This window comes from Rhineura floridana, chromosome 15 (genome assembly GCF_030035675.1).
Source record: "Rhineura floridana isolate rRhiFlo1 chromosome 15, rRhiFlo1.hap2, whole genome shotgun sequence".
Lineage (NCBI taxonomy): Eukaryota > Metazoa > Chordata > Lepidosauria > Squamata > Rhineuridae > Rhineura > Rhineura floridana.
Window position 1 is genome coordinate 23,656,891 of NC_084494.1, and position 60,948 is coordinate 23,717,838.

Genomic DNA, 60,948 nt, shown 5'->3' on the forward strand with positions numbered 1-60,948 from the left:
GGGCCTTCTCAGTGGTGGCCCCCCAATTATGTAATGCCTTCCCCAGAAAGGTTTGCCTGGCGGCTTCTTTATTGTGTATTTATTATTTCAACAATTTGTATACCACAACAGCTTCTAAGCAGTGAACAAATAACTCAATACAATTTTCTTCATCAATTACAAAAAAAAAATCAGAATTCAGTGAAATTGCCTGCTGCAATTTTTAAAAAGCCTTCAATAATTGTGAGAAGTTCAACTTGACTTCAGCTGGGAGTCCCATAAAATTGGGCCCACAATACTGAACACGCAGCTCCTCGTGAATACAAGCCATGCATTCAAGCCATGGGAGGACCACTAACAGTGATTCCCCCAAAGACCTCAGTGATCAGAGAGGGATATAATGAATCAGGGGGTCTTTGGACCCAAGTTGTTAAGGACCTTGTAAATTAATATACCCAGAAGCGTATCAGCAGCAAATGCAGGCTTTTGAGCATCGGAGTTATACGCTGCCACTCGTCTGTCCCCATCAGCGGTCTAGGAGCAGTGTTTTAGAATGGCTGGAGCTTCTGGACCAGCCCCATAGAGAGCACATTATAATGATCTTGAGGTTACCAATCCATGAATCACCATGGCCAGACCATCCCTGGCCAAGAACATGTAGTTTGGGTACCAGCCATAGGTGGTAAAAGGCACTCCTAGCCCCTGAAACTGCCTGAGCCTCCAGCAACGAAGATGGATCCAGCAGCACCCCCAAACTCTGATTGTGTTCTTCCAGAGAGAGCGCAAACCCATCCAGAACAGGACGGTCTTTTTGTCACCAGGTAAAGACCCTTTTCTTTCCCCAGGCATTTACGCTGCGAAGTTGTGGATCCATTCAATGTTGTATGTGCCGCATGCTTCTATTACGATTACTTGCCGTCTGTTACTTTGTGCTGCTTTCCTCCCTGCAGCTGTTGACATTTTCATGCGGGGATTTCCTTCTTGTTTTTCATTCTGTGATCGTGTTTAATGTTTTGTAAGCTGCCCTGAGAACCCCGCCCTTGGATGGCATACGAACACCGTTCCTAAATTACAATAAATAAAGAAGTGTTCATCTAGTTGGCCGCTGTGGGAAACAGGATGTTGGCCTCGATCCAGCATCCTGTTGCATCTGACCCAGCAAGGTGGTTCTTATGTTCTCATGTCACATGTGATTTGACCTCGACAGACACACCCATGACTTACAGAACCAGAAAGCCACCAGTGACCAAAACCCCACTCCTGTTTACTGAGAGCGCCCTGCAAAATAAAAGGGGGAAGAAAAGAAAATCTTGGTAATCTCTATGAACTGCAGAGGGCAAAGGGTGGTATTCAATGCTAGTCCTACGATTCCCAGGATCCTTAGCAAATTATAGTTTCCAGGGCTCTCTAGGGCAAGGGTGGGGAACCTCAGACCTGAGGGCTGAATATGGTCCTCCAGCCTCTCTACCTGGCCCTCGGGATTCTCCCCAAGCCCCACCCCCTCTCATGAGGACACACCCCTGACTACCTTGCTCTGTGCCCTCTTCAAGTGCTTTTTTCTGCCTGGCTTGTGTTGCTGAGGTATGATATCTCTTGTTCTAGACAAAGCACAGGCGAATGCGTGCATAAGAACCTCTGACTTGTGTGGCTGAAATGCAGCCTGTTGAACAAACTAGGTAAGAGTCACATCAGTTGTTCCGTCTACTTTTGCTTCTGGTTCTGCCCACCACTGGAATGCAGCCTCCAGAAAGTTGCCAGGAGGGAAAATGGCCCCTGGGCTGAAAAAAGATTCCTCACCACTGTTCTGGGGAAAACCATGGGCATTAATGTGCTTTAAGTGCTTGGTGCAGATGTGACCTCAGCAGTGTAGCCAAAACAGTGCTAGATGGATCAATTACCAGACTCGATACAAGGCAGGTTCTTATGTTCCAGTATTGGCACAGTTTAGATTTGTATGTCACCCTCTCAGAGGTACAGATAGGCCCAGGCCACGTCCAGCTTTTGAGGCCTCTAGCCATAATAAAAAATCTAAAAAGAATGACACACAGGAACAAAACAAGGCATTAAAACCAGAGGGAGACATAATTTGAATTTTTTTTTTTATGCAACAAATGTTTTTCCAGCCTTTTTGTGAGCATATTCACTAATTATTAAGGTAGGAAAATGGGTGGTAGTCAATGCTAGTCAGAGTAGATCCACTGAAATGAATAAAGATGGCTAACTTGTGCCCATTCAGTTCAAGGGGTCTACTCCTGAGTAAGCCAAATGCAACGCAAAGATTCTATAATGTAGTGCAATCAACTAGTCATTTAGCCACACACGCTTTGGGTAGAAGAGCCGTAGCTCAATGGTAGAGCATCTAAGGCAGAAAGTCCCAGGTTCAATTCCTGGCATCTCCAGGTGGGGCTGGGAATGCCCCCTACCTGAAATCCTGGAGAGCCGCTGCCAGTCAGTGTAGATATTACTGAGAGAGATGGACCAGTGGGTCTGACTCGGTATAAGGGACTAGCTTCCTATGATTCATCGAATGACCTCTGCATTGGGGTAGACTCCTAGTACAGTCATCCGACACTCCCAAGCAGTGGTGAGAAAAAGGTTACAAGACAAGTGCTGCTCCCGTAGACATCTTCCTTTCCTGAAAATTCTCTAGAACTGGGTTGTCTGCCAAGGTTGGGTCCTCCCAATGCATCCTGTGCTGCTGGTCGTGCAAGCTGGCAATATACTGCAAAGGCAGGAAGACACCCACCCACTGTGGTGTAGTGGTTAGAGTGTTGAATTAGGTTCTGAAAGACAAGGGTTCAAATCCCCACTCAGCCATGAAGCTCACAGGATGACCTTGGGCCAGTCACCATCTCTCACCTACCTCACAGGGCTGGTGTGGGAATAAAATGGAGAGGGGGAGAGCCACATACACCATCTTGAGGTCCCTGGAGGAGGAAAGGTGGGATAGAAATGTTGTCACCTGCAAAGAACGGCAAAGCTGGGCATTTGTTGGGTCCCAAGACTGGTGAAGGGCTCACTGCCCCAATGACATCATGTCACCATCCTTACTTTTCAGGGGCACCCATGGTCACAGGCATCATTGTCAATTTGTGTACCTTATCCTTTCCAGGAAGGGTTTACTCCCGATTTGAGGGTGGGGGGCTGTTGCACCAGTGGACCCCAACAGGCTTACCTGCCAGTGGATGAGAGCAGCCAATAGTGGCACTCTGATCAATGCCAGGCAGCTGGGAACCAGCATTCTATTTTCCCACAATGCTCCTGAAAATGTGTTGTTCTGGAACAGCCTTCCCCAATCAGCTGCCCTCCCGATGCTGTTGAACCTCACCTCTCATCAGCCCCAGCCAGCATGGCGAATGGTTGGGGATGATGGGAGTCGCAATCCAAAATGTTGAGAGGCACCAGGCTTTTTGCAGGTGGGAGGAAGACTGCTCTGGAGCACTGTTAGCAATTAAAGGGGTGGCTTCTAGACTCAGCTACCTAGTGCTGATCAGAGCCTATGGGAAAAAAATACTGGTGGGTCAAGGGTATAGTAGAATTGGAAGGGGCCTACAAGGCCATTTAGTCCAACCCCCTGCTGAATGCAGGAATCCAAGTTAAAGCATAGCAGGAACTAAACTTAAAGCATAACGAGCAGATGTCAGCATTGTGGCCTGAGGGTGCTGTGTGCTGCTGCCAGGCATGCTTCCAGCTTAAGAGGTGTCACCAGAGAGTGCCTTACCGGATGACCTTCAAATTCCTCAAGCACCAGGGATGTAGTCATCCAGGGTCCTGGGAGGTCTTAGACCCCTTACATTTTTGGGAGCCAGGTCCCAACAGGGTCCTTATATCTCCAGCATCCTACAAGCCAATCAGCATGAAAGGGTGTCCCCTGAGAAGAGTCCCAATGCGTGTCAGTTGCAAGCAAGCTGTTACTAGCTGCTACTTCAAAAAACCAAGACAAGTGAGAATTCACACTCTCAGAGGTTTTAGAAGTAGAAATGGTGAATCCTCATGATAGCATCCCATCTACATCATCAAACAGTTTAGTAGCAGCAGGAGATAAACGTATAGATGCTGAATGCAGTAATTCAAGCAATATCTCTGACAGTGAGAAAGTCAGATGGTGATAATGATAGAGAAGCAGAAAGCCTGGCCAGATTATTCTATAATCTTAGAAGGGGGTGTGGCTGTGACGATCATGAAGGGACCTTGTAGTTCGGAATTTGCTGCTATATTACTGCTCGAGCCCACAGTGGGGGAAAGTGGTGAGGTACAAAGCTGCAAAGGGCTTTATACAACAGCCCTCAGGCAATTCCTTATTTGCTACCAATGTTGACCCTGTTGATCCTGCACTTTTGCTTTCGGAGAGCTGGTGTGCTAGTCAACAGAGAGGACATGGCTCAAGGATATGAAGTTCTGAAAAGACAATATTTGCTTATCAAAGAAGAGTTGTATGCAGGAGCACCAGCACCTGTTCCTGCAGAGTATAGGGAGGAACCCCAAGCATTACCCATGCAGGTGGTTCGAGGAGTTGTGGGACCAACGCCTGATATGAAGGACGTGGCAATGTGGATTCCCAAGAATATGGCTGCCACAGCATCACTCCAACTGCCACATTCATGCTCAGTTATTTGATTAATTATTAAATTAATTATTTCTCCCTCCAATTTGTAGACCTTCCTTCATCACATCAACAGGGCAGTTTTCAACAGTACACAGAACACGATAATACAGAGGTCCGACAACAAATGGAGGGCATCCCACTGGCTACCTCTGCAATAATACCTGCAATTTAACAGCGATTGAAAACAACCATTAATGAATAAAACCAAGCAATAGAGAAACACCATGGCTAAGTTCTACCTCCACTGTCCGAGACAGTATGGCTATGAATAATAGTTGCTGCTCCTTAATCTCAGGAATCATCATGCAAAATACGATTACAATCTCTTAAGTGGTGTCCAAATGAATAGCAAACAAACAACTTTCTAAAATATATAGTAGATATAGTTAGCATGCAATTTATTTTTAAAATTATGTAGTGATATCAAAGCCCATTATTAAGCTGTTAATTATAAAATAATGCAAGATGGATATATATTAATTCCCCCACCATTAGTCTTCTCCCAACAGTCAACAAGAAAGACTCAGCTCTAATACCAATTTGGGGGTTTTACTGTCTCACTCATTTTTAATGGCTGCGCTAAGCACCAAATATTTATTTATTCTCTAAAAGTAATTGTCTTTGCATTTCCCCAGTTTTTTGCAATGATCAGACTTTGCTGATGTTCTTAGATTAGAGAGCTCGTTGGCTGATGTATATATTTTTTACCTTCACACTCAAGAATGAAAAAAAGTTTCAGCCACTTTGTTTTAGGCTCAAAGGTTAAATCACACCCACTTATTCTCTTAATATATCTCCCAACCTGTTCCAGTACATTTAAATCTTTGGGCATGACCCCCACAATGTGCATAAAATCTGCTGGTTGTAATTGCAACATATGCAATTATCCTTGTTACAGATTTCATTTAATTTTCAAGGTGTCCAATACCATGATGTTTATAGGGCTTACGGGTGGCAATGGCGTGTAACATGCCAGGACATAAGAGGATTGCCGATCATGGGCTCAACAATCTGCCTACAATTGCCCTGAGTTGACATATTAAGAAACAAGTGGTTTCCACTAGAGTCACCTTCCAGCAGATTGACATTTCCCTGACATTCACGAAGAGCATGGGTGTGTGTTTCCTTCTGCTTCATTAGTGATGTCAGTGTAGGCGACCAACAGAGTTTCATTTCCCATTCATTAGCTTTGTTTTGCAAACTGGTATATAATTTCTAATGTCAGGATGAGCAGTCATGCCTGCTCTTGTTCTCCTTCCATGGAAGGTTGCAGCCGCTCAAGGAGACATTGCAGCAGGAGGCTCCCTGCCAACATTCGGCTGGTGGGATTGGGGGAGTGGGTTGCCCATCATTAGCAAAAGGTGAACAGCAGGCTCCTGTTTGTGATGCAATTCAGCTGTCAAAGATAAGTGATGCCTCCTGCCCTCCAGGAAAAGGGAAGCAGAGGTGCAATGCAATCTAGCTAAACACGTTTGTGCACACACAACATTTGGCAATAGCCCACGTACGAAAATCTACGCAACTTCTTTGAGGGTATGGCTATGCTGTACCTCCACTGTCGGAGGCAGTATGCCTTGAATGCCAGTTGCTGGGAATCACAGGCGGGGAGAGCGCTGTAGCGTTCAGGTCCTGTTGCAAGCTTCCCATGGGTATATGGCCGGCCACTGTGAGATCAGGATGTCGGACTAGATGGGCCACTGGCCTGATCCAGCAGAGCTCTTCTTATGAAGAGGAGTTGAGCCAAACAAGGCTGGCCCTAGATGTTTTGCTGTCTGAGGCAAAGCACCTCCTCCATTTCCACGTGCAGACGTTGCCTGGACTGGCAGTTAGAGACGGGGAGAGATTTGAGTCACTTTGTATTTAAAGGGGAACCTACCTCGTTTGCACTTTCCAGAACAATACAGAAATCAGAAGGCCAGCCATCCTTTGAAATGCACACTTCTCCAAATTTTCAACACAATTCTCCAGCTAAATAATGTGCACCAAAATGCATCTAACTGGGGTAAAGTGTGCGTATTAGTGAAAACTGCAGACAAAAAATGCATTATATTAGGGGAAACTGCTTTGCAAAAATGTGTATATTAGGCAAAATTGCTTACAAAAATGTGTGTGTAAGGACAAGTTCATATTAAAATGCTGATGAGTTTTCATGAGGACTTTAAAAAAAATGTAAACCAATGTGGAGACCTGGACTTAAGACTGAAGAAATGAGAAACTGAGGGGAGCTGAAACTGACAGATTCGCCCATCCTTACTGGCAGTTGAGCCTTCCTTACAGAATGGTAGATCAGATGGGCTTTGGCCTAATCGAGCAGTGCTCAGATGTTCTTATGGCAGATGTTATGGACTTGACTTAGGAAATGTAGGTGTTGGATTATTTGGCAGACAGGTTAAAGGAGGGATGGGGAACCTGTGGCCCTGCAGATGTTGTTGACTAAACTCCCGTCAGTCCTCGTGGTTGGCCATGCTGACCGAGGCTGATGGGAGCTGGAGTCCAACAACATCTGCAGGACCACAGGTTCCCTGTCTCTGCTATCAGCACACTTTAATGATGCCTTACCTTTTAAGAGATCCTGTGTATATTCTTGCTTTGTACATTTAAACTGTTGGATACCAGGCGTTCTTGCTAAAAAAGTAGATCAGGTATGGGGAACCTTTGGCCCTCCAGATGTTACTGAACTACAGTGCCCATCATCCCTGGCTATTGACCATGCTTGCTGGAGCTGATGGGAGTTCAGCAACATCTGGGAGGCCAAAGGTTCCCCACACCTGAAGTAGACCACGCAAGGCTGAAGTCTCACACACAGAGACCCCAGTTTAGACTTTGCCATCTTTTTAAGTGACTCTACTCATTAAAAGGGGACAGCAGAAAAAGAAAGGTGTACCCCACAACTTGGAAGGCCCCCGGATGGACACAACACACACACTCCATCAGAAAGTCCTCCTAGAAAGCTGCTCAACAAGAACGGATTTGTGGCCATTCCAAAACTCTCTCCTTGGCCCAGATTACAGCAGCAGCAGAGCTGGTTTAAATCTGGGCCATTGAAGAAGAGGGAGGGGGATCAGGCCCTTCATCCTCTGAGGTCTAATCTCCAAGAGTGCTGATTCCTGCTTGAAGCATTTCTCATTAGCTGCTCATTCAGTGAGCCGAACAACTCTTGCCAGCTCAGCAGAACTCATGGCACATTTTTGGCTCTGCAGCACAAAGGCGGCCAGCTTTATTGTATTATCATGCAAACTGTCCTCAGTTGTTTCCCTTCAGTTTCATAGGAACTGGGGGGGGGCTTCGTTTTACTGCAGGCCAATAAAATTGGGGATGGTGGAATGGTTGCAACCCAAAAGGAAGGGCCTAAATCCTGCATGTTTTCTGCAGACAGAATATATGGGACCAGTGAAAGAACCAATGCAAATGATATTATTTGATGTTAAGTGGACCTGCAACAAAATGTTGCAGCAAGGAGCGCTTCTGTTCTGGTTTCCAATGCTCCGGTCCATTCTGTTCCCTCTCCCTGGTTTTTCATCTCCCCACAACAGTCAGCAAGCATTCCATGCCCACTTAGCATGCCCAAACCTATGCTTAATGCCAGGGGCAGGGTTAGGGGGAGCTCTGGATCTTTTGTGTTGGGATTCAGCTCTCGTGTTGCTGGCCCATTATCCTGCCCCCACCTGCCTGCATGCTTTCTTACTTACAATCAGTCAAGGGGGTGGCCCTGGCTGTCAGCTTCCTGCTCCTTAGTCTCAGTGTTGCCCTTGTAGAACTCAGCAGGGAGAAGGAAGATGGGGACAAAATTAGGATTGGTTGGCTCTGTCTGTCATTGGCTCTGGCTCTGCCTACCATTGGGCTCCCTGCCTTCTGCCCAACCAATCTTACTGGTCACCAGCTGCCACTGCTTGGCCTTCCTCCTCCTGAGTCACTGCTACATACCAGGATGTAGATAGGGAAGGGGGAGATGGCAGGGTGTGTGGTGTAAATGTGCCAGTGGAGCCAATCCGGCAGTACTGCCAGTGCATTTGCACAGTGCCTACCTTGCCACTGCCTTACCCGCTCCTTCCCTCTGTCCCAGTACACAGCAGTGACTCAGCTGGAGGGAGGTCAGGGGAGCAGCCCAGCCCCACGAACCTGTCCACTATTGGGCATGGGGAGGTCCTCACAGGTAGCTGCCTTGCACTAAACTAGACCATTGATCCATCTAGCTCAGTGACAACTAGGGATGAAAGGTCCTGGCCATTTCAGTTCTCTCAGTTTCACTTTTTTCCCCAATTCTAAATTCAGTTCTCCACATTCCTGCAACAATTCGTGGATTTTTTTTCAAATCCTCATGAATATTCTTCAGCATTTTATAGCAAATTTCTCCTAATAAACAGATGTTTGTATGTAGTTTGGACTAATCTACACATTTATGTAAGCAATTTCTCAAAATATTTTGTGTTTTTGTATGTTATTTTCACCATAGTATTCATCTCTATGCACAATTTTCCCTAATAAATGCATTTTTGTAAGCATTGGTGCGTTGGAGAACTGCATCACAAATTTCAAATGTGCGAATTTTGAAGGATTTGGTGTTTTAGTTCTCATATTGTTTCAGAAAGTGTGAATTTGATAGATGAAGCTTTAAATGTAAAATGAATTGAATTTCTCCCCCTACAATATTTCCATAAATACCCAGCAATTCAATCAACCACAATTCAGAGACAGAAAACATAATTTAGATATATACGCACACAATAAATTCATGCAGCACAATAAATCACCATTACCATTAATTATGAATGTTAAAAATTACTTATGAACATTAAACTTGCTAACTTACCTCTATATAATTTTATTAAATACACAGTGAATCTTTAATACTACATTAATTTATTAAATCATGTCTTCAGCTGCAGTTTCAGGCTAAATGTAAAACATTTAAAACGTTAAAACATTAATAGACAAATGTTCTGTTACGGGTCTCCAACCCAAAACTATTTATAATTATTGCCTCCTTTGATATGCAGTTAACTTAGCCAAATCATTTTTTACCAATGTTTTCTAATATCTGCTATTAGATTTCCAAACTCTTGCAAATGCAATGCCATTTGTATTTTCATAGAATCCTGAAATAGTAGAATTGGAAGTGACCTATAAGGCCATCTAGTCCAATCCTCTGCTCAGCACAGGAATCCAAATTAAAGCATAATGAAGTTTTTAAAAAGAAGTGCACACACTTGGACTGTGTTTCCTGTACAGACGCTCACACAGCACGTGAATGGAAGGGAGGCACTTAAGGAACTGGAAAGTGGGCCAAAGAAACAAATTGAAGGTTGTCTGAAAACACCAGAAGTAAATCACACTGTGTTCAATGGGACTTACTCCCTCATAGCAAAATTCCTCTGTTTGTGGTGTTCAGGCTGATAGTGCAGTTGCCGTATCTAGCCAAAATGGTGCCACACATGAAAGGGAGGCTTTGGGGGGATCCCCAAGGCATACAGGAGGACAAAAAAATAGGCAAGGGGACCCTAAGGAGGTTTTTAAAAAAGAGGACTAGCCATGTTCAGTGGCCACAAAATATTGAAGGACTGGTGGGAAGGGGATGGAGAACAACAGAATAGTGAGAGGGGGAACGAATGCAATGAAGTGACTGGAATACTGAACAGCAGCATTCAGCAGTGCAACATCGGGCTTATCCACACGGGAGCATTACTTTGTACTAAAGATGCTGTTTTTACCTCTGTTTTCTAGTTGCACCATCCACAGTAAGAGCTCAATGCCAGCTGCAAACAGTGTTTTCTATTCACACTGAGGGGAAGAGTTTCCTAATGACCACACCTTCTAATTTTAATATTTCCACTCTCTCTGGTTGCTTGGCAACTGATCATGCTGCAGTGGGTTCCTTAAAAAAAATGGAAGTGTGAATATCTGTTTTCCCTGGTAGGATACAGCTGAAATACAAATCTTTTTTTCAGCTGTATTATGCTTTTGCACACAAGTTGGGGGGGGAAAGAAAATAAAGGCATTGTCTGCAGCAACATAAGAAAGGCCAGCAGAATGGAGGAGAGCAGCCGGAAATAAAATGACCAAAGGAGGAGATACTGGGCGTGGAGAGGGGACCAACTGACACACCCACCCAAAAGCATCGGAGCAAAGCAGAGTGAAGACTTTTTTTCTTCCCTTTTCATAATATCAAATTTGCACTTTCTGAACCAATATGAGAACCAGACCACTGCTATCCTTCAAAATTCACACTTATCTAAATTTTGCAATCCAGTTCTCTGACCAAACAATGTTTACAAAAATGCATATATTAGGGGGAAGTGTGCATAAAAATGAATATATTAGTGAAAATAACAGACAAAAATGCATTATTTTAGGAGAAACTGTTTGCAAAAATGTGTACATTAGTCAAAACTGCATCCAAAAATGTGTTTATTAGGAGAAAATTGCTAAAATGCTGAAGAGTTTTCATGAGTTTTTTTAAAAAAATTGCAAATTGCTGCAGAAATGTGGCACACAGAATTTAAACTGGAAAAAATAGATAACGAGAGAACCCAGATCCTTCCATCCTTAGTACCTGGTCAACTGACAGGAACAACAATCCGGGTAATGTAATAGGATTATATAATGCTTTTTTTCATCAGCGTACACCAGGCCACACTCCAAAAGAAGGACAATATCAGGTATTAGAATACCATTACCTGTTAGAATGCCTTTCATATCCACCCAAGCCCTGTGTCAGAGTAAAAGAACGGAGTGTCCTGGAGCAGGTCAAAGCCAATGAGAGAAGCAACCAGGTACATTTGTGGGTTTGGCATCACTTTCATGTTCATTGGACCTTTGCCTACCCTTTTTTATTTTCAACAGAACACTAGCTAAACTGTCATTGTGATCACGAAGACAGCTTTGGAAACAGGAAAGAACAAACATTCAGTCTGGGGGCACAAAAACTCCCTGAACTCCACCATCTATTTAGAATATATTCTGCTGCATTAGCATTAACACAGGCCTGATGAGCAAGTTGGTACTGTGCACTATTATTTGTTACGAGATGTGACAGGATGTCAGCTCCCACCCCTCTTCAGAATATTGTGGGTATTCAGCAAATTCAGAGATTTGCTGATGTCTGGAAAAAACTATCAAGAAGAGACTTATAAGCAGTCAATCATAACATGAACCAGTCCAATATAATGTTTAGAGCAGGGGTGGTGAACCTGTGGAAGATTCTCCAGACCTGTGTTAAAGCTACACAAAAAACCTGCTTAATCCTGGGAAGCGTAGTTCGCTAAGGGTGCTAGGAATTATAGCACAGTGACTACAGCTCCCTGGATTCTTTGAGGGAAGCCATGTGCTTTAAATGTGCTGTAAATGTATGATGTGTACTTGGGCCAGATGATATATCTCCAGGTAGGGCTGGTAAAGCCTGCTGTCTAAATCCTGGATAGCTACAACTGCCAGTCAGTGAAGACAGCACTAAGCTAGATGTGCCAATGGTCTCAGTAGAAGACCTCAGTAGAAGACGGTTTCCTAAGGCATAGGTGTGGACACATCCTTTTAAAAAGGGCAGTGGAAGCAGCAGCTCACACTGCACCCCTCAAGCGTTTGCAAGTGCTTCCAGAAAGGGGCTTAATAATGCAAACAGATAATTCTGTATCACAAACAGGTCTTTGGAAGAGTTCATTTTTTAAAAAGTGATCAGATTTTCCACAGAAAGGGTAAATCTGGAGGGGTTCAATGGAGGGGGGGACACAGGCTGGCATTTTGATGCTAACAACATTGTGTGGACACTGCGCAATGCTTGCATGCATACAGAGCACTAACTCCATAATAACCACCACCCTTCTGGAAGCATCCTGTGTGTGCATGATCCATAACCTGCAGGGTGCAAATCACATACCTATCCATGTATGCACATAGGCATTGCTCACAAAGAGGTCAGAAGCGGAGCCACTGAGTTTAATCCTGAACCCCCACTCCCCACCTCCATATGTTCATTGTATACACCATGTTGTCCAAAGAAAGCTGTTAAAAAAATTTCCAGGGTAAGATGCAAAATAAGAGCAGGAAGGAGGGATAATGCCAGCTTTAAATTAAAAGGGCAAAATCAAAGTGCACGTTCTTAACAGAAGCTGACAGCAGAATCACCCCCTTCTTCCCTAGCCACTTGGGAAGCTGCAATTGCACCCAAGGCCCCCTGGGATTCACAGAGTTCTGCCAACCTGCTGCTCAGGGCTTTGCTCTGTTTATGATTCCGTAACACAAAAGGGACATCAGTGTTAAGCACTGCCCTGCAGCAAATCCCAACCTGTACGGAATGAAAGGGAGAGCACAAAAGAACAATTATTTCTTGAGCTGCAGCTCTTGATAGAATAGTCATGGCAGGTTCTCACTATCTGCAGGCTGATTACACTCATGCCGCCCCTGATTTCTCCATGAGGTTGCAGCACCCTTCCCTAACTGGATGCCTTTCAGATGTTTTGGACTACAAGTAGGGAGGTGTGAATCTTTCAATGTCGGTTGACATTTTCCAGTGTTAAGTTCGATTTCCCATATTTCCACATCAGATTGCGAGTTATTCTTTTTAAAAAGCCCTCATGAAAATTCACCAGCATTTTGGTGCAGATTTCTGCTCCCATACCACTTTAAAGCAATTTTGCCTAATATACACATCTTTGCAAAGCAACTTCCCTACAATAATGCATTTTGTACATTGTTTTCACTAATATATGAATTTAGATACACACCTGACACTAGTATATGCATTTTGGTATGCAATTACTTGGCTGGAGAATGGTAGTGCAAAATTCAGAGAAGTGCAAATTTCAAAGGGTAACTATGTTTTGGTCTGCCTCTTGTTTTGGAAAGTGCAAATTAGGTCAGTTCCCCTGAAATCTGAACTGAATTGAACTCCTCCCCCATCCCTCACTACAGGTAGCTTCCAGATTGTCACTGTTCTACTGGAGGGGTTCAAATGCATACTCGGAATCTATTTTTGCACAATTAATATGGATTAAAGCACTCTGGAGCAATAAATCCACTTTTTTTGAAAAAAAACCCAATAGATTGAAGAAAAGATGCATAACCTATAGGGATGGGTCAGAAATTTTATTTAGTTTGTATTTAAAGCCAAATTTGTCAAATTTGCATTTTCCAAAACAACATGAGAACTGAAACACAACCATCCTTTGAAATTTATCCAATTGTTGCGATGCAGTTCTCGTTTACAAAAATGCATATCTTAAAGGGAAATGTGCTTAAAATGAGTATATTAGTGAAAGTAACATACAAAAATGCATTACATCAGGAGAAATTGCTTGCAAAAATGTGTACATTTGTCAAAACTTCATACAAAGATGTGTTTATTATGAGAAATTTGGACAAAAATGCTGAAGAATTGTCATGAGGATTTTTTAAAACAAATTGCAAAGTTCTGGAGAAATATGGAGAACTGAATTTAAAATTGGAAAAATAAGAGACTGAGAGAACTGAAATTGACAGATCCTTCCATCCCTATAAAATCACATGCAAATGAATCTGAATGAATTTTCATTATCATATAACCTCCCTGCAAGCAAATCAAAATGAATTCTCCATAAAGAGCAAAACATTGTATAACCTCCATGCAAGCTTAGTGCAAGCAAATCATGATGACTGCTCAATGAACAGGCTGAGCCCTACAGCTCTCATCAGCCCTAGCCAGCATGGCCAACGGTCAGGGAGATGTAGACAGAAACATCTGGAGAGCATGAGGTTGGGGAAAGCTGTGTTATGGCCATACAGTGTTCAATGATAATTTAAAAAAAAAAACTGTTGCCAGCAACCGGTTTGAGCCCTGGGCTCCTTCTGGGAGGAAGGGCAGGATATAAATTGAACAAATAAATTATAAATACATTATAAATATCTGAACTACCCATTTGCAGTATTAAGCACCCTTATGGAAGCCCCCACAAACACCTGAGGGATACAGTGTGGCGTGTTTCTGTTGCCCTTTTTAAAACACATGTAGGTGTATTTTTAAGATTTTTTCCCAGATTGTTCCCATAGATTCCCACTATGATGCCAAAAGTTTGTTTATGGCCCCCTGGTCACAGTTCCCACTCCAGTGAGATGCATTTAAATTATAGTAATTTCTAAATTTTCATCTATACATATAAATCATCATATGCATAAATTATGCAATTCTGTCTTCTTTTTTTGGCAGTGCATTAGAAGTCCCCCTATCATCATCTTAGGATCATTGTGGCAAGCCTGTCTTGTCTTGTACCCAAACTCAAGCAGGAAATCAGCAAAGTGAACCATGCCGACAGTTCCTTGGTAGGATTTAGCACTTTCTCCAAACTGAAAACCCTTTCCTTTGCCCAGTCCCCTAAAAATGATCCATTTCAGCAGCAAAGTCACATTACCCTTCCCCCCAAAAAACAGACTTTCTTTCGTCCGTACAAAGAAAGCTATACTTAGTATGTGGCGATTTGGTGAAGTTCCAGGATGTTGATTCAACCAACCGACTACACCGCCACTTCCTGTTTAGATGCACTAATTCTATTTGCAAGGAAGCTGTTTCAGTACAGCTAGTTACTGTTGAATGTGAGAGAAAGATCTGATGAGAGACAGCTGAACTCTGTGCAATGCAAAACCAGCAGTGAAGCACCTTCTCTTAGGCAAACCACAGATGGATCAATTGAACAGGGTGTTTGATACCTCACAAGTAGGTTCAAGTCAAGTAGGGCCCTCTTCACAGGTGACTGGGAGCAGGGATGGACAGATCTATCAGTTTTGGTTTCTCCCAGTTTCTCATTTTTTCCAGTTTTCATTGCATCCTTTTGCAATGAAAATTGTCAGCATCTTAGTGCACATTTTTCCTAAAATACACATTTCAGCAAGCAATGTCCCTAACATAACATTTTATAATATAACATTTAATATGTTATTTTTCACAAATGTATGCATTTGTTACTTGCTACTAATATACCCATTTTGCAGGTAGGAGAACTACCATCACAAAATTCAGAGAAATGTGAATTTCAAAGTATGGCTATGTTCGCATATTGTTTCAGAAAATCCAAATTAGGTAGGTTCGCCTTAAAATCTGAACCAAACTGAATTTCTCTCCCATTCCTAGATGTGAGCAAGGCTAGCTCAGCTCCATCCTTGAGTTTCCATTTCTACCACCTCCACCAGCCCTGCCCCTTGGAGGCCCAGTGACTTTCCTTCAATGGGGGGATGGCAGAATGGTGGTCACCCCTGGTGCAGCAGCATCCATTCCCACTGGGGATTAGTGATGGGGGGAAATGCAAATCAGCTCACATTTAAAACCAAATCGATTACATTTGCACTTTCCGAAACAATGTAAGGACCCAAACCCAGACATCCTTTGAAATTCACACTTATCTGAATTTTGTTATGCAGTTCTCCAACCAAACAATGTTTACAAAAATGCATGTTAGCAGAAATGCATCTGTTAGTGAAAATAATATACAACAATGCATAACATTAGGAAAAAGTGCTGGCAAAATTGTGTACATTTGTCAAAACTGCATACAAAAAATGGATTTCTTAGGGGAAATTTGCACTAAAATGCTGAAGAATTTTCATGTGGATTTTGAAAAAAAAGCACAAATTTCTGCAGAAATTTCAAGAACTGAATTTAAGACTGGAAAAAGGAGAAACTGAGAGAACCAAAACTGACAGATCCTTCCATCCTTACTGGTCATGGAACTGGGACTACAAGCCCCAACATCCTTGGTGGGAAAATGACGCTACTCATGTAGTTTCCACCAGGGAGAAGGTACTTGACTCTGGAGTGGAACTGGCTGAAGCACAATCCTTTTCAGGTCAAACTTTGGGCTGCATGAGTGTCCAATGTGTCACATTTGGGCTTTAAAATATATATATATCTTGCCTTCTGGCTGCTTTCTGTAGCTGCATTAGAAAGGTTCCCATGCAACATTGTGTTGTGCATGCGATTGTTCATAGAGACAGAAAAAGATGAGAGTCACACACAGCCTGAACTTCCGTTATAAACTGAAAGCCACCATTGGACAGGATCCTTTATGGTTCTAGAGGGGTGAAGGAGTAGCTGGTGCCCATTGGGATTGGTAGAGCAGAAAGCAGGGAGATTAGCTGTAGTTGGAACTACAGCCAGTGACATGTAGAAGCACCCCCTGATTGATTGATTGATTGATTGATTGATTGATTGATTATAAGAAGGCAGGCAAGTGGGAGTTGGCTGACGGCTGACTGAGGTAGAGCAATGCTTTGTGCAAAGTCCCAAAAAGTTTATTTTAGAACACAAATTTGTTTGTACCTTGAGCTACTGGAAGCTACTTTTGCTATTCACCTTCTTCTTTTCCATGTAACTATTTTTTTTGACAATTTGCATGAATAAATTAAATTTATTAAACTTTGGAAAAAAGAACACAGAGTAGAAACTTCCATTTTAGTACCATAAGGACCATTCTGGGATTGTACCCCTTTGCAACTTTTGTGCTGCATAGGATTGTTCTTGCTCTCTCTTTATTGATTTATTCACGTGCCTTGCAACAGCATAAATTAAGCTGGTGAGGACAGCATGGACATGAAGTGATGGAAATGCTTCCCCCACTTTGTTTCTGTGCAACAGGCTGCTCTTAAAGTCAGAAGCGCAAGGCTAGCAAGTAAAGTTGGCAGACCTCTACCACCATTGTTTAAACATCAAGAGCCATGGCTGATTTTGTGCTAAGTGCTTTATCTCTCAACCTCAGTGTGCTCCTCACCTGCAAAATATAAGTAATTGTTCTGGAAGGCTTTCAGGATGCACCAGTCAGGAAGCTGGACAAGAACTTTATTGTCTCTTTCCAAGAAAAACAGAAGAGGAAACTCCTGACTCTGCCCAGATGTAACTAAGTCCACAGCCACCTACTAAATAGCAGAATGACCCTCTCCACACGATTGGTTGCCTTTCACAGGGGTCTTTGTGGAGTTTTGCTGATCAGTCTGAGAGTTTTGTGCTGGAATACCTGAGATGAAGTGATTGAGATGTACCTTTGTACTTGAATATGCAGATTATCCCAGTATCTGGTGAAGTAAGTAATTGGCTTTGCCCCCAAGCACTATTTTGAACCTGGCTCTGATTGGTGGATGGCAGAGTTCTAGTAAACTCCATTGGTAGCTGGTGCCCATTGGGACTCGTGGGGCAGAAGACAGGGAGGCCAATAATAAATGGAGCCAGAGCCAATGACAGGCAGAGCCAGATCATTCTAGTTTTGTCCCCATCCTCCTCCCTGTTGAGTTCTACAAGAGACAACAATGAAATTAAGGAGGATGACAAGCAGTACCATACTTTGGACCAGAGGTAAGTAAGAAGACAGGCAGGCGAGGGTTGGATGAAGGCAGGCTGAGGTTGGCAGGGCAGTGCCTCATTTGCCCTAGTAGACCAGCCACCACTTGTAAACTCATACTACATCCCACAAGCTTGACGTTTGCTCACTCTTGCTCCAGAAATTAAATCTTGGAGTGGGAAGTGGGTGTGTCATTTCTTATATCTACACAAAGTGTGTTTATTTTCCTTTCTTACTAGGGAAGGGTAGTAGCTCAGTGGTAGAGCATCTGCTTTGCATGCAGAAGACCCCAGGCTAGGAAACACTGCCTACCTGAAACCCTGGACAGCCACTACCTGTCAGGGTAGACGATACGAAGGCAGATGGACCAATGCAAACGCTAATATCCTGTAAATATGCTGGCAAACAAATGGGGTCTTACCTGGTGCCAAAGTTTTTTATAAGCGTCAGTGCCAGAGCATTCCATAGATAGGGTGCCACTGCAGAGAAGGCTCTCGCCCACATCAGTACATAATGTACATGTCCCAGTGGCAGAACACATGGACACAGCCTCCGTGGAGGTTGACCCATTGAGGCAAATGGACCACTGCCACACTAAGCTCAGTCTGTCCTGCCTGTCTCCCTACTTACCACTAGTCCAGGGATTGGCACTGCCTGTCAGCTTCCTCTTCCGTAGTCTCAACGTTGCCCCTTGTAGAACTCAGCAAGGAAGAGGAGGAGGATGGGAACGGAACTGGAATGAGTTGGCTCCACCTGTCATTGGCTCTGGCTCCGCCCACTTCTGGTCTCCTTGCCTTCTGTTCTTCCAGTCCCAATGGGCCCCAGCTACGATTGGTAAGCCTATTATCTCACACCCTACAGCTGCTGAGGTGTATTTGGAACTGTTGATCGCTTATTGTAGAACAATTATGTCTCTCAGAACTAAAGTGCATTTGCAGTGTTTAATAGGCATACTGGTTAGATAATTTAAAAATACTTTTAATTGACTTAAGAAATGACCCCAATTATTCAGGGAGCAGGTTTTAATATAATGCAAGCATTTATAACAGGCTTCCCCAACCTGGTGCCCTCCAGCTGTTTTGAACTACAACTCTAAGCAGCCTCAGCAAGCACAAGGGGCAATACCCTGTGAATGTTCTACCACTGAGCTACAGCCTTTCCCACAGCACCAGGTCTGGCAAGACTGACATAAAAAACTGCTGAGGGCAAGCACCATTTCTCTCATTTAACTGGGAATGTTTCATCTGGGATGTTGCCTGCTATGACACACATACGCATTGTCTAAAAACAAGATTGCAGCCTTAAACAAAAGGCTTTCAAACTGATGCAAGGCTGGCAGTTGTAGAGTAAATGAATACGGCTATTCACAGAACACGGAATACACACTTCAGCAATGTGTAAAACAGCAGGGAATACTCAGGCAGTGTTCTCTGATCAGAGAATTGAGGTGATGCAAGCTTCTCCAAATTTTCAGCTGTGGAAATCTTAGAGAATATGTTAGCACAAAAGCTTGGGTTGCCAACTTTTTCCCTGCTCCTGTGCTTTTAGCAACTGCACACGCCAGAAACATTTGGTAGATCAATGTTTTCCTCTGGACTGTATCTCCACTTCTGCATGTCAATGAAAGGCACAGGAGCCGGGCCAGTAAAAACCATTAGCAACCCAAAAGAGGGATCAATCACAAAGTGCAAACAAAGAGCCATTGCAGTCTGCAGTGTTGGATGCTAGCTGGGCTCAGTCCCTTTCTGCTTATTAATTTGCATGTGCTTGCTTTGTGTTTACTCTGTCTATGTAGCTAAAAATAACACAACCGGTGGTCATAAACAGCAGCTGGTTATGAATGAAAGAGGAGTGTAAAGGAGAGGGAAATTAGTAGACAACGGAGGGTTGCTGTTTTTTTCCACCGAGAGTGGGAGAGATGCTAGCTGTGAGAGACAACTAGCTCTGCTGCAACTAGAGATGGGGGAGAAATTCGATTCAGTTTGCATTTAAAGCTGAATCTAGCAAATCTGCACTTTCCAAAACAATATGAGGACCAAAACACAGTCTTCCTTTGACATTCACGCTCATCTGAATTTTGCGATGCAGTTCAGCAACCAAAGAATATTTTTTAAAATGCATATATTACGAGGGAATTTTGCATAAAAATAAAATATATTAGTAAAAATATCATACAAAAATGCATTATACTAGGAGAAATTACTTGCAAAAATGTGTACATTAGTCAGAACTGCATACAACAATGTGTGTTAGCAGAAATTCACACTAATATGCTAAAGATTTTTTTTTAAAAAAATCACAAATTGATCTCACCACCTGAGATCACTATTGGAAGGAGTGTAAATTATGACTAAACTGTATACATACCATACATTTAAAGCATATTGAAAGCTCATGGCTTCCCCAAAAGGATCCTGGGAACCATACTTTACCCCTCACAAAACTACAATTCCCAGGACTATAGTTCCCAGGATTCTTTGGGGGAAGCAATTCTTTTAAACGTATGGCATGTATGTATGTAGCCTCTGTCAGCCAACCAAACAGCATGACCCTTTATTTATTTATTACATTTATAGCCCACCTTTCTTTCATCATAGAACGCAAGGCAGCATACATGGTGCTCCCAGGTGGGTCTCCCACCCAAGCACTGACCAGACCCAGACCTGTTTAGCTTCAGACCGTAGTCTGGGACCATTGCTTACAGCATGGAGAAAAGCAGAGTGTTCTCCCCAGTCACTATCAATCTTTGCTTCTGGAAACACATGCAGCCCAGTCCTGTGCAGGTGTACTCTGAAGTAACTTGCTTCCAAGGAAGTGCGCCCAAAACTGTAACCCTAAGTCGACAAGAAAGCGATCTTCTATTGTTCCCTTATATGTGATCACTGCTGGCCATTGTGAATATGCGGAAATGGTGATATTGTAAATACCGATTTTTGTGTTTTTCTGTGTTGTGTATTTTTCGTCATTTGTACACCACTTTCAAGGTGACTCACTTTACAAATCTTTTAAAATTTAAAAAAAGTGCACAGAGAGGAGCATGCAGAAATCCTTACTCTCACAATTGCCCCTCCCCATTGTTTCTAAGTCCTTCCCAGCCACACTGTCTCTCCCCAGGCCACACCCCCTTCCCAGCCACACTGTCTCTCCCCAGACCACACCCCCTTCCGAGCCACACTGTCTCTCCCCAGGCCACATCCCTGACCAACCTGCTTCACACCCTCCCGGAGTGTTTTTGCTGGCTGGAAATGTGTCCTTGAACTCTGATAACACTTGCTTGGGTGGAAGACAGAGAGGGGTGTGTGCAGCTGTACAGCATCTAGCCTACTGTATGAAGATGAAATTCAGATTCAGTGCTTCCCACACACACACACACTTTTGCCTATGGCCCTGCCCTCCACTGGCATATGCCACCCCAAATAAATGTTACCCAGAAGGGAATGTGGCCCTTGGGCTGAAAATGTTTCCCTGCCCCTGCTCTAAGCAGGTATTATTGTATGCTGCCAAAACTGCCATTAGCACGCCCCTTCATTTGCAGTGATGAGTAAGAGATAACGCTTATCTGCAGGGTAGGGGTCAAAAGTCGGCACTGTCAGGCACCTGCCACAGCCCTTATCCCAGCAGAGGGCCTGCTCGGCCATCACTCTGGCCTCGTTCCTCTTGACGTCCCTGCCTGGTTTGAGCGTGTGAATAGGCAGTCATAATGACAAGAGCAAGAAGCAGAGGCAGCCTCCACTTGCCTCGTCCTCTCCTTGGTATGCAGATGGGTGGTGGCGTGGAGGAGGGGAGCCACTCAAGGAGGGCCCTGCAAAATCTGGAGCTGGCACTGCCTATCTCCCCGGTCAAGAAAAGCTACACGTGCTGATTTCTGCTGACGAAAGAGGCCCAGGTCCTCCTCAAGCTGCAACTCCAAGAATCACTATGAGAATTGCCTGCCCTCAAAGAAAAAGCGACAGTGAGCAATGTGGGGACCAACTCCTTCCCAAGGCTACTCTGCATCATCTTGGGAGCCCTGTTGTGGCTTTAGTTCTCTTTTCTTCATGCAATGGAAAATGAGAGAAAGAGAGCCCGTGGCAAAGTAGAAGTCAGCCAGGGCTTTTTTGTTTATTCCTAGAATTTGCGAATTAGCAGAGAGAGAGAGAGGAAGAGATGGCTGTTGTGCTTCCTGTGCTGCTCCATTCCAGCAGCTTTTGTAAGAAAAGCACCGTGACACCCCCACAGTCAAGCGGTTGACAGCCCCTAGATAAATTGCAGGGGGGCAGGCTAAGCCAGTGCTTGCTTCCACATTATGGGATCTGAGCAAGTACCACAAGCAGAAGATGATACTGGGGATGGTGTGGTGGTGCCCACCAGATCATGTATATGATTCGATGTGCAAAGATCCAAAGAGGGGCCAGCCCTATCATTGGGCAGAGCAAGGCAGCTATCTCAGGTGGCCAATGGGGTGGAGAGCAGCTGCAAGTTGATGAAGAACAGAGCTGTGTGATAAAAGTGACCCCTGTTTGTTAAAAGGTTTGCTGTTTCTTTATTCATCTCATTATTGTAAGTTAATGGAAGAATCAATCAACTATATTCCAAAAAAAAAGACAAGAACAGAGCTGTTTGTGTGCCCCCCTAAGCTAACCTGCTGGCCTCAGGTGTGATAAAGCATTCACCAGTCCAGTTGGCTTCTGTACCTGGAACGAGCTGGAGCAGCTGGCAGGGAGGGGCAGCAACACACACCAGGTCTCCTGGCTGCAGTGTCGCTGCTGCCTAGCAGAGCAGGGAGGGTCAAGGTGGCAGGGAGCAAGGTCAGGTCACTGTTGTGTGAGCACCCCAGCAGGAGCCCCAGATTGGCTTTGTCAGTGCACCCTGATAATATCAACCTTCTTGCCACTTCAACCTCCCCCTCTTCCTCCCTGTAAGCGACAGCAACGCCGCAGCCAGGAGGATATGTGCAGCCCCTCCCTACCAGTCACTCCTGAAATGGAGGGACGGCCCATCTTGTCATTCACTTGCAGGCTTCAGATAGGCAGCTGGTTTGCCATCGTGAGTACAGGAAGCTGGATTAAATAGGCTTTTGGCCTGATCCAACAGGGCTCTTCTTAGGTTCCCTGCTCCAACAGTCTCCCTCTAGCAGGGACGGAACAAGCTGTCAATTTTGGTTCCCTTCATTTCTCATTTTTCTAATCTTAAATTTGGTTCTCTACATTTCTGCAGCAATTTGCTATTTTAAAGAAAATCCTCATAAAAAAATCTTCAGCATTTCAGTGCAAATTTCTCCTAATGAATACATTTTTGTATGGAGCTTTGACTAATGTACACATTTTTTTCAAGCTGTTTATCCTAATATAATGCATTTTTGTATGTTACTTTCACCAGTATGCCCAATGAGTGCACTTTGCCCTAATACATGCATTTTTGTAAACACTGCATGGTTGGCGAACTGCATTGCACAATTCAAATAAGTATGGATTTCAAAAGTTGGGTGTGTCTCATATTGTTTTGGAAAGTACAGATTTGATTAATTTGGCTTGAAAAATGAACTGAATCCCCCATCCCTGCCCTCTAACAAATGAAAAGTGGACTAGGGGAGTGCAAGAATTAATATGCATGTGTTGGTTTCGTCATGTTGTTTGTTTTACTTATAAAATACTTCTTTCATTTCATTATGTGTTCCACTATTCATCCATTAGAAGCACATTTGTTTCATTTAATAATATTCAGTTCCATTTTTCCCCTTAATTTTTTCACCTCTGCCACCACCAGCAGGCAATTTCAGTGGCCACTTCTCAGGGCTGTCATTCCCATACCCAGAAAGCTCTAGAATGATAGCATGGCTATGGCGTTTTAGGAAAATAAATATGGCAGCTGCCATGAGTGACTGACATTAGCTCTGCTGCTACTGTCAGCGAATAAGACCCACCCACCCCCTGAATGGGTACAAATGGCCATAAATGAGTAGGAATGTGTTTAAAAAAACTTGTATCCATTCATTGTTTGTGGCATTCATTTCAGAACAAATTAAAATTGAACTGAATGGGCCACATTCGGTTCAAATTTTTCATTCGTTCTCAAATGAAAGCACACCCTCAAACTGAAAACTGACACAGAACCAGGTTGCCAGGTCCACAAATAACTTTAAGAGGACTATGAGGAGCTACCAAAGTGGAAAGTAAAGTCGCCTACAATGCCACCCTTTCGTCTCTGGAATGTTAGTTTCATTTGAGAACCCCAAAGAATGACTTCCTCCAAAGAATCTTGGGAACTGTAGTTTACCCCTCAGAGAGCTACAATTCCCAGCACCCTTAACAAACTACAGTTCCCAGGATTATTTGAGGGAAGTCATGTGCTTTAAATGTATGGTGTGTACATAGCCCCTTTCTAGTCCCTCCTTGGCTCAGGAGCTTTCGCCATGCTTCCATGCATATTTTCCCCCTTCTCTGGAGTCTATTTTACATGTTTTGCTCAACTGCAGGTACTATGAAGGGGCCAGAAAAGATCTAATATACCCTATTATGCAGTCTTTCCCAGGCCACCCCTCTGAGTTTCTTCTGACTGTTTTACTTGAGGGTTCTGATAAGGCAACTACTGTGCAAGTGGCAAAATTTTTGAACTTGGCCATTTTGACCAGACTGTGTAAGATTGTGAATGGCAATTAATTCAACTGAACTGTTTTGCTGTCTGCCATAGCTTCTGTTACCAAGTAATCTTATTTTTAATACTTAATACTATGTTTTGTATTTGTGGTCGGTTGACTGATTGTTGTTGTTGTTTTCTCCCTTCTCCCACAAGGGCTAGTAACTTGTGTTTTGTTATTCAAAGCATGAAAGCCGAGTTCCTCGGTGTGACCTCAGATGGAAGTGCTGCATTTCTGTAGAAAACCCAGCAATGTGACTAGGACTTTTAGTGGGGCTTATACTCCTGAGGGACAGCCCCAGGTTTTGCACAGGTGAAAGCTCTCCAGTTTAGTCCCTTGCATATCCAGTTTAAAAAGGATCAGGAAGTGGCAATGAGAAAGGGCTGTGCCTGCTGAGACACGCTAGAGAGCTGCTGGCTGCTGCCAGTCAGAGCAGATAAAACTGGGCTACACGAACAAATAGTTTGACCTGGTCTAAGGCACCTTCCTGTGTGTGTCCATATCTCCATGTGCATCACAGCTTTGTAAAACGTGCTGCCTCATTTAGGCCAGTTACCTAATCCAGGAGTTGCAGAATGTCCTGTAATATCTATTCGATTCCAAGGCCTTCCAATTACTTGATTGAAAGGGATAATATAACACCCTATAGGATCAGTGGATGCTGGTGGCTCCGATGTCAGTGGGGCAGTGAATCCTCTCCGGGTTTTAGTCTGAACTTTCAAGGAGCACTTTGGACAGCTCCTTGAAAGTTCAGATTAAAACCCAGAGCAGATTCACTGCCCCACTGACATCAGAGCCACCAGCCTCCACTGCATAGTACAGATAAGACCTGTGAATGTGACGAACTGAGGCCATAAGGTGAGCAAGCATGTTCATTCCTAGAGTATCCCCACAAGAAGCTCCTCACGATGGACTCCTGCTTCTTGACATCGGCATTTCTGAAGAGGGTTGAACTGAAGATGCTATGCACCCAATTCCCACAATAATACTTTGGCTGGGAATGAAATCAAACCTCTCGCCTCTGAATAAACTCTTGGAGCAGGATGTGGAAATGCTCTGTGTACCTATTACTATGCTAATAATAGCAGGAACAGAGGCTGGGCTGAGAATAGAAACCTGAACGGCTATGATCGTGCTCTGAAGCATGAAAACAAGACTGTATTGCCCATGTGTCAAAGAAGCCTCTCATTCTGATCGGCTGAGTGTATGTCGTACCACAGAATGTTCACAAACATTCCAGTTTCTCAGTGAACAAAGTTGTCAGAATGTTTGCAGCCTGGATTGTCTGGTACAAGAGAAGTTGTTTTCTTTGGCTGGGATTAAAACTTCATACAGACCCTAACTTTTTTGTGGCAGGCTGAGGATAGGGAGGAGGTTCCCACATGTAGGGAAGCGAAGCGGCAGGGAGCCAAAGAAAAGATGCAGAGTAGGTAATGGACAGAGAGAAACAGGAGCCTAAGGGAAGGGCAGAAATTTAAGGGAAAGGACAGAGAAAGCTGAGAACTGAGGCATATTGGTATGAGCTAACCAGCCAGCTTTTGGGCTGCAAGCATCTAGAATGGCTAAAATATCTAGCCATCCTCACTATGGCCCCATCTGCACTATACATTTTAAGCAGCATCATACCACTTTAAACAGTCGTAGCTTTCCACAAAGAATCCTGTTAAACCAATTTGGGAATGCTAGCTCTCAGCACCCTTAACAAACTACAGTTCCCAGGAGTCTTTCAGGGAAGCCATGACTGCTTAAAGTGGTATGATACCATTTTAAATGTACAGTGCAGATGAGACCTCTGTGTGTTCATATTTTTTTCACGTGGGACTTCAAATCCATGAATGGAAAACCCATATTTCCTCATAAGCCAACAGAATCTTCTAGAACCCTGTCGCCTAGCCCAAGTCACATCTTTTTGGCACTGGGCAAAAAAATGTTTTTCTTCTTAGGATATGAGTGGTGTTTTTTTTTATTTGCAGCTGTTGGTGTTATTTCCTTTGGGCTATGTCTGTGGTGGTGAGGGATGGGTAAGAATTTCAATTCAGTTTGCATTTCAAGCAGAATTTATCAAATTTGCACTTTCTGAAACAATATGAGAACTGAAACACAGTCATCCTTCAAAATTTGCATTTATTAGAATTTTGGCATGCAGTTCGCCAACTAAACAATATTTCCAAAACTGAATATATTAGGGGGAAATGTGCATAAAAATGAATATATGAGTGAAAATAACATGCAAAAAGGCATGATATGAGAAATGGCTTGCAAAAATTTGTAGCTTTGTGAAAACTGCCTACAAAAATGTGTTTATTTGGAGAAATTTGCACTATTCGCAAATTCATGAGGATTTTTTAAAAGAAAATTTGCAGATTGCTGTAGAAATGTATAGGACTGAATTTAACATTAGAAAAATGAAAAAGTGGGAGAAGCGAAATTGACAGATCTTTCCATCCCTAGTGGTGGTTAGATCTATGTTTGGCGATAGAGGGATAGTTTTTTATGCTTTGATTACCTTTTCTTGTGTTTTGCTTTCACTGTTTCCCGTATGTTGTATTGTTCATTTTCCTCATATTTGTAAATTGCTTTGAGACACTTGCATAAAGCAACTGATAAGCATAATAAATAATAATATGCATGTAAGAGCACATGAATTGTTAACGTCACAAATGCCTAAGTTTAATAATAAGAATAATACTGTATTTCAGTGGATATGAATTGTTAATGTCAGAAATGCATAAGAATGTTATGTTCAAAAGCTTTCAGTTCAGTTTTCCTTTCTGTATAATGAACACCTTCCTTAATGTATTGATTATATTTGCATCCTGTTATTTCTCCAAGAACCTAAAGCCAATATATGTGTTTCGCTCTGCCCCCGACCACCCTTTAATCCTCACAGACAGTGGTGGCTGGTGCCCTTTGGGGCTGATGAGGCAGAAGAAAGGGAAGCCAAACAGTAAGTGGAGCCAGAGCCAATGACAGGCAGATCCAACCAAGTCTTGTTTTGTACCCAGTCCTCCCTGCTGAGTTCTGCTGGGACGGAGGAGGAGGAGCTCTGGGGCTGATGGGAGTTGTAGTTCAAAAAAGTAACTTTTCCAAGCTCTGCTCACAGCCAATGTCATCCTCTGGACTAGTTGTAAGTAAGAAGGCAGGCAGGTGGGGGCTGGCTAAGGGCAGACTGAGGCTGGTGGGGCAGTGCCCCATTGGCACTAATGGACCAGCTCCTACTGCTCACAAGAATTCTGTGAGGCAGAGATCAATATACAAACATTTATGCAGTATGATATTCTTGTCTGTTAATGTTGTGTGTTCTTATCAGACTACTGAGGCCAGACTATTGAGCGGCCGAAACACGTTGGGCTTTTGTTATATTATATATTTTTTCAAGCATTTTGAGGTTCCCTCCCCCATTTTCTTTTCTTCTTACTCTGTATGAGACAGCTTCCTAACACACTACTTTAATGGGGGCTATGTAAAAAAATTGTACTAAAGTGCTTTTCCCTTCTATTGTGTGCAATTTTTTTAAAAAAAATGCAAGATGATGATGATGATGATGATGATTTATGTTTTATTTCTAGGCCGCCTTTGGGCCAAAAAGGCCCCCAAGGCAGCTTACACACAAATAAAAAACACAAATACAAAATACAAATAAAAACAATACAATTTACAAAAAATCAAACTAACAAAATTATAGCATTTCTAAAAAGCATCAACAGCTATCCAAAAGCATGTTTATTTATTCAAGATAAATAAAGGGTTTGATAGAAACTACAATTCATTTAAAAACAAAAAACAACAAGCCCACACTGCTAAAATGATACTGACCAGAAAGGTTACAGTGAAGGAGTGCCAAAGTGAAGAGGGGTCATCATAAGGTTCAACTGCAGAAAACATCACTGAATAGTACACATACGTCTTATCCCATTCTGGCATTAAAGTCTCTAGCAATTATATATGAGGGTCTACAATCATAGCATAGATATCAATGCATTATCCAGCTGTGCGAACTGGGGTTGACGAGTTGTGGTTCAAAACATCTGGACAGCACCCGGTTGGTGAAGTCTGCAACGACATTGATTTACACCTGAGACTGTGCTGCCGTTCCATTCCTTTGAAAAAAGCTGGATTTTGTGAGCTCCCAAAGGAAACAAAGAGGAAAGGCAGAACAATAATTTGTTGACAATCTCATGTAGATGGTCTATAAAAACTAAGTAGATAAAGAGTTTCAAATCTAGAGTGAATATCTAGTGTGGAAGCACCTTAAGTCCCTCTAAAATCAGTGGGACTTAAGCACTGCTAGGATAGCAATCGAAATGCCATTTAAAAAGTCAATTTTTCCAAAACATTCTGTGGTGGGGCAAGTCAGTGCTCCAAGCAAATCAATGCTTCTACTATTTATACTATAGCCTGCTATAGCCTCAAATGCAGAATCTGGTGCTACAGAAAGGTAGTCATGTACCATATCACCTAAACAAACTGCCTCCGTTGACATGCAGTTAAGCAGGTGAACATTACAACAGTGTTCTTCAACCTTGGATCCCCAGATGTTGTCAGATTACAACTCCCATCAACCCCAGCCAGCTTAGCCAATGGCCAAAGATGATGGGAGTTGTAGTCTTTTAACTTCTGGGGACCCAAGGTTGAAGAACAGTGCATTATAAAGTTAACTTTATAACCACCTGTTATTATGGGCAGGGGCCTTGACTTTTTCCTTCTTGTTTTCTTTTTCAGTTTCAATTCAGTGTACTTTCCAGCAATAAAGTAGTGGGTTTATTGTCCTGCAATAAAAATAAGTTTGCTCTATTCGAGGCAAGTGGTCCTAGACAAAAGCACATAAACCTCACTGGCAACTTAAATGTGTACATTAAATATTCTGGTCTACACATTTACTTATACTATAAACCAGGGGGGGGGACCTATGGCTCTCCAGATCTTGCTGGACTCCAACTCCCATCATCCTTTACCAATGCCATTACAGCTGGGGCTGTTGAGAGTTGGAGTCCATCAATATCTGGACCACAAGTTCCACACCCCTGCTATAAATGAATACAAATTCATTCTTTCGACTCCGAGTGCTGATCCTTATGTAGCCAAAATGCCCTGCAGCATTCCAGAATTCAGAACAAGTTGCTAGACCTCATGGTGGAAATGAAAAATCTTCAGCCCTGCTACCTCAGTTTCTCTTAAGCACTTATGACTTGCCCAGACATGCTTTTGTTTTGTGGGGTGGATGGGAAATACATGCCTTTTTTAGATTTACCACAAGGCCTGTGTATACTTTTGCCCAGTTGAATTTTCACAGTGGGCTGATTGCTCCCTCCTTCCTGATAGCAGAGATGTATCTGTGAAAAACAGGTACAATTGTTACAAAGGTATGGATTTCTGTCACAGAAGCAGCAGCATACATATTGCAGCTGCTGCTATCATTCTTGGCTTCTCCCACCATCAACTCCTTCTCCCTTTCTCTGCCTCCTGCTTAAATGTCAACCTTTCGGAGTGACACATCAGTTCCTCCACTTGGGAAGCCCTCCTTGGTTTAGTGCATAAATTACCACGTCCCAACACATTCAAGTAATGGCAAGCAGCACCTCTTTTATTATATTTACTGCATTTTTAACAAATGGATTTTCTTCTTTTTCTTCTTATGTATGCTTTCATCAACTACTTTGAACATCTCTGTTTGGAGAGGAAATTGTGGGCGATAAATTTTATTACAAATAAAACAAGTGGGACCTGTAAAAAATGTTGCTCAGGTTCCAGCCAGCCTAGCCGTCATAGAATCATGGAATAGTATAGTTGGAAGGGGCCCATAAGGCCACTGACTCCAACCCCCTGCTCAATGCAGGAGTCCAAATTAAGGCATACCCGGCAGAAGGCTGTCCAGCTGCCTCCTGAGTGCCTCCAGTGTCGGAGTTGATAGTGCAGTTGAAGCCTTAAATGTATAGTGCAGTTGAAGCCTATGTTATGGAAAATAAACAGTTTTTTAACAAAAAAAATAGGAAAATGTAATATAATATGATAATATATTGATTTACAACATACATATACCATTTAATTATTAGCATTTACATAATGCTAATAATTAAATGGTATATATATATATATTTGTGTACTTGTATGATACATCAAAATAAGCCATATAGGGAATAAAACAACACAAATCCATCATAAAATCAAACACTACCTTAATATACTATTATCTCCTCTTAAAGACCAGCGGGATTCTGTCTTTTCCAGTTCATCAGGGAAATTCCCTCCTCTCCCCTGCTGGAGCTTTGCTATCCAAATGAAGGGATTCTGTCTGGGGAATTCCATATAGACGGGCCATTTCCTAGAGTCAGGCAATTAAAAAAAGAATCCCTTTGCAGGGAACACAACTGAAGCAATTCCCAGCTTGAAAAACTACTTGACCATTCTTTAGCACCATCGCACTTCCAAAGTCCCATTTCCTTGCCAGCTTGAGTGTGTGAGTTCAGGGCCAGCTCAAGACATTTTGCTGCCTCCAGGGAAAATGAAACCCTCTCCCCTTCCATATGTAAAAGCCAAACAGATTTTAAAGCACTTTTTAAATGTTTGATTTGTTTGTTACCCTTCACAGAACTACAATTCCCAACACCCTTAACAGTTCCCAGGATTCACTGGGGAAAATAAAGTGCTTTAAATGCATGGTGTGTGCACACAGTTTTACTTTCACGCTGGCAATTGGACAGTGTCCTCTGCTACACTTGAGAGTGCAGGGCAGCCCGCATGATACATACAGTACTGGCCACTCCCTGCTGCTGCTCAGCATTTGCCGCCAGAGGCAGCTTCTTCACTGTGCCTCATGGTAGGGCCGGCCCTGTATGAGACCAAGCTCGCTCCATCAAACTGCACTTTGCCTCTCCTCCCCACTTTTCTTTTTTACTTTGCTCACCATCCATGTTCTAGTGGCCACTTAAGAACATAAGAGCCCTGCTGCATCAGGCCAAAGGCCCATTTTGTCTTGCATCCAATTCACAGTGGCCAATCACTCCTTACTTTTTTGGGTCCCTATGTCTCTAGCATCCTGTGAACCAATCAGCACGAAGGGGAGTGTGTTGGCCATTCAGAAGAGTCCTCTAACATTTGTCTTGACCTTTCCTGCTGATTGGAGCCAATCAGAGTGAAAGGAGGTCACTGAGAAGACTCTTCTCAATAGCTAACACTCTCCCCTTTCATGCTAATTGGCTCCTAGGGATGTCTGTTGTTGTGGGAGAAGGCATTCAGAAGGATCTCATTTTCAGCCCAGCAGCAAAAAAGGGGTGGTGGTGTCTGTGACTATCATGAAGGAACCTTGCGCTTCTGAATTTGCCACTTCACTATTGATGATCTCTCTCCAGTCAAAATGATCAAGCAGCAGACGATGGGAGAAAAAACTGTGCCTGAGATCCCGAAGAGCCACTGCCAGTCGGAGAAGACAACACTGCTATCTATGGGGAAAGTCCATAGTTCTGTGGTGGAGCATCTGCTTTGGATGCAGAAGGTACCAGGTTCAATCCCTGGCATCTCCAGGTAGGGCTGGGAGAAACTCCAGTCTGAACCCCGGAGAGCCGCTACCAGTCAGTTTAGATAATACTGAGGCAGATGGACAACAGTCTGACGTGGTATAAGGCAGCTGCCTATTTATCTACATACAGAATTTGTATGTGACCACATTAGAGATGGACAGATCAGTGTACTTCCTTCCCATGAGGATCCAATGGCCTGCCTGGGTGGGCCAGAAGGATTTTCACAGATAATGCTGCCACCTGCAATTCAGTGGTTCACCACACGGGGCAGCCTCATACAGCTCCTGACAACATTGCAAAATGTGTGTGTTCCATAAAAGAAGTTGCTGACTCAGATCATTGGGCCATCTAGGTCAGTCCTGTCAACAATGACTGACAGGAGCTCTCCAGGGTTTCAGACAGAGAACATTTCCAGCCTTTCCTGGAGATGCCAAGAATTGACCCTGGGACCTTCTGTGTGCAAAGATGCTCTACCACTGAGCTACATCCCCAACCATTGGCCATGCTGGCTGGGGCTGATGGGAGGTGGGGTTCAACAGCATCGGGAGGGCAGCCAATTGGGGAAGGCTGTTCCAGAACCACACATTTTCAGGAGCATTGTGGGAAAATAGAATGCTGGTTCCCAGCTGCCTGGCATTGATCAGAGTGCCACTATTGGCTGCTCTCATCCACTGGCAGGTAAGCCTGTTGGGGTCCACTGGTGCAACAGCCCCCCACCCTCAAATCGGGAGTAAACCCTTCCTGGAAGGGATAAGGTACACAAACTGACAATGGTGCCTGTGGCCACGGGTGCCCCTGAAAAGTAAGGATGGTGACATGATGTCATTGGGGCAGTGAGCCCTTCACCAGTCTTGGGACCCAACAAATGCCCAGCTTTGCTGTTCTTTGCAGGTGACAACATTTCTATCCCACCTTTCCTCCTCCAGGGACCTCAAGATGGTGTATGTGGCTCTCCCCCTCTCCATTTTATTCCCACACCAGCCCTGTGAGGTAGGTGAGAGACGGTGACTGGCCCAAGGTCATCCTGTGAGCTTCATGGCTGAGTGGAGATTTGAACCCTTGTCTTCCAGGTCCTAATTCAACACTCTAACCACTACACCACAGTGGGTGGGTGTCTTCCTGCCTTTCCAGTATATCACCAGCTTGCACGACCAGCAGCACGGGATGCATTGGGAGGGCCCAACCTTAGCAGACAACCCAGTTCTAGAGAATTTTCAGGAAAGGAAGTTGTCTACGGGAGCAGCACTTGTCTTGTAACCTTTTTCTCACCACTGCTTGGGAGTGTCGGATGACTGTACTAGGAGTCTACCCCAATGCAGAGGTCATTCGATGAATCATAGGAAGCTAGTCCCTTATACCGAGTCAGACCCACTGGTCCATCTCTCTCAGTAATATCTACACTGACTGGCAGCGGCTCTCCAGGATTTCAGGTAGGGGGCATTCCCAGCCCCACCTGGAGATGCCGGGAATTGAACCTGGGACTTTTTGCCTGCAAGGCAGATGATCTACCACTGAACTACGGGTCTTCCTCAAATGCTGGTGCATTTCATCCTGAAAGGTTGGGAGAGATGCACCAGTGCTCACTTGGGACGGTCTTCCTTTTGGAAGGGCAAGTGTAACATTCAACGGTGACATAAGGGTCGCTGTGACACATTTTGAGTAGTCCTCATTTAAGGATGCTTCATTCATCCGTTTGGGGCTTTTGTTTTCCATCCTTAAGGACCTCTCTTAGGGTTGAAAGCTGAATGTCGAGGAGGCAAGACAGGAGCTCTGAGCACTGACACACATCCACTCCATACATTAAACTCCTTCATCCACTGTCATCCCAATGGGGATTTCTCTTGAATGGTAGCTGGAGAAAGGGAGTGCTGAGGTAATAATCATGTCAGCTAACGGGGGTGGGGGGGTGGAGTTTCAAACTCTGCTGTTGCTAGGCTAACTTTACATTTTCTTGCAAACTGCATCAACTACGGCAACAACCCTTGTTCCTCGTCTACCTCCTGAGAACGTAACTGAATGCAATTATGAGGCTGATACTGAAATCTGAGTATTAGGAGAAATCTCCACTGGAGTAACAGCAAATTGCAATAAGCATTCCAATTAGACAATGATACCTTGCAAATTCAAAGCTACCTCTTTCCTTCTCTCCCCTCACCCCCCCCCCCCAGCACTGGAACTTCTCAATCTCGCTGAAGTATCAGACGAAAGCTCATGACTCATTCATGATGACATCCTGAAAACGCATAAGCCGCTTCCATTCAAAAATTCTGAGGAAAAGTTTTAAACATAAAAATAAAAGGGGGGAGGCATATTTCCCAATTTTCAGACATAAGAAACAAACTGCGTCATCAAAGCAACATGTGTTTGAAAGAGCAACTGATTGTTACGTACAGGATAATTCCAAAAAGAACAGGCTAACAAAATCTCTTCCCTATGGTGGCAATTCCCAGAGTGGTTTGACAGTTAGTCCCTCTTCCTAGAGAACTCTGGGAAATGTAGCTCTGTGAGGGGAACAGGGTTTCCTAACAACTCTCAGCACTGTTGACAAACTACAGTTCCCAGGATTCTTTGGGGGAAGTCAAGATTCTGAAAGTGGTATAACCGTGCTTTAAATGTATGGTGCTGATGTGGCCAAGACCCTATTGTTCCATAAAAATACTTTTTTGGAAAGTTCAAGGGTTGAATGAGATGTATTCCATTTTGATTTCTATTTTTTAAAAGAATCTTCTTTAAGAAGCTTAAAGAAAGCAAAATCTACATTTTAAAGCCAAACAGAAGTAGCTTTCTTTTCAGCGGAAATGGTGGGTTTGTTCAAAATAGGACTGCACCATCTTCAAAGAGGCATTTTCAGTTTGACCATCACACGAGTCAGTGGTTGCTTCCAGATGACCTGCTTATTGAGCTTTCATCCAGACTTCTTCGCAGGGAGATTAGATAATGTTGGCTATTTAATGAGCATTCATTCTGATTTGTTTGCTGGGAAATTAGACTACATTGCATCAAGCAAGTGTTATTCTACATTGTCCAATGCATTTTCCCTTCATTTTCCTTATCACTAAAATTCCAGTCTTTTGGGCTTGAGGTCTTGCACAACAAACCCGTAACCCCTAAATGATTGGAGTTTTTGATGTAATGAAAGTGATGGGGAAATCCACTAGGAAAGTGTTTTTCTTCTTTCTTTCTTTCTTTCTTAAATTGTTTCGTTGCGGTGTTTGCTGCCTTGGAGTCTTTTGGAAAGAAGGACAGGATATAAATTCAATAAAGAAATAAATTGATGTATCATCATCTAACCCCGCTACAGTGAATGCTCATTAAACAGATAACAACAACAAAAGAGCAGGATGAATGCTCGATAAACAAGTCATCTGGAAGCACCCTTGACCCTTCGCGCTGTCTTATTTATTAAGGCAGCCACAGGGATCAAATCAGTAACACTTGGGATAAGGTTTTACATTAAACCCTTTCCTCAGGACTACTTTCCTTATCTAAACCCTCTGCTGCCACAATTTGCCTCGCTGTGGAGAAAAATACAGGTACCATTTAGAGCACAGAAAAACAGATGTTGGGACCAGTCATCACAGGCATCTCATGAAAACTATAGGTTGGTCCCTAGCCTCAAAGTGGTTAACAATTGCCCTAGTGGTAGGGAACCTCAGGCCTGAACCTCTGTCTAGCCCTTGGGACTCTTTGGCCACATTCACACCAGAGATCTCTGGGAAGAGGGATTGGTTGTTAAACCACTCTGGGATTTGTAACTTTCTGAGGAGAATAAGGCCATATTCACACCATACATTTATTCCACTTTAAACAGACATGGGTACCCTCAAAGAATACTGGGAAGTGTGGTTTGTGAAGGGTGCTGAGAACTGTTAGGAGACTCCTGTTCCCATCACAAAGCTACAATTTATAAAGTGGTGTAACAGTCAGTCCCTCTTCCCACAGAACTCTGGGAATTGTAATTCTATGAGGATAATAAGGGTCTCCTAACAACTCTCAGCACCCATCAAAAACTACACCTCTTGAAAGAGGTTTCCCACCTCTGCCCTAGAAAAGTTGTGTGTTTGTTTGTTTATTACATTTATATACCACCTTTCCTCCAAGGAGTTCGAGTGGTGCACATGATTTCAGAGCTTGGAAAAGTTACTTTTTTGAACTACAACTCCCATCAGCCCCAGCCAGCATGGCCACTGGATTGGGCTGATGGGAGTTGTAGTTCAAAAAAGTAACTTTTCCAAGCTCTGCATGATTTTCCCTGCTTCATTTCATCCTCACAACAACCCTGTGAGGTAGGTTAGGCTGAGAGACAGTGACTGGCCAGGGTCACCCACTGAGCTTCATGGCTGAGTGGGGATTTGATCCCTGGTCTCCCAGGCCATAGGCCAACATTCTAACCATCAAACCACACTGGCTCTGTCTAGACATTGGTGTTTTCCCCAGGAATTTAAACTGGGGGGGTGTTTTAATTGCCAGGAGGGGAGGTGGACTTAGGGCTCACCTACACAATGGTTTACTGTTTGTTTGGTGATACTCACATCTCCTTTTGATTTGCATGGTTCACATGACGTTACTGGCAAACAGAAGCTATCATGCATTTTCCCCCCTGTAAATCCGTACTAACCCAATCTGCTAATAATATGAAAAGTGGAGAAAAATATGTCTCCACTACGCTGTACTCCTCCTTGTAGGCGCTTTGCTTCACTGTTTTTAGGTGGGTGTGTCAATAATTTCACTCTCCACACCCACTATCTCCTCCCTTCATTCACTTTGTTTCCTGTGGGCCGACAAGCAACTTCTGGCTGCTCTCCTCCATTCTGCTGTCCTTTTCTATGTTGCTGCAAATGGTGCCATTATTTTTCTTTTCCCCCTAACTTGTGCGCAAAACATAACACTGCTCAAACAAATACTTGTATTTCAGCTGTATCGTAGCTGTGAAAATAGAAATAATCACACTTTTTGGGTTTTTTTTTTTAAAAAGGAACCTACTGCAGCTGGTAGAACAAACTGAGCATGCTTGGTTACCTAGAAACCAGAGGGCAACCAGAGGGAGTGCAAATGTAAATTAGAGGGCATGGTCATTAGGAAACTGCGTGAGTGATCCTTCATAGAGGGTGTGAATGGAAACCTCCATGTTTGCGGCTGGCATTGAACACTTACTGAGGAGAGTGCAAATCTATTATGAAGATAAAAGCAGTGTATTTGCTATGAAGAAATGCTCCCATGTAGATGAGCCCTCAGGCTTTATGGTACCATAGTTAAAAATAAAATCAGTTTCAACTTCCTGAACATTTCACTAGAATCACTTCCAGGCTATTGCTATTTTTGGGTAGGATTCAATCGCATACTGGCAAATTCAGGTAGTGCAATTATACTCAACTGGGTGGTCTTGCGCAATAAACAAGCTTCCTGAAAAGATCTTTTTGCAATAAGGAAAGTGATGGGAAAATGCACTGGAATGTGTGGAATAACACTTGGTTTGACACAATGCCATCTAATCTCCCTGCAAACAAATCAGGATGAATGCTCAAAAAACAGGTCATCTGGACACACCCTAGGTTTAACTAAACTTTCAATTAAAGTTAACTACATTTACAACTTACGTAAGTTTTCTTGCAACAACTTTGCCAGTGAACTTCTCCCAATGTGATGCATTCATTTTCTTTTTTTATTTAAAATATTTGTACTCAGTCCTAATGGTCCCACTGCCTATTCCTGGACCAGGATCACCTGATGGCAGCCACAAACCCAGGAGGTCCCACTTTGAAGAGGTAGTTATCAAAGGGGTGGTGAGAGGAAGCTACTATAGCTAGCCTGCCATCCCTCTGGTGACGACCCTTCAGGTATGTGTCAGCACTGGAACTAGCACCACTTATGTCTTACTTGTGGATGTTCAGCACGTCAACATACCAGCATACTGGTCATCAACCACACAAGCATTTCAATTACTAGAGAAAGCCAATGCCTGGAAGCGTCCTTTGGAATATTTCTTTCAACAACAACAAGCCTCATAATGCTTACATAATCCTGGTTGAGATACAGATTTGATGGTGGTGGAGCATGGTATATTGTATAATTGATACAATCCTCCCATGCTTGCAGAAAAATTTATTCTGCACGTGGAACATGCCGGTTGTGTTCTGGTGACAAAAATAGGTCGATAAACCAGTATAACCGCCTAGTACAGGGAGAAATCCCAAATTAGACTCCTTTCTTCCCACTTGTTTGTCTCTACATTCTCATGCCTGGGTGGTATGAGGAGTCAGAGCCGACGTAAGACATTTTGCTACCTGAGATGAAGGGCAAGATGGCACCCCTCCCCATTGCACATGCAGAAACCAACTGGACTGGAACTTAAGAGCAAAAGCCTGCTGGATGGACCAGGCCAATGGCCCATCTAGTCCAGAATCCTGTTCTCACGGAGGTCAACCAGATACCTATGGGAAGCCTGACAGTAGGATCTGAGCGCAACCGCACTCTCTCCTCCTGCAGTTTCCAGCAACTGGTATTCAGAAGCATATTATGACAGGGGAAGTGGAACATAGCCATCAGGGTCAACAGCCATTGATAGCCTTATCATCCATGAATGTATCTAATCCTCTTTTAAAGCCACCCAGGTTGGTGACCAAATCTTGAATCTTCTACACTGGTGATGGAATAACATCTTCCACTGCACCCAAGACAGAATGATAATTTGAGGTGGCTAGGTTGTGTAGCAAGAGCCAGTGTGGTGTAGTGCTTAAAGTGTTGGGACTATGACCTAGGAGACCAGGGTTTGAATCCCCACACAGCCATGAAGCTCACTGGGTGACCTTGGGCCAGTCACTGCCTCTCAGCCTCAGAGGAAGCCAATGGTAAACCATCTCTGAATGCCGCTTACCATGAAAACCCTATTCATAGGGTCACCATACGTCGGAATCGACTTTAAGACAGAACATTTACATTTAGGTTGTGTACCATACACAGCTCTGTCTGCAACAGAAGGAAATGGCAGGGGGGGTTTAGGAGGAATAGTTAGGAGGCTGCCTGCATTGCCCACAGCATCTGCCGCCTGAGGAGGCCATCTCACTATGCCTAGTGGTTGGGCCAGCCCTGTGAAGATTTGTAAATAATGTGGCTACTGTAATAACTGGAAGTAGCATGAAACAAAAAATGGTTTCTTTGATGAGAGACTGGTGAGTAGTAGCAAAACAGGGAACAAGAAAACATTCCATTTGGCTAAATTGGTATCACCCGATTGTTCAGCAATATCTTTCCAAGGAAGTGGGACTGTAACTATTTCCACTGAAAGGAACCAGGTTGGCTCTTTGCCCATTCCAGAAGAGCTAGGGGCAGATAGGGTAGCTAGCACTTATGCATTTCCCCCACCCCCCAAAAAGAAGAAATGCATAATCAAAAAGAGGACACAGATTTGCACAAAAATTGCATATCCTAATATATTTTTATTTAGAAACCTGGTAATTATTTAGAAGTAATTGCTAGCATTTAACTAGAAATAGAATATATCTCAGTAGTAGGAAACAAAGACAATGACGAGGTGACCTGTGTGCCTGCTTAGTCTGCTGTCCAGGTACCAAGTACTGATGGGCAATTTCAAGCCCCCTACTCTTCCTTCTTAGGGTTCTTTGTCTTTAAACTGGAATTGGACTGAACAGACCTTTAAATAGAGGAATGCCCTCTGTAAAGCAGGACAAATGGCTGAAACAGACACCTCTTGAGTCACAAGGTTTCTGTTATGTTTTTTCTCTGTTTGAGCTCATGCCAGTACAATCTTCAGTTCCTTTGCAATACCTAGAAATGTTTCTGTGAAAGTCCCAGCTGTGAGTCAATTTTGCGCCTCTCTCTCTCTCTCTCTCTTTTTTTTAATCTGGCACATCTTAAACTGCAAAACAACACTCAAACCAGGAAGAGAGTTATTTATATCTTCCCTATTGAGATATAGTCCATCTCAAACCCAGAGACTGGTTTCCTGGAATTTTTGCCCCATGAAACAAGAAACCAATAACAGTTTATCGACATAACTGACACAAACAACCTCAAAGATCAAGGCCCAGTTTTCCAAGTTTACGCCTGCAGCTAAACTTGACCCAGCCAGGACAGAGGCTGCGTGCACACCATACATTTAAAGCACATTCCCCTTACAAAGAACTGTAGTTTGTTAAGGGGACTAGGAATTGTAGCTTTGGTAACCTATAGTTCCCAGAATTGGGGGGATGCTTTAAGTGTATGATGTATACACAGCCTATTTGAAGGCCCATGAAAGGGTGTGGCTGGGTGGAACAGCATCTACCTTGTATGCAGGAGGTCCCAGGTTCAATCCCCGACATCTAGAACTGGGAAAGACTCCTGTCTGAAACCCCAGGCAGCTGTTGCTAATAGGCAGTACTGAGCTGGATGGACCAGTGATCTGACTGGTTGTATCCAACTGAGTTTTACTCAGAGTAGACCCACTGAAATGAATGGGCCTAACTTAGTTGTGCTCATAAATGTTAATGGGTCTACTCAGTAGGACTTGCATTGACTACAGTTCCCACTGTGCCCACTGAATAGCCTGTTCTCACCAATTTTCTTATATATTTCATTTCAGCAGATGTTCTTATGTTCTTATGTAGAGGAAAACATCATCCCCTAACTTGCTGCAGATCCCAGTCAAGTGCTGTTGGCAAGAGCTGTGTCAAAAAGTTGGCAACCCTACTTGTGTACGCTGTTTTTATCTGCTCTGCCATTTGACATTTTTATCTTCAAAAGCAAGAGCATTTCTGCTGAAGAAATGCAACCCTGTATTAGTTAGTTACCACATTACTGAGAACAGGTTACCCCACAGCAGCCCAGCTACAGGGTGTAGTCATCCAGGGCTGCAGGGTCGTAGACCCTTTACTTTTTTGGGAGCAGGGACCCAGGCAGGTCCCTATGTGTGATCCAATCAGTGTGAAAGGGGGTTGTGATAGCCACTGAGAACAGTCCTTGTCCTTTTGTGCTGATTGGAGACAATCAAAGTGAAAGGAGTTGAGTTAGCCACAGAGAAGACTCTTCTCAGTAGCTTACACACAGCCTCCCCTTTCATGCTGATTGGCTCATAGGGACATTTACAACACAAAGAACAAGGGAGATGACAGGAAGAGGAAAATGGGAATGGCTGTAAGGGTTGTGGTGTGACTATCATGAAGGGACCCTCTGCCCTTCTGCATTTGCCACTATACTGCTGGCTATACTGCTGCAGCTACAGATAAATCAACCCTACTCATCCCAGGAAAGTCAATAAGGGTTTTTTTCTCTCCTTTGGTCACAAAGTGACTAATCTACTCCTCCCTCTCTTTTTTAGTATTCAGTTGTGTATGTTAAGAGTCCATAGGCCTCCCAAGAATGCTCGATTCCTGGGGGTGAGAATGCTGCCAATCTTTTGATAGATAATAGACCTTTTAGTAGCAGCAAAAAATAGCTGAGAGGTGGGAGGTCCCCTTTGTTAGCAATTTAGAGACAAAGCTTGGAACTGCAGAGTATCTGGTGCCAAACACTTCCAGTGGGTGAGCCACAAGGGTTGGGGGGGAAATTCAGTTCAGTTTGCATTTAAAACCAAATCTATCAAATTTGCACTTTCTGAAAGTATATGAGAGCTGAAACACAGCAATCCTTTGAAACTCACACTTATCTGAATTTTCTGATGCAGTTCTCCAGCCAAACAATGTTGACAAAAATGCATGTATTAGGGGGAAATGTGCATAAAAATAAATATATTATTGAAAATAACATACAAAATTACATTATAATAGGAAAAATGTTTGCAAAAAATGTGTACATTTGAAGACAAAAATGTGTTTATTAGGAGAGTTTATTAGGAAAATCATGTGTTTATTAGGAAAATCATGAGGATTTTGTTTCTTAAAAAATTGCAAATTGTTGCAGAAATGCCAAAAACTGAATTTAAGATTGGAAAAATGAGAAACAGACCAAAACTGACATACTCTCCATCCCTAGTAGTGTCAGCTCTGCACTGAGACAGCAGTGCCGGTGGGGGCTGGAAATTCCTGGGTAGTTATCAGGGCGGGAAAGGCCTTAGCTGGCAGTCTGGTCGTAAATCTGCCAGGCTAACGAGGATGAAGCATGATAAGGGCAAGGCCCTTCCTAAGCTTACGTGCCAAGCCAGAAGTCCAGAAGCGAGGTCAGTAGAGGTCCAGGTTCAATTGCCAAGGGGTCAGTCCAAGATAAGATTCAGGGAAACTAGAAACACACGAAGCCACACCTGACATTGTAGTCAGCAACAAGCTGAAGCCAAGGTTTGACTTTTAAGGAGCAGGTTTGTCAGCAGGTGTGAGCCCTCAGCGTTTTGGCCTTAAGTGGACAGGCCTGCCCCTCTTCTGCCTGACCTTCTGCTGTCTACATTCTGCAGGTGAGGGGGGAGTATCCTGTTCACTGGCTACGTCTGGCTGAAGGGCTTCAGCTGTGTCTGGGGTGCTCTGCAGCTGAGGGGGAGAAGGAGCTGGGTTCCTCCGTTTCTCCTTCTGGGTCTGCTGCTTCTGGGTCTGCTGCTGTTACTCCTGAGTCATCCTCGTCTGATGAGTCCTCTGACGGGGCCATGACAAGTAGCTGCATTGCTCTATTTGGGAGCAAAATCATTAAGAAATCTTATAGCACCTGAAAGACTAACACATTTATTACAGCATTAACTTTCATGGATTAGAGACCACTTCATCAAGTCCTACACAACTCCATGAAGTTTTTGGAAGCAACCCCTCTCCCACTGCACACACCTTCTGTGTGCTTTTTATAGAGATTGGTTATAAATGGCAGAATCTGCAGCTCTCAGAATCTGCTTGCTCTTCTCTAGCAATAAAAACCCAAAGGATGTTTTCAATGTTTCTTCATTTTTCTTTTAAGTTTAAACTAAACATTTGGAAAGGTGTTTTGCATTATTACAGCCAGTGCTTAAAAGAAAAAGAACACGAAAAAGTATCCTCTGTACACACAGATTAAGTAAATTTTCATAAAGCCAGAGCTTTATAAAGCCTGATGTCACATACAGTCTTGATGATATTGTTACACTCACCCTGCTTCTATCTAAGGCAGTCATTTACCTATTGGCAAAAACGAGGCCACAGATTTGCATAAAATTCCCATATATGATCATTTATATGTATAGATGCAGATTTAGAAATAATTATTCTAATTTAAATGGAAATGCATCTCACCATAGTGGGAACACTGTGACCAGGTGAATTGTGTGCTTGTTTGGTCTGCTGTCCAGGTGCTGGGCAACTTCAAATCCCTTCTGGGTCTCCCTTCTGAGGGTCCTTGAGGTTTCAGCCAGACAGCCTTTCAAACAGAGGGTACCTTCAAATAGGGGACAGTCCTCTAACAGCCCCCCAAGTAAAGAATTGTCCTCTATAAAGTATGTCATATGGCCACCTTACCCACTTCTCTGAGCTGTGAGTTTGTTATTTTTATTTATGTAGTTAACATGTTATATATCAAAATATCTTGAAGTGGTTACAATAAGCAGTCAAGGCCTGTAAAATAACAGAGGGCACTCCAGATGACCTGTTTATTGGGCATTCATCATGATTTGTTTGCGGGGAGATTATACACCAGCTGTTTATGATGCATTTGTTTGGATTTGTTTGTGGGGGAGGTTAGACGGCATTGCATCCCGCAAGTGTTATCCCACACTTTCCAGAGCATTCCACCCCCTGCCCTGGAGCTTGGAAAAGTTACTTTTTTTGAACTACAACTCCCATCATCCCAATCCAGTGGCCATGCTGGCTGGGGCTGATGGGAGTTGTAGTTCAAAAAAAGTAACTTTTCCAAGCTCTGCCCACCCCTCACTTTCCTTATCACAAAAAGTCCGATCTGTGGAGAAAGCCAGTTTGTTGCTCAGGAGCATGAAATCAACTTTAGCTGACCAACCTGAATTTGCTGGTGGTATGTGATTGAATCACATCCAAAAACAGTCACAGTCTGGAAGTGCTCTGTGTCGCCTTCGGTCTCTGGCTGTATACACACCTTTAAACCACATCCCCACCATCACCAAATCCTGGGAACTGTACAGTAGTTTGTTAAGGGTGCTAGGAATTGTAGCTTTGTGATGGATAAACTACAGTTCCCAGTATTTGGGGGCGGGGGGATGTGCTTTAAAGGTATGTGCATCCTCTGTCTTAATATAGGCCCCAACTATGGTATACATTTAAAGTGGCATTATACCAATTTAAACAGTCATGGCTTACCCCAAATAATCTTCAAAGCTGTAGTTCATTAAGGGTGCCGAGAGGAGACTCCTCTTCCCTGCACAGAGTTACAGTTCGCCGGTAAGAAGGATTGAGATTATTTCAATAAATAATAAATTGTCCAATGTACTGTTCTTTCAGTGGACAACCAGATTCCTAGGGGCAGCCCGCCAGCAGGACCTGAGTGCAATAGCCCTCTCTCCACTTGTGACTCCTAGCAACTGATATACAGAGGTATGCAAAGTGGTATTTCCACAGAAGCAGGCCAGGTTGTTATTGGTGGTGGTGGTGGTGGTTTTGGATCTGCCCTCCATCTTTCTGACCGGTTGGCAATCCTACTGTATAATAAATCCAGAAATGAGCCGTACAGTGATGCGATTCCCTGGCACAGCTCATTTAGAAACTGAACTTGTGCAGAGAAAGAAAAAAAGATCCTCCCTTCCCCCAGCCAGGAGCCCAATATTGACACAAAAGAACAAGAACAGGACTCCCTTGCCATTTATGCACATACAAGTCTTTCGCTCCACCCCACCTCTCTCCACAACAGGCCCTTCTAGGAATGCCTGGCGTCCCAAAACATCATCAAAGAGCGGCAAGCAGCCATCTGCTCAAAGGGCAGCCATCCTCCTCCCTCCCCCACCCCTGCCCCCAACAAAGGAACAAGGCACCAACAGAAGCGCACACAGCCTGCCAGCCAGGGCAGCAGACAAAGGCAGCACTTGCAAGCTATTGTCTTTAAATCTCCCTCCTTCTTCCCCACAGTCATCCAGGCCAGGGCAGAGAACCCCAGAGGCAGGAGAGAGGGGAAAATGCTGCTTAACCTTAGCATGAGGCAGAGGGCGGTGTTTGCCCTTCAGGAGAGAGATTCTGGGTGCCAGTAAAAGGTAGCAAATGGCTGGTGTGTGTTTCATTTATTTCTTGGTAGTGCTCCTAAGAATATTTCTATCCAGCTTTGCCCTTTTGTGCAAAGATAAAATTAGCATCCTTTGCTCCACTCGCTTTTGCTTCTGGCTCCGCCCACCACTGGCAGGTGGCCCCCGAAAGGTTGCCTAGGTGGGAAAGTGGCCCTCCGACTGATTAAGGCAACCTACCCCATAGATATCGATATAGATGGATAGACAGACAGCTCAATTGACAGACAGACAGATCGACAGGCAGGTAGGTAAATTTTACCCTACTTATCTTCCAAGCTCAAGGAAGCATACACGGTGCCCTCCCTCAGTCTTATCCTCACAACAACCCTGTGAGGTAAGTTAGGCTGAGAGAGAGTGATTGGTTCAAGGTCACCCATCGAGCTTCACAGCTGGTGATTAGAACCTGTTTCTGCAGAGTCATAATCCAATGCTCTAGTTCCTTAGTGGGAATCTGTGTGGCCCTTCAGGTGTTGTGCTTACAGAGGCTGATGGGAGTGGAAGTCCAACAACATCTGGAAGGCCACAGGCTCCATAGGCCTCTGCTCTGCTCTTGTTACTACTCCACAAAAAAAGATGGCTCACAATGAAATCACATTCAGGTCTGGCCAGGAACAGAAACACCATGGTGTCCATGTGGTGATGGAATTATCTAGGCAGAATTTCCTACCCTTCTCCTTGGTGCTACCCATCAGCCATCGCCACTGGGCAGCAGCTTCAATTGAGGGCCAAACTCTACATCACGTTGTTTACCCAGAGCCAGCCCTACCACAGTGCGTAGGGAAGTGGTCACCCGGGGAGCTGGTTTTGGACTTCTTGAAAGGGCAGCAAATGGTTACTTTTAAAATGTATTATTATTGCCTTTTTACTGCCATGGAAGGGAAGAGACGCTGCACACCACTGCGCAGAGAGCCTCCAGATCACTGTACAACAGTGGTGAATATCCACTTTCCCCCTCCCCCGCCACCCTTTCCAGCTCCAAGGCTGGAACGAAGCTTGGGGAGACGAGGCAGAAGAACACTCACCATACGAGCATGACAAGTCAAATTGTGAACCCCTTGTGTGTGTTTTTTCCTTTGATCCCTATCTGCACTAACCGTTTAAAGCAATATCATACCATTTCAAACAGTCTTGGCTTCCCCCCACCCCACCAAAAATGGGAACGGTAGTTTGTTAAGGGTGCTGAGAGTTCTTAGGAGATCCCTTTTCTATCTATCTATCAATCTGATCTGTTCTGATCTGATCTATTTCCCACCCTTCCTCCCAGCAGCAAACAGAAACACTAAAAGCACTCTAAAACATTTTAAAAACAAAAGGCTTTAAAACAAAACAAAACATATTTAAAAACATATTTAAAAACAACAACTTTAAAACATATTTAACAGCATTTCCAGCACATACACAGACTATGGCTGCTTTCACAGATGGGGCTGATTGCGTTAGTTAAATGGATTTAAAAGGTAGTGCTTCTGTCCCGATTTCTAAAATTCCTTTCATACTGCAGTACCACTTGCATTAAGGAACAGCAGTATTTTCAGGCAATATACTGACATTTCGTGCAACTGTCTTTCATACAGCTTGTTTTCATCCCTCACCCATAATACACATGAGCACTGTTCCCCACTGTGTAAGAGGTCTAAGATCTCGTCCCATTGCCATGCAAGCCATCGCCCTTTAGGATCTGAATTTTTAAATTATTTTAGTGATATCGACACAGGGGTGTGTGTGGGAAATGTTACTCCTATCTGCACCGATGCTGGAATACTGGTACAATTTTTGTCAGGCAAAAAAACCCCATGCAACTAAAGGGCGGGAACGCACTGCATGCTGGGATGCCTGTCACGTGAGCGGCTGCAGCTAGCAAGAAAATCCAGTGATTTTCCAGGTTCCTAGCCTTGCTAACAGATTATTTCTGGTATCATACATCATGCAAATTTGCACTAAACTTGCAGTACATTCCACTAGAATTCCAGAGCTAGCTTGTATGCTGTGTGAAAGATCAAATATAATGCGCAAATTACCAGGTAAGAAATCGTTAGAATAACAAAATAAAGTGCAGTAAGAAAGCAGCCTAGCAGTAAAGTGGGGATGTTGTACGGGTGACAGTTTGCAACAGTGACCTAAAAGGACAACCCTGTAGGCCTACTCATAAGGCAGGCATTTGCCCCAGTAGCTTTTTGTTGGGATAATTTTGGACCCCTGTATTTTTTTGTTTCCAGAAGGACAGCGGTAAGTGGTAAACGGCTAAAATGTGGGGACATTGTACAGAATAAATCTGTGACGAAAGGAAATCCCTGTAGGTCTATTTATGTGTAAATTACACAATGAAAAGTGCACCTGGGGTTGAAAAGTACTCCACAAGTCTGCATGAGGGTTAAATGGATAGTGTAGATAGAGACTTGGTTTTATTTATGTATAACACTCATTTTGTTGGTGGACATTTATCTTTTTAAAAAATGCAGCTACTGAGACACTCTCTTCTTCTACATGTTTGTTGTCAAAACAATAATTTCATTAGGTACCTGTTTGACCCAGAACTTAAAAAAAACCAAATATACCTACAAATAATTTTTAAAAACAGCTTTGAAATATTTGCACGTTAAACCAGTTCTAAGATAAGGAGATATATTTAGGTAACTGTAATCAGTTAAGTGTTGTTATCAGTAGCTACATGTTTCTGTGCAGACAAACAGTCCTAGATCATGACCTCACGCTCAGCTGGCTTTGCTTTCAGACTGGGACAGCTTGTTTGCTCACTTTCCAAATAGAATCAACTTTGTTATTCCTATGAGCTGCACCTCTAAATAAGTTACTGTCTCCCACTCTTACTAATCCTTTTTTGCTGCTTTCCCTTCTCCAAAAGAACAAAAGGATAAAACACACACACACTCTTTCTTACACTTTCCTTTGTTACTTTTAATAATGCAGATGCAAAGAAATGGAAAAAGAAGCTTCATTTCTCAGTGCCAGTGCAGCTCACTCCTCCTAATAGCAAACTCAGGTGGTGAGTGCCAACAAGCCACTGAATCAAGCCACTGAAAAACAGCACAGAGGTATGAGCAAGCCCCTAAAATTTTCAAAAAAGCCCAAATAAGGCCGATCTGCAGAGAGATATCAAGGACCCCTCTAGATGGGTGTTCTGTTGTGGGGGTACTCTGCAAAATGTTAATGATGCAACAGTGTGTTAGTTATTTTGCTTTAGTGTGTTCTGCAATGCTTCCCCGATGCTGCCACATTGGCTATATCCACACTGTACATTAAAAGCACTCTTACCACTTTAACAAGCATAGCTTCCCCCAAAGCATCTTGGACACTGTAGTTTGTTAAGATTGCTGAGAGCTGTTCAGTTCCTGTTTGCACACCGGCTTGCCCTTTCCTAGGCCCTACCTGCACTATACATTTAAAGCAGTATCTCACCACTTTAAACAGTCTTGGAAACTGCAGTTTGCTATGGATGCTGAGAGTTGTTAGGAGATCTCCTGTTCCCCTCAGAGAGCTACAATACTCAACTCAGAGAGCTACAGTACTTCCCTGGGAAGAGGGATTGATTGATAAACCACTCTGAAATTGTAGTTCTATGAGGGGAAAAGGGATCTCCTAAGCACCCTTAACAAACTACAGTTCCCAGGATTCTTTGGGGCAAGACATGACTGTTAAAGTCATGGGCTCCTGTCGGAAGGAAGGGCAGGATATAAATAAATACATAAATACATAAATAAAGTAATATAAGAGTGCTTTAGGTTGTTTTAAAATTATTTTTAATCCCGTATTTTAATATTGTTGTAACTCACCCTGGGACCTTCAGGTGAAGAGCAGGTAATAAATGATTGATGATGACGATGATGATTGTATGGTGCAGATGTGGCCAATTAATGCTGTCTGGAGGAGCTATAGCACTACAAAAGCAGATAAAAATAAACCAAAATATTTGTGGTATAAAAAGGTAAGGAATTTCATCAGGAAGTTACATGATATGCACTGAGCATGCCCAGACCCATGGTTAGCTGAGGAGGAAAAAACAATAGAAAAACTGGATGGGGTGGAATGTCCTGTTTGAGGGAGGCTTGGCTGACTGACATCCCAAACAAGAGCATTCTGTTGGGACTTGGGAATACATAGCAACATTGTGTTGCAGATCCAACGCATAATGCAATAAAAGCAAATGTATTCATGTACGTATCTGTACACCTCTGTGTATGTGTGCTTGTGTATGTATGTATTGCAGATTATATATTACATGATGCCGTGTGTGTGTGTGTGTGTGTGTGTGTGTGAGAGAGAGAGAGAGAGAGAGAGAGAGAGAGAGAGAGAGAGACTACTCACTGATATGGAGTACCAGCACCTCTTTTTCTGCTGCCCATGCCATCCATTTTGTGATGGCACCCATGGTACTTTTATCAAGGTTATGAGAACCCACGCCTTATTTTTTTACCAAAAAAGCATGATATATATCCACTTTTCAAACTATTGTTTCCCAAAGCAGCTCACATCAATAAATAAGTGACACAGATAGTCCTGCTCTCTGGCTTACTAAGGCCCCATCTGCACTAAACATTTATAAGGAGCATGATACCACTTGAAACAGTCATGCCCCCCCAAAGAATCCTGGGAAATGTAGTTTGTTAAGGATGCTGAGAGTTGTTAAGAGACCCCCTATTTCCCCTCACATAACTACAGTTCTCAGAGTGGTTTAACAATCAATCCGTCTTCCCATGGAACTCTGGGAACTGTAGCTCTGTGATGGGGAATAGAGGATCTCCTAACAACCCTTAACAAACTACAGTTCCCAGGATTATTTGGGGAAAGCCATGAGTTTTAAACAGAGCTTGGAAAAGTTACTTTTTTGAATTACAACTCCCATCAGCCCCAGCCAGCATGCGCTGGCTCGGGCTGATAGGAGTTGTAGTCCAAAAAAGTAACTTTTCCAAGCTCTGGTTTTAAAGTGGTATAATACTGCTTTAAATGTATGGTGCGGATGAGGCCAAATTCAAAAGACAATATACACAACAGGAATGCAGTGGGAGCGGGGAAAGGTAGAGGAAAGAGATCAGTTTGACGGTGCCAAAAAGAACAGGCGTTTATATCTAGCTGGGGCCACACTGATCTCTTGCTGGTGGTCTTGCTTGGACAGAGGGGCTAAAACTGACCCAGCGACCCTTGTTCCTCTGGCCAGTAGAGTGGCCACCTGTCCTATTTTACAGAGGCCAGTCCTCTATTTGAGGGAGCGCTCTTGTTTGGAGGGCTCTCCAGTTCAAGACCAGTTTAAAGATAAAGGACCTTAAGAAGCAAGAGCAGGAGCTTTGAAGTGGCCTGTCAAAAGTGGCACCTGGACACCAGATTGAGCAAGCACACAGGTCACCTGGTCACAGTCTTCCCCACCATGGTGAGATGTGCTGTATTTCTGTTTCAATGAGCGTAATTCTTCCTAAGTGTATACCCAGACATATCAATTAGCGTATGTAAACTGTACACAGATCCATGTCCTTTTTTCCCTTCTTGGCAATGCATAAGTGGCCACCATACCAGCCAGTGGAGGACCAAGAGAATCCTTCCCCTTCCTTGTGAAGTCCTACAGCAGCACCGCAAATATAGAATCACGTCTTTTACTTGTACGACAGGAAAAGGCATAAGGTAGAATCTGGATCTCCTGGTAGATGCACAGAGCTGTGTCTAGCATCTTCACTGTGCAATTTTTGGTGAATGCTGAAGATGCATCTCTTTACCCTAGCCTTTGACACTAGAGGAGGATGTTTTCAGGATCCACCCTATTCTTGTGATTGTAATCTGTTTTAAATGCTTCTAACTTTTAATTTTAAACTGTTGTAACCCACCCTGGGACCTGCTGGTGAAGGGTGGGTAATAAATCGTCATCATCATCATCTCTGGGTGCCTTGCAATAGATCTGCAAGGGTTTTTGACTCCCAGTTGTTTAGCAATTGCAACAACAGCAAAAAGCTGCAGTGCTGTACACTCTTACTAGCCTCATCCTTATGCAAGTTGTATATCTCTGAGTCTCAGTCATTCCTCAGCTGTAAAACAGAACTTTACGCTTAAAACTTTATGCTTAAACAGCAAAACTTGCTGTTGCTTAAAGTTGCAAGTATAAACAAAAGCTCTCTTCCAGGACTAGCGTTGTGTTTCAGCTTTCCTCACCTGTAAAACATGGGTATTCATCTGGCAGTGTGTGCATACTATACATTTAAAGCACATGGCTTCCCTAGCATCCTGGGGACTATAGGTTACCCCTCACAGAGCTACATTTCCCAGCACCCTTAACAAACTACAGTTCCTAGGGTTTATTTTGGTGGAAATCATGTGCTTTAAATGTATGGTATCTACACAGCCTCTGAGCAGGTTTTTATATGGCTTTGCAGGATAGTTTCTGAGCAGGTGTAGCCAGCCCCAGATGTTGCTGGACAACAACTCTCATCATCCATGGCCACTGGCCATGTTGGCTGGGGCTGATGGGAGTTGGGAGTCCAACAACATCTGGGGTGCACCACATTGACTATCCCTATTTTAGAGCCTTGGGTCATTAGCAGCGGCAGCTGGTGGCTGTATACCAGTGGGGCAGTGGAATCCACTCTGGGTTTTAGTCCAAAGATGAAAGTTGAGACTAAAACCCAGAGTGGATTCCACTGCCCCACTGACATGGAGCTACTAGCTGCCACTGGCTATTAGAATCCTTAACTCTTGATTTGTCCATGTATTCTTAAGTTATCTCAATGTATGGCTCACTGAGTGCACTAAATAATTGGCTCCACCCCTTAAGCTACAATTCTGCTTCACTCTCACCATTTTGAATCTTGTTCCAGTTGGTGGACCTTGGGTTGAAGTAAAAGAAGATAAGAAAGTTCTGCAAGCCTGCAACCTGTCAAGCCCTGTTGTACAGGCAGGCTAACAGCTCTGAGAAATAAACCTGCTGGTGTTGTTCGTAAGAGAACTCACTGGTGGAAGCAGTGGGCAGGAAGCCAGCTAATGGAAGCCACGCCGGATTTTGGAGAGCAACACTCAAAAGTCACAAACATATCAGAGCTTGCAAATTTATCCTCCTGTCCCTTTTGTGCTTGTTTTCTATGAACACTGGAGTGATTGAGCTTTATTAGCACCAGTTTTGATGGAAAATGAATTTCAAAGCTGTATGAATGAGTATCCATGGAAACGGAATGTTAAGTGTACACACGCAGGTATTTGTATCAAAAGTGCTCACCTGCCCATCCAATCATCTAGTGGTGACAATGGGCACATCACGGCTAGCCAATCACTGCCTGAGAGCCCAGCTTGAATGACAAACAGCACATACACACATAGTAAACATTGCTGCATACAAGTGGGGGAAAGAACACACACACACTTAATGTGAAATTGGCATCTGTTGTTGAAGGCTCACAAACAGCTAAAGAAACATATCAGATTCATTGTGAATGATTACATTATTCATTGGGAATTATTCACTCAGCTCTAATGTAGAGTTTTTAAATCAGGGATTTCAGGCTGTTCTCATTGCCCAAACATTTATTTCCCTGCCTTTGTGGGGGGAAGCAGAAAAGGGGATGTGGTGGCCTACCAGAAAGAGGAGAGACTGAGCTGTTTAATTCTTTGTGTCATAGCTACACTAGCAAAATGTCTGCTGTTACGACAGCTGGGACGTGTGCAGTGGACAAAGGATTTCTATACTGCAGGTTCCCAGTGGGGATCCAGTTGGTTGTTACTATTTAGGGTGGCGACTACAGATGGGGGAGAAATTTGATTCAGACTGATTTTAAAGCCGAATTATCAAATTTCCACTTTCTGAAACAATAGAACCAGAACACAGCCAACCTTTCATATTCACACGTTTCCAAATTTTGTGATGCAGTTCTCCAACCAAACAATGTTTACAAAAAAATATATTAGAGGAAAGTGTACATAAAAAGGAATATATTTGCATTATAGCAGAAAAAAATTGCTTTGCAAAAATGTGTGCGTTAGTGAAAACTGGACACAAAAATCTGTTAATTAGGAGAAATGTGCACTAAAATGCTGAAGCATTTTCATGAGGATATTTTAAAAACAGATTTTGCAGATTGCTGCAGAAATGTGGAGAGCTGAATTTAAGATTGGAGAATGAGAAACCGAGAGAACCAAAAATGATAAGGTCTTTCCATTGCTAATGCTGATTTGCACATTGCCAAAAAGAAGAAATGCATTACCAAAAACAAGGACAAAACAGGGCACAGATTTGCGTGAAATTTGCAGATATCGTGCAATTCTTAGAAATTAGTAATTACTTAGAAATAATGACTAAAATCTAAATACTGTACATCACACCTGAATAGGGAAGACTGTGACCTGTGTGACTTCTCAGTCTGCTGCCAAGATGTGAACGATGGATGGGCAAACCTCAAGGTCCCCCTCCACTTCCTTCTTAGGATCTTTAAACTGGACTTGGACTGGACAGTTCTTCAAAGAGAGGACTGACCTCTGTGATGTAAGGCACATGGCCATCCTACCCATTTCTCTGAGCAGTGAGAGCTTTGACAGGTGCAGTGCTTACTCAACTTGGTTTGTCCTCCGACAGTCCTTCATTCAGAGGACTGGCTTCTGTAATGTAGGATCCATGGTGGCCAAATTATTAATAATAATTGGAAAACAGCTGACTGTTTTAACCCTTGCTCGCTGGTTCCAGAAATTATGGCAAGTAGTGATTGGTAAAAAATTTGAAACACATGATTCGCTCAGCCAAGGGTGTGGTGGGTAGTTTAGGTATCTACTCTGTATGGCATGATTTCATAACCTAGTGATTCCCAAAAAAATCTTTCCCATGGACCACTTGAAAATTGCTCGGTGCTCTTGGCAGGCCATTTAAATATTTTTTCCCCTGCCTGTTGTAACGCTCTGTGCTAGGTGCTGTATGATTTTTAATTGCATTTTTATTGCTTCTTTTACTTCTTATACTGTACTTTTTGTACTGCCGTTTGCATTCCCTAGATTTCAAAATGTCATACAATAAAATACAATATGTGAAACAATAAATATGCAGCTAAAATCAGTATGAATACTTAATATGGACATGCCGCAGACCACCCGAACGAAGCTTGTACACACGGGTGGTCCATGGGCCACAGTTTGGAAACCACTGACCTAGACAAATGGAAAGAAGGACACCTTTCTATCCCCTTTCTGTGGAAGAAAGACTAAATTATGAATAGTCTCTTGGTCATCAGTCTAGAAGACTATCTGCACTGCAGACATTAACCATACAGATGCGAAGCTTGGTACTGAGAAGGGAAAACCAATCTGAACACTGAACTTAAGGCTACTGCTAGGCATGACTGTGTCAGCCTGTATAGTAGTGGTTCCCAAACTTTTTTCTGCACAGACCACTTGAAAATTGCAGAAAATTACCACTAAATGATTTTTCTGGCCTGTTGTAACTCCACAGAATTCAAATTGTAATACAATACAATACAACATAAGAAATAAAAGAAGCAATGAAGATACAATTAAAAATCAATATGAATATTCCATGCGATGAACGCGACATCTCCCAGATTCAACCCACAAATCGACAAACATGCCGCAGACCACCTGAATGAAGCTCGCAGTCCGCTGGTGGTCCACGGATCACAGTTTGGGAACCCCTCCTCTCGAGTCTAAGCAATAAATTTTTCTCTGTTGCTATTTAATATGATTTTTATTTATTTATTTATTAAATTTATATCCCGACCTTCCTCCCAGAAGAAGCCCAGGGTGGCTTAATGTTGGGGGCAATATGCTTCTGAATAACAGTTACTGGAAACCACAGGAGAGGAGCATGCCCTTGCACTTGGGTCCTGTTTTGGGGCTTCCCATGGGCATCTGGTTAGCCACTGTGAGAACAGGATGCTAGACTAGATGAGCCCTTGGCCTGATCCAGCAGGGCTCTTATGTTCTTATGTTATATTCTTATTTTATTTATTGATATCCCACCTTTCGTCCAAGGAGCTTAAGGAGGCTTATATGGTTCTCTTCCTCCCTGTTTTATCTTCACAACGACGCGTTGAGGTTGGTTATGCTGGAGAGATGGTGACTGGACCAAAGTCACCCAGTGAGCTTCATGGCTGCACAGGGATTTGAACCCTGGTCTCCCAGGTCCTGGTCCACCACTCTAACCACTACACTACACTGGCTCTCTCTTTATGTAGTGTTTGTTATTTAATAATAAAATTATAACTACTACTACCAATAATAATAATAATAAATGTTATTATTACTACTAGTTACCACTACATTTTTAATCCCAGCCTTCCTCCAAGTAGCTCAAGGCAGTGAAAATGGATCCTCACTGCATTTTATCTTCACAACAACCCTGTGAAGTTAAGTTAGGATGAGAGATCATTACAAGCCTGAAGCCACAAATGTTGTTGTAAAGGAGGCTAAGGAGGGATCATTGCCACAATATACATTCATTTCAGCTATTAAATGGTATATAATCACTGAAATTTGCAAGGAGTGTACATAAAAATTATGAAAAAGTATACAATGGATATTGTCGATTCAAATTAATCCTAAAACAGAAAACTTCCTTTAAATGCCTGCTGGAATAGAAAGGTTTTCGTGAACCAGTGCCTGAAGTTCAACAGGGAGGTAGTGTATCTAAGCTCAGCTGGGAAGGACTTCCACAGAATCAGGCCCACAATACTGAACACATATCTCCTGATGAATATGAGCCAAGCATCTGAGCCATGAAGGACCACTGACCAGTGGCAGCTGGTGCCTCCATGTTGGTGGGTCAGTGGAATCCACTCGAGGTTTTAGTATGGACTTTCAAGGAGTTGTCCAAGGTGCTAAAACCTACTCCTCACTTCGGTTCAGCATCTTTGACAGCTCCTTGAAAGTTCAAACTAAGGCTTGGAGTGGATTCCACTGCCCCACTGACATGGAGTCACCCATCACCACTGCCACTAACAAAAACTTCCCTGAAAAACTCAGTGATCAGGCAGGGATACAAGGAATCAAGCAGTCCTTAAGGTATCCTGGACCTCATTTGTTAAGGGCATTGTAAATTGATACGACAACCTTGGATTCGGCCCCCTGACATATAGCCAGTGCAAGGTTTTAAGCACCAGTGTTATATGCTGGCAGTAGTCTGTCCCCACCACAGTCTAGCTGCATCATTTTACACCAGCTGGTGTTTCCAACCAGGCCCAAGGGTAGCTCCACAGAGAGCACATTTTAATAATCACATCTCGAGCTTATGCTTAAAGTTGTTAAGCTGGAGGGAGCAATATTAGATGCATTTCACTGGAGGCCAAAGTCCACTCATCTCATATGCACACACCACACAAACACACACATGACCGGGAAACTGCAGATTAACATAAGCTCATGTTTGTTAATAAAGCCTTTCTGGGTGCCAACAGGTGGGGAGCTAAAAGTTTGATGTAGTTACTTAGAATTCTCTCTCTCTCTGCATGCAGGATTTGTAAAGGTGGCTGCAGATGTGGATTGTCAACCATCTATTTTCAAAAGCATTGATTCTCCATAGAACACAATGGGTTCCTGTAATTTGCTCTAAAACAGGCAAGTTTGACTTCTGATGGCTTCTTCAAAACCCTGAGAATGTTAACTTTCATTAAGAGATGGAGAGAAGGGCCCAATCCTACTAGGGTGGCCAGGTACAAAAGAGGACAGGGCTCCTACACCTGTAGTTAATGGTTGTGTAGACTATGCACCTGGGCACACTGTTCCTATCTACCTAGAGTCTAAAAAGTAAAGGTGTCCCCGCACTTATAGTGCGAGTCGTTTCCAACTCTTAGGGTGACGTCTTGCAACGTTTACTAGGCAGACCGTATATATGGGGTGGGATTGCCAGTTCCTTCCCCGGCCTTTCTTTACCCCCATGCTGGGTACTCATTTTACCGACCACGGATGGATGGAAGGCTGAGTGGACCTCGACCCCTTTTACCGGAGATTCGACTTCCTCCTTCCGTGGGAATCGAACTCCGGCCGTGAGCAGAGCTTTCGGCTGCGTTACCGCCTCTTACCACTCTGTGCCACGGAGGATCTAGAGTCTAGACAACCATTAAAGGTGCACTGACCACTTATCTGTCTATGCAACTGTTAAAAGTGCAAGAGCTCTATCCACTTTTGCACCTGACCATGCTATTTCTGTTTGTCTTGCACCTGGCCATGCTAGTTCTAGCTAGCTAGCTAGCTCAGAAGCAAAGAGGTGGACATATCCTTCAGTATTTCACAAATGAAAATAAGGACACACTAATAATAGCACCCCTATTCTCATACCAAGAATCAGCTCCTAAACCCCATCACTTTCACAATTAGCACAGTGTTCGGTGCTTTTCACTGCCTGCTGTATTAATTTGTTCTGAAGCAGCCTGGCCTCTGTTGATTTAGCAGCCACGAGAAAGTTGTTCTTTTGCTAAAGATGCACTTTCTCAACGGTTCAAAACAGACAACGGATGCTGCTGGTTGGGCAACAGCAGGCCCTCACAATGCATGCTGCCAGCTCTCACACATGTGTTTCCATGCAAGTATACTAGAGATGAGATCCATCGATTTCCCCCCCCCCCAGCAATTTAACTTAAGTTGCATGTGGAATTGAACCGTGGTGAGTGACAACTTTAGAAACTCGTAATAGTGAATATTAAATGAGCCTTCCAACAAGGCAGAAATACAGACAAAACAGAGACTGTTTCTGGTAAATAGTGACAGTTGGGCCGTGTGAATAGGTTGGGCTGCAGTTCTAATGGTGGTGGGGTAAGGGCCTTTGAACCACCTTCTAAAATTCAGTAGTTTGCCCTGATCCAGTGCCCTATATCCAAGCGCCATACCTCAAATGCTTTTGCAAATACTATTGCAAATGTGGTTGCACCATCGATTTATATAAAGGTATTACCAAACTGACAGTGCTGTTTTCAAACCCTTTCCCAATCATCCCTAGCATAAAATTTACCCTGCTCCTAACCGGCTTTGCTTGAAAATACATTCCATTGATATCCACAGATCATCCAACTTCCAAATATATATTTTAGGGTGGACAGTAATGCATTACCAAAAAAGACGATCTGCTTCGCCAAAAGGGGGACCAAAGAAGACACCAGTTTGCCTAAAAGTTTGCTTCTGGCAATTTTTATTAAGTAGACACAAATTTAGAAACATTGCTGTAATTTATATAGAAATCCAGTACCTCTCACCATGGTGGGGAAGACACCAGGTGACTTGTGTGCCTGCTCAGTCTGTGGACGAGGAGTGCTTCCAGATTACCACTATTTTCAGGGGGGATTCAGTCACATATCAGCAAATTCAAGTTGTATAATTTTGGAGCTGTTGCAAAAAAGCCCGTCTCCCCAAAATTGGACTTTTTTACATTAAGGAAAGTGACAGGGAAATGCACTAGAAAATGCAGGATAACATTTTCTTGATGCAACGTTTCACTCTCTGCAAACAAATCAGAATGAAAGCTCAACAAATAGCTGACATCCTATAAACCTTCCCAGAAACTTTATGCAAACAAATCAGGATGAATGTTCAATAAACAAGTCATCTGGAAGTAGGGAGGGGAAAATGTTTTGACTCAGTTTCCATTTAAAGCAAGGAGGAAAGATGGAATATAAATGAAAATAAAAATAAAGAAATCTTAATTTGCCCAGAAGCATTCTATATGTTTCTGCAATTTTGTGTCAAGGGTCTGTGCCCCTAGTTAGCCCTCCTCATTGGATTGTTTTCTGGGTTTTCCCTCCCATAAAATCCCCCACACACTTTTTAATTTCTGCAAATTTCCCATGTTTACAAAAAAGAGAGATGGAGGCACACTGGAACTGACAGAACAGTGAGTGTGTTTCTACCCTCAGTTCACATTTCAAGCCAAATCTTATCAATTTCACACTTTCCAAAACAATCCAAGAACCAAAACACAGCCATCCTTCAAAATTTCCCCTTTTCCAAATTTTGGGAAGCAGTTCTCCAAACAATGTTTACAGAAATGCATTTATTAGGGGAAAGTGCATAAACATGAATATATTAATGTAAATAACATACAAAATGCAATATATTAGCAGAAAATGCTTGCAAGAATCTGTACATTAGTCAAATCTCTATTCAAGAAGGAGAAGTTCACGTAAAAATTCTGAAGAATGTCCAGAAGGATTTTTTTTTTAATCGCAAATTGCTGCAGAACTGTGTAGAACTGAATTTAAGATTGGAAAAATGAGAAACAGAGAGAACCGAAACTGACAGATCATTCTAGTGTGGAATAATATTTTCTTGATGTAACTCTCTAATCTCCCCACAGTCAAATCAGAATGATGCCAAAGGAATAGCTGAAGTCCTCTAACCTCTCTGAAAACAAATCAAGATGAATCTCAATAAACATGTCATCTGCAAGCAACCCAGATGCTGCTAACTACAGATAGGCAACTTCAAGGCTCCTTCTCTCCTTGTTTATGGTTTCTTATCTTTAAATCAGACTTTGACAGGACCTCACATAGTGGACACTTTCAAATAGAAAACTGCCCTCTGACAGCCATTTGAAATAGAGGACTGTCCTGTGTAAAGTAGGATACAAGGGCTCTCTACTATGTTTAGGACTGTAGCCTTTGTTTTGAAATTCTATCATGGCAAACTCTTATCATGACAACACATTGATGAGGTTGCTGATACGTGCAGCGTGTGGAATTTTCAGGGGGTGGGGTGGGGAACAAGGAGCAGAGAGAGAAAGGGACAATGTTGATGATAAATAGGAAGCGCTGGGCCAAAGGCAAAGCTTCAGTTTGAGCAATGCAGAGTTGTGCAATTGTGTTTTGTTTAATTCCTTATCTAGCGATATGCATCACTCTTCTGTGCAAACACACACGCCCACCCCCCCACTCAGCAAGGTTGTGCAAACTTCTGCACTGCTCTTTCCAGTGCTTTCTCAACAGAAGACATGGGTCCGCATGCATGTTACACATGGTAGTGAGGCAAAACCTTAGCAAGCAGGGAATTAACCAGAGAATTCAATGGATCCTTATAGTTACTTAACAATAGTCCTTTCTTTCATGAAGGTGGTTCAGAGAGCATCTCCCCTTCTGGTACTTTTCATTTGTAGAGTTAGCACAAATCTGAAGTGGCATGGGGATGTAATTCTAATTTGGGGAAAGGCTGCGGCTCAGTGGTAGGGCATCTGTCTTGCATGCAGAAGGTCCCAGGTTTAGTTCCCAACATCTCCTGATACAGCTGGGAGAGATCCTTGTCTGAAACCCTGGCGAGCCGCTACCAGTCAGTGTAAGCGATACTGAACTAGATGGACCGACAGTCTGACTTGATATAAGGCAGTTTCCTATGCTCCTGGGGAGTAAGTGTTCATTGAACTCAATGGGACTTACTTCCAAGTAGACATGTGTGATGCATTTTTCTTGAAAGACTGTTGCACAGAGGAAGGCTAGGATCTCTTTTCGCATCTCAGGGTGCAGGACACAGAAAAATAGGCTCAAGTTACAGGAAGCCAGATTGCAGCTGAAAATCTGGGAAAACTTCCTAACTGTTAGAGCAGTACCACAATGGAACCAATTACCTAGGGAGGTGGTGGGCTCTCCAACACTGGAGGCCTTCAAGAGGCAGCTGGACAGCCATCTGCCAAGTATGCCTTAATTTGGACTCCTGCATTGAGCAGGGGCTTGGACTCAGTGGCCTTACCAGCCTCTTCCAACTCTACTATTCTATGATTCTATGAGGGCTAGGCTGGCTGGAACCTGAGCAACATTTTTTGCAGGTCGAACTTGTTTTATTTGTAATAAAATGTATCACCCACAATTTCCTCTATGATTCTATGTATTGTATTGCACTGGGGAATGTGCCTT

At 43.3% G+C, this 60,948-nt stretch overlaps 1 long non-coding RNA gene across 3 annotated transcripts; it reads left to right on the forward strand.

Annotated features, from left to right (window-relative positions):
* The first annotated feature begins 41,942 nt into the window (after positions 1–41,942).
* Positions 41,943–56,672, forward strand: LOC133370559 (uncharacterized). Of its 3 annotated transcripts, XR_009759158.1 has the most exons (6): positions 41,943–42,388; positions 44,361–44,453; positions 48,059–48,183; positions 50,642–50,761; positions 51,946–52,317; positions 56,572–56,672. It is a non-coding gene; the product is annotated as an uncharacterized LOC133370559 (long non-coding RNA). The 3 variants fall into 3 exon arrangements; XR_009759156.1 differs by lacking the exon at positions 56,572–56,672 and having other exon boundaries at positions 41,948–42,388; positions 51,946–54,798; XR_009759157.1 differs by lacking the exons at positions 50,642–50,761; positions 56,572–56,672 and having other exon boundaries at positions 41,955–42,388; positions 51,946–54,798.
* The last annotated feature ends 4,276 nt before the right edge of the window (positions 56,673–60,948 follow it).